Source organism: Leptonotus elevatus, chromosome 3 (genome assembly GCF_054856555.1).
Source record: "Leptonotus elevatus isolate MCC_2025b chromosome 3, RoL_Lele_1.0, whole genome shotgun sequence".
In the NCBI taxonomy this organism is placed as follows: Eukaryota; Metazoa; Chordata; class Actinopteri; order Syngnathiformes; family Syngnathidae; genus Leptonotus; species Leptonotus elevatus.
The window spans coordinates 12,835,825-12,896,772 of NC_141241.1; the positions used below are offsets into that span (position 1 = coordinate 12,835,825).

A 60,948-nucleotide genomic window follows, 5' to 3' on the forward strand; every position below is an offset into this window, starting at 1 on the left:
TTGCCTCGGCCAATATGGCTCCTCAGCGACTTAGCAAATCATCATACCTGATATCGTTTTGTCTGTAAAAACAGCTGTAAAGGGGTTTGAATAACTGTTCTCTCAAACCCAATAAACCAATTTTTACACAGCTTGAGTCAGGACAGAGGAATGGGAAGTGAACATTTAACTTATTTACAGTAGGAATTTAATTTAGAATACAGAGTTGTGATTTAATTGGGGCGAGGGGGTGTAGTTGCCTATAGATTCCACAAGATGACAGCATGGTCTTTGTCTAAATGAAACTCCTCAACTCAGTAGTTTCTTGCAATCAAGATGCCACAAAATTGCTCCAAAGTAATATTATTGTACAGAAATAAAGAATGCAGAGTTGCACTATATGTTCTTCATAATGCTTATCATCTCATCCCCCATTATTGAAGCTGACAAAGGCACAAAAAGTCAAAGAGAAAGGAGCGTCTCGTGAGGTCCTTTGATGTCGACAGTGTCAATTCGGCAGTTTTGCGATTTAAGAGGCAGATGTTTCCTTCAAATCTTGTTGAAATTTCAAATTACATTGCATCTGACTTTTGAGCTGTCAAGTATTTGTAATGAATAAAAGAAACGCATTCAATTATTTCTAGTGTCCAAATAGATTAATACTGACTAAAACAGTGTGATTATTTAATCTGTAGCGTGGCGGACAGTCCTTTATTCGTTATATAAGTGGTTTGGTCTCCCTCCGGCCAGAGAAGTGCAGTCCATGTGATATATGATGGCAGTCCACTCGTCTATGCTCCACTGGACCCTGTCCAACACCTGTTCTCCCATCAGGGGATGCTGTGTTGGCGTGGCAAGGCTACGCCACCGCACAGATTGGTACTGCCCAATTGAGGTAGCAGAGAGAATGAAGTATGAGGTTCCCTCCTATGAAATGTAAACTCTAATCTGGGGAGGGGATCTCTGTGGAAATGAATGCTCCCTGTGTGAATCATTATATATGCATAAATGAGCCAATGCATAATAATTGACGATGAATTAACCATTTCATATGCTGAATGTAACCGTATTTGTAAATATACCATCCCATACATAAACTCACCCAAAGTCAACTGTTTTAGGCTCCAGTTAGCTGTGACAGTAAGTAGAGCAGTAGACCAAATTAATGGATGGGTACATTTACCATGAATAGTTACTGGAGGGCTCAATTTCACATGCTTTTTTCTTAACTGCACATAAATACAATAAGCATAAATGCGCTTTGTCCGGTGGAAATTCAAATGCTATCTTCAGTTTATCCAGTAGAGGGCAAGATAAAGCCATAAATTCAGAATTGGGAACAGGTGTGTGGGATAATCACTTCATGAATTAAATTGAACCTAAATGGTCGAGAGCACGCAAATGTATAAATTAATACACAGTTTAAAGTAAGAACGCGAGCGTCTTGCGTTTTATAGCCTTGTGGCGACGAAATATTCTTTTGTTAGACCATTTCTTAGTCAACTTTCAGAGTGACGTTTTTATATATAGAAACATCAATCTCCTCACCGAATGAATTCAACGGGCAAATTGTATCGTTGTTTCTGTTGTATGTTTCAAGAAGAAGATGAAAGACGCAATTTGACAAGTAGGGTGTTGGACCGTACCAAAATGACCGACAAACGAGGGGGAGGTCCTGTCCTCCCGCAGGGATCAAACCAAAAGTGATGACACGCGCGACCCTCAGTTTGTCTGGAGCCGGTGAGATGGAGACAGCTGGCTGAATGTACCGACTTTTCCTCACAACTGTTACGAACTTTGTCCCACCCGGTAGCAAAGGTGAGTGTTTTTGAATTTGCATTCTCGGGTTTTGTTCCCGTAGCACACGTTCACTCAGAGGATGATGATGTTGATGATGATGTGTGTCGCTCAGGCAAAAAAACAATCATGTGTGTTTACTCTTGAATGGTGTATAGTTTAATGTCAAATTCAACAATATTCTAGCCGAGAATAGATTTATTTTTGCACGTTATACTTATGCAAGGTTGAAGCACGGTTTTGGCAAGTCAAATCTAATTCCTCTTGTAATTCCTCCCAAATCAACACTTCCTGATAACTTCTTCTTCTTTTTTTTTTATGCAAATCTTATGTGACGTCAACCTCATAGAATGCATTTCGCAACCAATGTTTGTTCATTAAAAATAGTTTTAATTATTGCAACTAACAGCTAATTTGGAAGTTACTGTTACAACATCAGTGTAGCACTGAGGTGGGCAAAGTATGGCACATTGGACACATGGCCCGTTCAGTTCTTTGAATTTCATTTTTTTATGGTCATTTTCTTTTCATTTATTTATTTGCATTCATTTAGGTGTTTTCCCCGACATTTGGTTTTGTATTTATATATGGTGTTATTTTTTTTATCCTCATATACTTACCCTGCAGTGACACAAGGGACTTAATGGAAGTAATAATTGTCACACACACACACACAAAAAAAAGCTAATATTATTTGCAATTTTCTTATATTCCTTCCAGTAGAAACAATTATTTGAAGATTAAAAAATATATATATAATTTAATATAATAATAATAATAATAATAAAACAAATTATGATTAACATACAATGGGTCATATTGCCCCATGAATTTTATAGGTATACCAGTTAAAGATCAAAAGAAAAAAGTGGTTAGTTAGAGTTTTATGATTTAAAAAAACAAACTTCATTCAATATTATTTGTATAATACGCAATTTTATGTAACGCATATACTGTACCTTTAGCCTTTTTTTAAACCACTTTTTTTGAAATGCCTGGCCCATCTGTCAGTGTTAAAAAAACAAAGTGACTCTTAAGGCCAAACATTTGCCCACCCCTGTTGTAGCATATTAATATAACCCTCAAACAAGCATTTATTGTTTAATGAACATTCTGTATTATGCTAGCTATGAAACCACCAGGGTTTTGTTTGAAAAATATTTTAGAAGGCTGTGTGTGTGCGCGCGTGTGCGTGCATGCGCTCGCACACCGCATTCATGTGCTGACATGTAAATAAACAGTGCTTGTTGTGAGTCATGATGACAGAGAACGTACTGCATGTTGTGCATGCTCAGATTGTCTTGATGCTAGACAACACACATTTGCTGGGAGTTACTGGAGAAAGAAAGCGAGGAATAATCATCTCAAGGACGTGTACGATTTGATAGCAAAAGCAACAGGCCAAGCAGAATCATTTTTATTGGCTAAGTATGTTAAAACAAGCAAGGAATTTTGTCTTTGGTAGTTGGTCACTATAAGACAGTATAACAAAATATATATTTCGGACATAGCTATTAGTCACAAATCAACATAGTGGTGTAGTGGTGCATGACAGTTGCCTCGCATGCAGAAGTCGTGCACTCTAAAAACAGTTGGGGCAAAATTAACCCAATTATAGATCAAAAAATGGACCGACCCACTTTATGAGTCAATTTGACCCAACTTTCTGGATTGTTTTATACAAAATGACCCATTTAAAGTAAAAGATCTGACCAATATTTATGAGTTGTTTTACACTAAAAGACCAATTTCTTGACTCAGAGTTGAATCAAATTGACCCAAGTAGAGGATCGGGCCATTTTTGACCCATAGTTGGGTTATTTTTTACCCAATTATTTTTAGAGTGTGGGTTTGATTCTTGGCCACTAATCCAATACCTGGTCCCAGTCATGGGTTTAAAAAAAAATCTGGTGGGGTTGTAGGGTTTGAAACGATAATTCGAGGACATCTGCGAATTGACATTTAGGACTTAAAGTCAACTAATCACATGTTTTGGGCATCTCGTCTTCCAGTCGGTCAATTCACAGACATACTGTACGACTCGCTAGTCACCACGCTACAACACTAGTAGTGAAATGTTTTTTTTGTTTTTGTTTTGTTTTTATTTGTTTATTTTTCCTTTCGGACCCGAAAAGAAAACGGGCTGACGGGATGAAGGTGAACCTTATTAATTACCGTTCCCAGAAATGTTAGACCAAAAAAGTGATAGTCATTGGGCTGGCCTGAGAGTGCGAAAATATGATGGTTGTCGTTAGCGGTTAGCCTCGCTAGCTTCAACTATTGCTATCGCCGCTTGTTTTTAACTAGTTATACGGGACAACTAGACTGGTGTTAAGGAAGGCGACACAGTCTTGTGTGGGTCTGAGATTACGAAAATAAACTAGTTGTGAATGAAAATATCGGTTAGCCTTGCTAGCGTCCGCTATTGGTATCGAGGCTTGTTTTTAAAAGTAGTCATACTAATGGGACCATTGGACTGTCAGCGAGGAAGGCGACACAGTTTTGTGTGAGTCTAAAAGTGTAGGAATGCAAAAATGAGGGAAGGTAGCACGGCTACTTAAAACATATGCAGGTCCATCCATCTTCAAATACACAAAAGCATAAGTGAGAAATAATCACACAGAGAAATGCTTAATTTTTGGGAGCCTGGCCATAATGTCCCGTCATATAACATGCTATAGCTAAACACAAGATGAGACGTGCAATTTGGCAAATGTGTCACTATAAAATTGCAAGTCTAACAAGTGAAATGTTAAACCGCCGACTTTGCCGTGCATTGTCCTATAAGGTCGATTCACCTCACTGCCGATGATGTCATAATGTGTTCACGCGTGGACGTTTAATCGTGTGGCCTGCTGTGTGTGTTTGCTGGAGGGGTGTTGACCTGTCAGTGGGCCAGTTGGCCGTCCTCTGCCATCGATCCGACGTCGGTTGAGCAAACTGTGAATGAGAGATTTCGTCAGGGTCATAGGTCAGCGCCGGGCACACATCGGGAGTGTGCGTTTGTGTGTGACATCGCTTTGCATGTGTTTGGGCCGCGGGTCAGCGTGCGAAGCGGCTGCTGCTGTTCGTACATGCTGTAATGCATACACAACTGTGTGTGTGTGTGCGTGTCTGGTTTTGTATGTGTAACATGATCTGCTCTCCAAGGTGCCGGGGTGGAGGATGGACACTGCAATCCAGACTGAAAAGAGGGGAAAGAATAGCAGGGATGTGTGTGCGTGCTCGGCTGGTATGCGGTCCTGGCTAATAGAGAAAGAGCCTGGGGTTCTTATCTGACCTCCCCGGGTTTGACCTTTCACCCCTATCCAAGACAAGCCCTTTGTGTCCACAGAGCTCGAGCCAGCGAGAGAGCGTCTGTGTGAGTGTGCATTTGTGTGTGTTGCATCAAAGTCTTGCCTAAACATTGTTATCTCCACTGACCTCAGTGGTGATGAGACCTCACTAAAGCTTTTATATTCTCAAACGTTCTCCCTATAAATAAACATTTGGATATGTTAGCGAGCTGGAGTATTTGACTCGTTAATTGTGTATTAGGTATGATGAAAACATGTCAATATGGTGGATGAATGCTGAAAAGAAAGCCAGTAAGCCGCCGCTTCAAAAAAAAAAAAGAGCTCAAAAGTGTTGAAATGCTAAGCAGCCCGTGTCGGTGACATCCTGAAAGAAAGGGGACTCCCGAGTTTAAAGGGGGTCCTAACTACAGGTTTTGTATTTGGGTGCTTGAGTGTGGTGGTGGGAAGGCACGGGACCACGGGGTCATAAAACACCACAATAGTGTCTCTCTCCCCAGGGTGAAAGAGAGACAGAAAGAGAAGAAGAGATGGGGAGGCGGAGGGTGGGGGGGATTTAGGGATGAAAGGATCTCCCACTTCCACGTCAGGCAGTGGGGAAGGAGGGGGGGATGCAAAGAGAAAAGATCAACAAAGGTTATGTGAAAGATTTAAGCACTAATACTACACAAACGTCTTCTAACAGCCATTTTACTCGTTTTGGTTGTAAAGTCATAATATATGTAAAGTTGCCTTTGATGTGGAAATAATTGATTTTAGGAATCTACGAAAATGCAACATGATTGAAAAGTTTTCGCAACCACATAATCTAATTAACGTATCGTTAGCAATGGCATGATCATCATAGTTATTTTTAACTCACTGTTACAATATGAATAAAAAATACCAATGCGCTTGTTAAAAAAACAAACATGTTTTTTCACTCTACCAAATGTCACAAACGATGAATCGAGGCAATTGGAATTTTTCCTTGTTTTCTGGAAACATTTAAAAATGACTTAGGCAATTGTGCTAATGTACTAACGCTTACTACATTTAAAAAAAGATTTAAGCAACTTTTTAAAATATTCTTCCTCTAATATTTTAACAGGCTACTAATCCAAAGTGACACTTTGTCAATTGGATTGTTATGTTGATTGACTATTGGTCCCGGTTTTTGGTCAGGAGGACATTTCCCCGCTTTCATCCTGTGTCTCCCCGTGGTTGTAAACGTCAGTCTGCTGTTTGCCAGAAGGTGTGATTACTTCCTCTCCTTCCTCTCCTTCCGTGTTATGACCGGCCTTTTTTCTGTCTCCCCCCCCTCTTGTCCCTCTACAAAGCGGCGAGAGGCAATGACGGACTGCATTGTTTCTTTTTACATAACGAAGTGTGGAAGCAGAAGGTGGCTGACAAAACGTGTGTTTTTTCATTTTGCTCAGCAAAATTGACTCCGTGATTGGCTTACCGAGCTACTTTCTTGTCATAAAAGTGTGTTATCAATCAACCCAGCCTTTCTAGCCACTAGCAGGGGTCGCGCCGTCATAATCGAAGACGGCATGTGTGATTATATGGTTCACATTATACTGACATTTGACTCTTTTTTTTTTATTGTGTCATATAAACAATAATGTGTGCTTATAAGACACCAAACAATCATAATGGCCCTGCACCAGGATAAAAAACAATAACAAAAGCAACCAAAAAATTATGCCATGAACAAAATTGTTTTATTTTCCAGGCTTTGAATATGAATCTTGCTATTAACTCATTCACTGCCATTGACGGCTATAAACGTCAAAAATTCATTTGAACTATTTCTATTAGTTTCACATTTTTTTCCACATTTGTTAACAAGAGTATGAAAAACTAGAAAACAGATATCAAATTTGTGATTAATCTTGAATTAACTAGTGAAGTCATGTGATTAATTACAATTTTTTTTTAAATAATCGCCTGATGCCCCTAATTAAAAAATAAATAAAAAAAGATTATTAAAAATTAGGGGCGTCAGATGATTACATTTTTTAATTGTAATTAATTAAATTAAATTAATAGAAGTAGTTCAAATGAATTTTTGACGTCTATAGGCGTCAATAGCAGTGAATGAGTTAAAAATACATACAAATCAAAAAGCCATTTGATCTTTTTTTCATCTGGCCAGTAGAACATATCAGGATAATATTGTTCAAACATAAACTCCCTTAGATCATCATAAAGTGTACAGTAAAAAATAAAATGAACTTCACTTTTATTCTATCATCTTCAGATACATTAGTGTAAATCGACCCGTTTCAATAGTTTGTGGGTAACTTCTTTTCATACTTGTGTGACAGATGCTGACCGTGCATTTAATACAGCCCCTTGCATCTGATTCGATTTTGCGGTTGTTCCTGATAGTGAGTTGAGTGAGTGAATGTTTTGTTCCTGCTGTGTCACAATGCAGAAATGTTCGTCGCTGTGGGGACGGACTGTTTGTCCTTTTACAAAAAGTTCTTTGTGTTTTGTTCTTTCCCTTGTGTTAAATGGCTTCAGCTGAAAGCTTCTTGGTTCGAGATGTCATGAATTTGGGAATCTGCTAGCTTAGACCACATGTCACAAAAAGTGATTTGTATATATATATATATATATATATATATATATATATATATATATATATATAGCTGACCTACAGGTTGCTCGGGTCAGACAGTCATGTTTGTCTTTGTGAGTGTGTACGTGCGTATGTATGCGTGGCTGTCCTTTCTTGGGTTCGTATGTGAAATGGGGGTTGCCGGCATATGGGCAGAAGGGGGATTACCTTGGTTTGAACATCCACCCTTGTTATTTGCCTCGAGGTTGACCCACTTTGGTCACTTTTGGTACATCTACTAAACTTGCCGCAGTGATTTTAATCACATGACATAAAAGTAACAATTATATGTAATTACGGGAAATGTATTAATTCTGCACGATGAGTATCATAGGAGAAACAAAAAAATGTCCCATTAACATAATGAATGAAATGATTTACACTCTCACTGACTTTGAGTTGAAGTGTCGTTTTGAGCGAGTGTTTACTTCATTGAGGCTGTGGTCAAACCAGAGAGAGCTGCCGGGAGAGAGAGAGAGAGAGAGAGAGAGAACGGAGAAAAACAAAGAGGGAGTAGCGTCTAGGTCAGGGTGTCCTTACTCTGTCAGTGCAGCTGATTTTATGGCATGCCGTCTGGACACATGCCTCCATTAGTAACTGCTGTTAATGTGTATGTGAAGATGTGCCTCTGGAAACTTCAGGCTGCTGTCTGTGCCAGTTGTCAAGTTTACCAGGCGGTATAAATATGTTCATTGTAGTTGATCATATTAAATAATGACGTTAATAAGTCTTTGTATACTTTCCTCCCACATTTGAATAATTAAAATAATGTACTTCAACTTTGGGTTTGTCTCGTTATGGGTTGCCACAGTAAATCACTTACATGATTGTTTGGCACTGTTTGTACGCCGGATGCCCTTCCTGACGCAATTTGCCCATTTTCATCACCCTAATAATGTTTGGGTAACCGTGCTTACTGGTTGATCATTCACCATCACTGCAGATGGAGGTAAAGCATTAAATCAAATTAGAGGGATTTAACGTGCTGAGTGATTGACTGCTGTAGTAGTCTGAGTGCTTTAAAAAAAAAAGAAAGGTAAACACATAATGCAAACAAACAAAAGATGATTATGTTTTCTCAGAACACCAATGGGTAACTCGTATGCGGGCCAGCTGCGGACCACACGCTTTGAGGAGGTCCTTCACAACTCTATTGAAGCATCACTGAGGTCCAATATTGTGGTGCCGCGACCCGTTTTCTCCCAACTCTATCTGGAGGCAGAGCAGCCATTGGCACATAATGGTGAGTTACAAAGTAGGATGACGCCTATGTGCGACTTTCACAATCCCTCAAAAATTGTGTGAATGCTAGGCAATCCTGCCCCCAAAAGACTTGAGGACCATATGCCTTTTTTTTTCCTGCTTTTTTTTTTTTAATCAAAGCTTAAAGCAATAGCATGTGAATATATATGTGATGGTTAATATAGGGTAGTGATTCTCAACACTTTGCCAGGAGAGAACATCAGGGAAATTGTCACTTTTTGTATCTATCTATCTAGCTTGGTAGCTAGCTGGCTATCTATCTATCTTGGTAGCTAGCTGGCTGGCTATCTAGCTTGGTAGCTAGCTGGCTGGCTATTTAGCGGGCTATCTAGCTGGCTATCTATCTATCCATCTATCCATCTATCTATCTATCTATCTATCTATCTATCTATCTATCTATCTATCTATCTATCTATCTATCTTTTTGTATAAATCTTTTTTTTCTTCCAGTATTTATTTACTAGTACTTTTTTGACATTTTAAAAACATTTTCCTATTTTCCTGACATGTCCAATCAACAGGCCGTGCAGAGAACGATGATGAGGATGACGAAGATGGCTCCGAATCTAACAGTCCTCCAATCCCTTATCAGATGAAACCCCCACCTGAGGGATGCTGCACCACAGATGGTTTGTGCACATTTTGTTCAGGACAAGTTTACTCTGAACGACCGCAAAGTAAGCAAGTTCTATATCAAAAATAACAAGCATCCCTCCTCCCTACAGGCTTCTGTCAGGCAGGCAGGGATCTGCGCCTGTCATCACTGGCATCAGACTCTTTGGATGTGTTGCCGGGATTCATGCTGATTGGGTTGAAGTCCCCCTCCCTTCCCGAGAACCTGCTGGTGGGTGCTGTCGACCATCGTTTCCTGCCGGATGAACGGGGTCACAACGCTCTGCTGGGTAAGACGGAAGGCAAAACTTGCTGTACGTTAAGTGCTCTCCATTAAATGCAGCTGGGAAGCCATCATTGTACACTGATTCACACCCTGGTGATTCCCTGCAGGCTTCTCGGGGTATTGCATGGGCTGTGGAGAAAAGGGCTTCCGCTACTTCACAGACTTCGCCAACCACATTAACCTGAAACTCAGCACCCAGCCAAAAAAACAAAAGCACTTAAAGTTCCATCTGTATCGAAACAACCAAGGTGTGCTGGTTAAAGGAGCTCCCATCTGCTGGAGGGGACACGGTAAGATTGGTCCGTATCAAGATTATAATAATAGTTTTGGATTTTTCATTGTACTTAATTTGTTTTTGTTTTTTGTTTTTTTGTTTTTTTCAATTTGGTTAGTATTAATTAATTTTTAGAGCAGCTTTGTTAATTTATTATTAGTTTTTTTTTTCTAAAATGCTTCATTTTAGTTTAGTTTTTCATGAGTTTTAGTATTAGTTTTATTTATGGAGTAAAAAAAAAAGTTCACTAAATATTGTGTAAGAAAGTAAAGCTTCCTTCTAAAGCTGATGTATGAAATTAATTGACTAAGACGAAAGCCAAGGATATTTTCACTATAATTATGGTTAGTTTTACTTAAAATGTCATTTCAGTTAGTTGTAATTAGTTTTCACTGATACTGGCTCCTCATCTTCATTTTAAAAGCAGAGCAGTCGCGACCAAGTCATAGCTTTTTGTGACTTTGTTTTCTACAATATTCACTATCAATCATAAAAGCATGATGATTTTAACAATTCGTGTGCATATTTCCAGAGTTAATGAATGTCATAGGGAGGACAGCTATATTCAGTTAGCTTTAGCGGAAACTGCAATTACATTTACATTTACAGGGTGGATGAAAAAAAAAAAGTCATGTTAAAAGATATACATGCATACATATGTAATATCTCTTTTGAAGGTGATGTTACTTTTTTTTCCTGAATTTGACCACCACTGATTTGATTTGAATTGAGTTCATATTTTAATATTGTCTCGCACCACGATGAATTGAGTCCTTGCACATACACTAAAATAGTTATGAAATATGTCTGCTTTGTTTCAGATGGCCGAATAAGACAGATGAGCTCGAGTCTCTCAGAGGCTCACGCGACATCAGATGAACAGCCATCAAGTGCGGCATTGATGCATTCCTTGCACGCGGCTGGCAGCTTTGCAGGTATAACAAAAAAAAATGGTCATTTTCACTTCAGGAGGGCAATTCCTTCCAGATGCTCACATCTTGTTGACTGGCTTCAATAAGTGACAGCATTAGTGTCACAAGTTGCATCTTGTTCATTTACAGCATCATCCCACGCAAATGGCGTTCCTCAAATCACTGATACGTCGCACCCATTGACAAATGGCATCCATGCCAGTTCTTCGAGCGCGCAGCCGGTGATAAATCATTCAGGATCGGGGAGACCGTCAGGTACAGGTAGTGCATAGGCACAATAATAAATGACGTCCAATTTTAAATGCTGAAACATTCAGCATTTTTGTTACACCTAATCATTGCAACATAATCTAACTTTAATATTCTATATATTTCCCATTTTGAATTCAAAAGTTGTTCCTGTGTCATGTGCATGTAAGTGTAGCCTTTGTGTCTGCCGTCATTAACCCCCCCTGGGTTTGTTCACACTTCTGAGGAGGAGCACAGCCCCCCTGTGTTATAACGCCACTGCTGTAGGGAAGCTGCCAGCTGCATTGTTTTGGGGATCGTCTTTTGTCTGCCTGATTTCATTTGCCAACACTTGAGGCACTAAAAATTTCCCCGTCGCTTTCTTCTCTCTCCCTCGCTCGGTAGCCTCCATAAACCGGGGTTGTAAAATACTCCCTTCTTTTTTCCTACTTTCTCGCTGAATGAAAACACTTCCTTCCTGTCAGTGATGTGTTTTTGTCATGGCTCTTCAAACGAGTGGGACTTTTTGACTCCGGTCTCCATCACTGCATTTCAACAGAGGGTTAAATGGTTAATACATAAAATACAACTGCATGCAAATAGGCTCATCCTAGAACAATATAAATGCAATGTATTGCAGAAAACTACACCCCAGCTTCCGATATTAACATTTGACAGCGTTCAGAAGGCGAGAAAGATGTTTTTTATTTATTTATTTATTTACAGTTCAGTATCTTATTTGTTAAATAAAAGCAAATACTTTACATTGTTTTTGTGCTCCAGGGTTGCAGACGAATGCCGGACCACCCAAAAAGAGGCATAAGGGTTGGTCCCCTGAATCGACTTCAAACGGTTTGTTAGAAAACACAGGGAAGACGCCACCATCTTCATCGGTTTTGCCGTCATCAACAGTTGCTGCAAATGGAGCCAGATTAGGTAAAAAGTAACAAAAACAGAAATAAAAAGAATACACGTGTCATTTCATTTCATATGATGTCTTTATATATGCTCGTTGTGCTTTCTCGTACATCCAGATGCCTCTGCCACACAGAGTTCCTCACAGAGGTCCTTAACCACACTTTCTCCCTCTGGGCTGTCTGTCGCTGTGCCTGATCAGCTGTTACACACTTGTGGACTACAACCTGTCATCTTTAAAGGTCAGATACATTTATATTAATGGCACTTGTAGGGCAGGGGTTACCAACCTTTTGGAAACTGAGCTCAACCTCATGGTACCGTTTACGCAACCCCTGGGTGTTGTCTGTCAGTTTATGTTTTCATCATCATCATCATTTAAGGCGATGATTCTGAAATAAATGTGAAATGTTTTATCTGTTTACCTCTCCTGGTCACAGGTCATGGCCCTCTCCCTCAGCTGACTGGCAATTTTACTGAAGTACTCGTCAGCTCTCTTCTGCAGAGTTGTTACCTGAGCTCTCAAACCCTCCCTAGGGTCTACCAACACTATGGACCTTCACCCATTCAGCCACTGTCTACTGAGATGCAGATTCTTCTCACGGTGTACTACCTTGTTCAGCTCGGTCAGTGTCACACGCTGTAATAATTCACAGCCCAGCAGGAAGCAGCTACAACTGTATTTTTCCCACTTTATTGTTGTAGTTACTGTCAATGACCACTAGATAGCAGACTGACTCTGAGCCATAGAAAAGGAATATTAAAACTGCAGTTTTGAGACTTTTAAGCTTTTATTATGACTTTTTCCCTGCACTAATGTTGTATATTTAATATACTGCCTTTCATAAAACCGTTCCCTTTTTTTCCCTCCATGTTTATGATTTCTGTTTTTCTCACGCAAGGCCCTGAGCAGGTGCCCCTGATTGAGGACTTGGAGCAAATATTCATGAGGTCATGGAGGGAGTCCCACCTTAGTGAAATCAGACAGAATCAACAACCTCAAACGACAGCCACCCAAGGGAGGCACTACGGAATTGAGGTTCATTTCTCATAAATCGTATATGAAATTGCCATGACTAAAGGGATAGTAATGTAAATCTGCTTTTCCTGGCACTCCCCAGGCACCTCCTGCCCTTCCAGGGCTCCCTCAGCATCTTGGCTTAGCACCACAGCAGCCTCTGACGCCCAGCCAGCTTCCTTGGCTCGCACAGTTGGCTGCGTCGTCCTGCGGAGAGGGGGTGGTGGTTTTGGGGGAGCAAGTGGGATCTTTGGCTCAGGGACTTCAGCAGATGTTTAGCAAGTTGATGGAGGGGCGGTTCGAAAACACAAACTACATAGTCGTCATTGTGACCGCTTCCGGGCATGAAACACAGTCCTGTGTGGTAGTCACAGGTAGGATCTTGTGTCTTTAAAAGAAAAAAGGAGAAAGAGAAAGAGACATTGAAGCATATGTGTGTGGTTTTGGTACAGGTAAACACCAGTGTCGAGCCTTGGCAGAAAATATGTTCTCTCCCAATGAGGGTTTAAGAGAAATCAACCACCAGCTTTCATCTGGTGAAGCCCAGGAACTCATCCAGTTCTGCAGTTCCCTTGGACAAGGTGTGCTTGACTCTCTTCCTTAGAATGTGTGAATCTATGCTGTGTTTATTTTGCGCATGTTCTGTTCTGTTACAATTTGTACAACGATATGACGTCCCAGCAATGATGTGAGCAGGCGAGGCATATTGAATGCCAGCATCTAACTTCCTGTTTGGCAGATGGTGACATGGATTCCCTACTGGACAGCGCAACCTTGGACAGCAACGAGCCCTCTCCCTTATCCAGCAGTCAGGAATCAACAGAGGAAAAGAGTGTGAAAAACACACTCAGTCCAAAAGATTCACACAGCCCTAAAAATAGAATTCTGCCTCCTAAGGAATCTTGTTCGGGTGAGACAGATGACACAAAAATACTCTGAAGTGCATTTTTTTCCCCCCACCTTACCTACCATTTGAACCTATCCATGTAGAGTACTCTGTAGAGTGGCGGGATATCCGACCCATCCAGCTGGCAGTAGCCAGAAAGCTGCTGTCCCACGTTTGCGCCATAGCCGATTCCAGCACACAGAACCTGGACCTCGTGTCCTTTGACAGGGTCAACTTCCTCATCCTGGTCCCTCCCTCCGAGGTCACCTTTCAACAGACTGTACTCCACCTGTGGAGCTCTGGTCAGTTACATGTCTTCACACGTTTACCCTCATGAGCCCATTTTTGACACGTTACTCTTCCATAATAACAATAATAATAATAATAATAATCATGCAGTTTTAATTATTATTTATTTATTATTTTATTTACAAATACTCTTAATGTTTTTTTCTTTTTTCCCCCCAATTTTTTTAAAAACACATTTTTACAAAATGCTTTGACAGACCAATTAGAACGCAAATTACAGACCATGGAAGAAAATAAAATGGAGCTTAAAATAGAACCTTGTTGTGCGCCACAGTTAAAGGGGAAGTCAACCTTTTTAAACATTTCTTGACAGTAATATGTTATATGTGACCTCACTAGTCTAAACACGACATTCTGATTACATTTGTGGAAGATGAGTTATGCAGCAAAATCCAGCTGTTTTAAGCCATCTCAGGGGGCGCCCATTTTGCCACTTGCTGTCGACTGAAGATGACATGACAGAGGCTCAGGGCTCCGGCAACGACCAATCACAGCTCACCTGCTTTCTGAAGCTGAGCCACCTTCTGATATTGATAAAAACTACTGGATTTTGCTGCTTAACTCATATTCCACAATATTATTCCGCATTATTAACCAGAATACCATATTTAGACTAGTGGGGTTGCATAGAACATATTATTGTCAAGAATGTTTTGGGGGGTTGACTTTAAGACCCCTTTAACCCGTGGGCGTTATTTGTCCATTTTCTGGCTTTTTTCTGTTTTTCTGTTTTTTATCAAAGAAAAAGCATTTGAAAAAAATACACTAGGGACCTGACATTTTACCAGGATTGTTTAAAAATGTCGAAGTTCAAATTGGCGCCATGCTGTAATTTATAATTATTACCAAACAGGAGGGAGAGATTCACACTAAATTGTTGTAATAATGCCCGATATTGGCTCATTGACTCCCATTATAAATCACAGTTTTTGATATGCTGTAAACCTGATGTGTAATAATGCATTTTCCGTGATTACTGATGCAATCGCTTCTTTGACGAGTCATAAACATGAAAATAGAGGAATTTGTGTGTTGAGAGTGTTAACACAAAAATCCACTAGGTGGCGCCAAAGGCTAATAAATGAATACAAAATGCATGCATAAAAAAATTCTATTGTTATGACTTATGGACTTGTTTGAGCCTCTAACTATGTCATATGAAATATTCTAATTATTATTTTATTTGATAGGTCTGATGCCACTGAACATTTTGAGCGGTTGAAAGTGAAAAAAATATTCATAAATGACTAAGTTATCTCACTTCAAAGGAAATGCCTGATTTTGGCAAAATTACAAGAGTTTTGAAAAATGCCATTGTGTAAAAACTGGGCATGCATAAAAAAATTATATTGTTATGACTTATGACCTTGTTTGAGCCTCTAACTATGTCATATGAAATATTCAAATTAGTCTTTTATTTTATATATATATACAGCATAGTTAGTCTTGCTATTAGCATAATACTGCTATTATTGTCCATAGGGGGCATTAAAAAAATAAAATAAAATAAAAACTATATATGTATAGATAGGTCTGATGCCACTGAACATTTTGAGCGGTTGAAAGTGAAAAAATATTCATAAATGACTAAGTTATCACACTTCAAAGGAAATGCCAGATTTTGGCAACAATTACAAGAATTTAATCCAAAAAAAATAACGCTCACGGGTTAAGACGATCAATTAAAATATCGTGGTCAATTGTGTCAAAGGTGGCACTGAGATCCACCAGAATGAGAATTGAGCCCTCCCCTTTATCAGCTGTTAAAAGCAGATCTTTTGTTACTCTGAGGAGAGCTGTCTCAGTGTTATGACCAGCTCTGAAGCCAGATTGAAATGTCTCAAATGTCCATGTTGACTTGAACCTTGGATTTCAGGTGTTCTTCAAGAACTCGGAAGCCTGGAACAAGATTGCGTGTCGCAGCGGGAAGCTGAGCGCTACGTGGTCAAAATGGATCAAAGCGCTCAAGTGCGAGTCGACAGCCTGATACAGGAAGCGCACAGCAACTCCTACACGCTTTACATCCTGGTCCATGACCACGCCCACTGGGACGTCAGCAGGTCTTTATGATACAGAACACAGTTGAATTCAAGAGTCTTACTTTTGGAAATTAACGATGTCGTCTGTTTCCTTTTCTCTCTGCTTCTCAGCGCCTCTTACTGTAACACAGACTCTGGTTTGGGTCTCGTGGACCAGCTGCTGAATTCCAGAAAGGTCAGAGACGCTCCGAACATCCTGATTCTTCACGTTACATCCTTCCCGTTCGCTCTGCAGACGCAATTCACACGCATCAGCCCCTATAATGAGATCCACTGGCCCTCTTCGTTCAGTAATGTGAGATTTCATTCTTTGTGTGCTAATAAAACATTTTGTACATACAATATAAGCACATTATAACCGTTTGGTGTTCTTATGTAGGATGTGGACCTGTATCATGAGAGGACACGCTATTTTGGCGTGTCAGAGCTTTTAGAGACGACACGCTCAGGAAGCAGCCTGCCTCTGATGCGATGCGATTCTTCTTTCGAGAGCATGGCATCGGCCCTGGAGGAAAGGTACACACTGCCAGTAAAGGTGCATGCAATGTAAAAATAAGGTATGAACCATTTTCTATTTCCTTCAGGTTTCCAAAGCTGCACAGCGCTGTGATACGCACGACAGTTCTAATCCACCACTACTGCGCGGCGCTGATGGCTGTTTCCGGAAGAATCGGCGGCTCACACAATCTTCACAAACACACGTCTGTGGAGACGCTTGGCATCGTGCAGGCGCTGCTCAGTGCCGCCCAGCAATGCCCCGCCCACCACGGTCACATGATCCTACTGAGAATCCCCTCCCTGGCGCTGGCAGCTTGGGCGCATCGGCGGCTTTCTCGAGTGAGGAGACAGCTGGGTCTGGAAGAGAGCTTTGAGATCATATTGGGGAATCCGAGCCAACCGCTTAATGTTGGGCACAGCTTTATTGATCAGATTAAGGTATGCAAAAGTAGTAGTTTAAATATGCTGTATACACTCTAAAAACTGTTGGGTCAAAAGTAACCCAATTATGGATGAAAATGACCCCATTTTTGTCCTAAAGTTGTGTCAAATTAACCCAAGTAGAGGATCTGACCCAACTTTAAGGGTTGTTTTATACAAAATGACCTTTTCTTCCCCCTCTTTTTCCTTTTTCCTTTTTTTTGTACAAATCATCCCAGAAAGTTGGGTCAAATTGACCCAAGTAGAAAATCTGACCCAACTTTAAGGGTTGTTTTATACTAAATGAACCGATTTTTTTTTTACCCGAAGTTGTGTCAAATTAACCCAAGTAGAAGAACTGACCCAACTTTAAGGGTTGTTTTATACTAAATGAACCGATTTCTTTTTTTTACCCGAAGTTGTGTCAAATTAACCCAAGTAGAAGAACTGACCCAACTTGAGGAGTTGTTTTTCTACAAAATGACGCAATTTTGTATCCAAAGTTGGGTCAAATTGACCCAAATAGAGGATCTGACACAACTTTCTGGGTTGTTTTATACAAAATAACCCTTTTTTCCCCCTCGTTTTCCCTTTTTTTTTTTTTGTGTACAAATCATCCCAGAAAGTTGGTTCAAATTGACCCAAGTAGAGAACCTGACTCGACTGAGTTGTTTTATCGAAAATGACCCAATTTTTGAGCCAATGGTAGGTCAAACTGACCCATATAGACAATCTAGCCCAATTTTCTGTTGTTTTATAGAAAATGACCAATTTTTGGACTCAAAGTTGGGTCAAATTGACCCAAGTAGAGGATCTGTCCATTTTTTGTTATCCATAATTGGATTATTTTTGACCCAACTTTCTTTAGAGTGTATAGACGGTAAATATGACTCTGAAGTGCGCTAGGTCCTAACGTGCTTGGATGAGTTTGTTATTAACTAGATAAGAGGCTGTATGATAGGCGATTGTAAGATGAATGAAAATGTTGATACTTGTAGACATCTGAATTTGCCTTATGTAGCTATGGCTAAAAATCCAAGAAGCTGATTGGGTTCCTCGTACCTACCTGGAACTTGAGGCTCTTCCCTGCATTCTCATCCTGTCGGGAGCTGAACCACAAGGAGAATCACTTCCCAGGTTGGCACACGAAGAAAAAAACAGTAGACCCCATTGCTCTTCTGAAATTCTAAAACAATGAACGGAACATTTATTCCATTTCTGACTACATTCCTCCCACAGGTCACTCAAGTACTGTGACCTTCGAGTGATAAGTTGCTCCTATCTGCAACGTACCACACTCGAACAAGAGTTGGGACTAGCGGCATACCTGCTGAAGGCGGAGTCTCGGTCGCCGCACAACCCGGGGCCAGGGAGTGACCTGCTGGAGAGCGATGCGGAAAAGCTCAGCAGCACTGACAATGAGGAAGAGGAGGCTCAGGAAAATGGTAGTCAGTGACTGTCACAATTATTTCTATTTTGAACAGCTTGTTTTAGTTTGATGATTTATTTCGATTTAAATGTCCTTCTAGAAAGGTCTCCTGCGTCCTCCAACCAGCCACTCCAGTCCAGCCCAGATATTGGAGCATTAGAGCCGTTCCCGAGCCAGAGCAGTACGTCTACGTCTCCAAATGCCCCCAAGAGCACAGTGGACACCACCCCGTCCCCCTCACGGGCTCAGCTTCCTCCCCCTCCTCCTCAACTTCCTCTCCAGTCCTCCTCTCAGTCATTTTTATACCCTCAATCTTCATTTCATCACGCGAGCCAGTCTATAGCCCAAGTGTACTCCCTGGCCCAACCCATTTTCCAGCCACACATTCTGAGTCAGAACCAGCCGCTGGCCCATACCAACTCCCAACCTTACTTCCAAACACTCCCACAGCAACTTGTCTCCCACCCGCCACCCCAACCGCTGGCCCCTGTCCGCCCTCGTCGTCACCCTTCCAAATCTACCTCTTCTAGCTCCTCGTCGCCACGAGCCTCGTCCCCTCATCTGAGCTGCTCATGGGCGCGGGGGGTGAGTCGCCCACCCTCCGTGCTCCTCCCCCGCTCGCTTTACGACATCATCACGGCCAACGATGGCAGCGGCCTTCCGCGATGTACTTCCTTCTTGCCACATATGTCGGTAGCATGGGCTAGCAGCTTCAGGTGAGACCACTATACTGCAAATGGTACGGGGGGGGGGGGGGTTGTCTTCCTCTTAGCAGTCATTCCTTCTCTGCCTATATTTACAAACTAAATTATATTATTTGTGCCGTGACATTGTTTTTAATCCCCAACAGTCTATCATTTTATTTTTGTGGGATTTTTCTTGACTGCACTTCTTCCAATAAGTGTATGTGGGTGTTAAATGTTTTATCCAATCAGATTTTAGCCTATATGTGTTGCCATGTCAATCTATCTTGCCCAGGGCTTTCAGAATCAGTATGCTGGCTAATGTCATTTCAATTATTTTAGCACTGTGACTGTTTCTTTACAGTGGAAATCAAGCCAAAATTATTATTTACAATAATATGTTCTATATGCACTGAAAAAAATCAAAAATGTTATCCATCTCAGGAGCGTCCATTTTGTCACTTGCTGTTGACAGAAAATGACATCACAGTTGCTTAGGGCTCAAGTGACAACCAATCACGGCTCATCTTTTTTCTGAAGCTGAGCCGTGATTGGTCGGTACCTGAGCCCTAAGAAACCGTGATGTAATTTTCTGTCAACAGCAAGTGGCAAAATGGCCGCCCCTGAGATGGAGAAAAACGGGTGGATTTTGCTGCTAAACTAATTTTTCACTAACACAATATTAATCAGAGACTAGTGGGGGCGCATACCACATATTATTGTAAAGAAAATTTGAATTTGGGTAAGTCCCTACTAAAAGCCCAGGTAGCAAGTTCCTTTGAGACACAACAAAATGTCAGGGGTTCCACAAAGTCGTATGTAATTTTCACTAGTTTTTGCATAACCTTGCTAAAGCAAAAACTGTGATTAAATCTTTACCGCTGTGGAGGACATTTTTGTATATGTTTGATGAGTCTCTTATCAACAAGCCATCATTAAAGAATCAAAGAAATATTTTTGCGTGCAGGCCCTTGCTGAGTAAGATGATGACGTGCACAGAACAGTCGCTGTACTACCGCCAGTGGACGGTCCCCCGCCCTTACCACATGGACAGCAGCAATCGCACTGAAGGACGCAGCGACAACTTTCACCCTCGCAGGCTCCTCCTCAGCGGACCCCCGCAGGTAATTTCCATCTTTTCCTCACTGAATGCCAAAAAGTCACGCTGCGTATTTATTTCCTTTCTTTTGGCTATGATGTCATTGGCCAGGTGGGTAAGACAGGCGCGTACCTGCACTTTCTGGGTATTCTGTCTCGGATGCTGATCAGGCTGATGGAGGTGGATATCTACAACGAAGAGGAAATCAACTTCAGTGAGTATAGCCACGGGTCAGAAAAAATAAAGAATGACATGCTTGTGTTAAAGTGGTGTTTGTGCATGCGTTTTGTTTTAGACGTCCAATTAGACGGGGTTCAGTACACACCGCCCAATGCCGTGTGGCCGGATCCAGACGTTATGAAGACTTTACCCTTTGACTACACAGTCCATGACCCCAAATATGATGACATCAGCTTGGTCTACTGCCCTGGATATAGGCCAGCTTTTGACGGTAGGCACAATCTGACATATATAGACGATGCATATACAAAGTTAAATAATCAATTAGGTAACAACTACTTTTGAAATTGTGTATTTCACGATGTTGTCACAAAAGTTTCACATTTTTGTTGCCTTTGCAAGCCAACCCTGTGCACCAGGAGGACGTGTGCCTCAGGAGGCGCACAACCAGGATCAAGCTGTCCAAATATGCCGCCTTTAACACTTATCACCATTGTGAACAGTGTCACCTGTACTTGGGCTTCAACCCCAGATACCAGGTCAACAACACACAAGTGTACAAATATCACAAATGACACGTTTTTATTTTTCTAAAGCTGTTAACGTCAAGACTCGTTTTTTTCTTGAATCCCAATCTAGATGTACGAGTCTACGTTGCATGCCTTCACGTTCACCCATCTGCTGCTTGGAGAAGAAATCCAGCTCTACTTCATCATCCCCAAGTCCAAAGAGCACTACTTCAGTTTCAACCAGCCGGGAGGCCAGCTGGAGGGAATGCGACTGCCACTTGCTGCAGACCGGGTAAATCAGTGGGTAGTCAAAATACTTGTTTAAGGATGCTGGTTATTGGTAAATAACGCTTGGTACTTTATAATCCTATAAAGCCTAAACCATGAAATATATGAGAGAAAATTCAGATTCTTTGTAAATAGAATATTCATTGGCCTTTTTGAACAAATAAAAAAAACGTTTTTTGTTTTTTTTAAATCAGCTTCCACATATGACTTTTGATTTGTGTCATATAGATACATCCGGTCACAATTCGTACATTTATAACTGTCAAAAATATTATAATAAACAGACATATCAAACATAGTATTTCCAAAAATCAGAAAGAATATTTCACACTGATCTCAATTGGGGCAATCTTGCAAAGTCGCTGGAAAAGCCATCAGCTGGGTGATACTGCCCTCTAATGGATTATCCCTGCAATGCATGTGTCAGATCATATACGTCAGGGTTTTAATGGAGAAAAAATATATTATACTTATGAAATAGAGGGCTCAAAATTTATTGTATTTAACTCATTCAAACCCAAAAACGTGTAAATATTTTTTATACTTTGTCATTCACTCCCAAGAACGTATTTATACGTTTTTATGTGTTTTTATGCAAGAGCATACAGAAGGCTTTGATGCAGCTTCTGACATGAAGAGGTGGCTTAAAGCAATGTTAGTTATTACAAAAAACGACCAGCGGGTGGCAGCAGAGTATAAGAGATCAGCCAGGGCCATGTTGCAACAAGCTCTTTTTCTCAGTGATGAAACTTAGCTATATTCTGATGCTAATTGCTGCAGAACGGGAACAGATACAAATATCGTTTTTTTTCCTGATGAAAGAATAGACTCATCTTTCTTTTGGCAGGTTCCATGTTTTTATAGCAATAAAACACAATATTCTGTGGGACTTGCAAGATCAGTCAAAATTCAGTAAAATAGCTGGGAGCGAAGGGGGTTACTTCAGTTAAAATGGCTGGCAGTGAATGAGTTAACATGATACGTTTGTCTTTACAGGGTTAAATTATCTTTCTGTGAAACATTTTTTGAATGTTCAACATTTTGAAGTTGATTTTCATCAGAACTGGGATGTCCTGAATGGCGTGACTGTTTTGAATTAGAATTTGCTGCGAAATGTGGAGTTGCTATTAAGCATTCACACAATGATTACTATATGATATTCTTTCGTCAGAGCCCAGACTGCATCAAGAGTCCAATCTTCACTCCAACCACAGGGCGCCATGAGCATGGTCTCTTCAACCTTTACCATGCGATGGACGGAGCCTCACATCTCCACATCCTGGTGGTCAAAGAGTACGAAATGGCCGTCTACAAGAAGTACTGGCCCAACCACATCCTGCTGGTGTTGCCTCCTGTCTTCAATGGAGCTGGCATAGGTGCGCGTCTTACTGACACACAACCAAACTTTATCTTGCATATTTAAAAAATAAATAAATGACGTTTTCCTGCTCCTCTTCCAGGAGCCGCTCACTTCCTGATCAAAGAGCTGTCGTACCACAATCTGGAGCTGGAGCGCAGTCGTCGGCAGGAGGGCAGCGCGCCGACCAGTGACGTCTGGCCCTTCATTATCCTGGCGGATGACTCGTGCGTGATGTGGAACGTAGTCGACTTCGACGCACGCAAGTACATGCTCACACATTTTGCTTTTCAAATTTTTCAATTTTCAAATATGTGTTTAACTGCTGGCATCCAGACATTTCCCTAGTTTTTCTTGATAAAATCACTTAAAATTGCTATTGACTGCCCAAAAGAGTGCTTTGAGGCATTCCATGTTTTATTTTCTGTCTGTTAGTCACATGACACATTTAGTGGTACCAGGCATTCAAATGAATAAGATGAATTTTTAAAAAAATCCCCATAATTAAGTAGGCCTAAGTGATGATCTACAAAAATGAGAAACTGTTCTTAAATAATGTTTTCATTCAAATATATTCCACATAAAAGTTCAATATTTTTAAGAACAGCTAAAGAATAAATGTACAGTATATAGAACGTTAAATGCAATTGAACTGTACTTAAAAAAATATATTTTTGAAAAGTAAAACCAATGCACTCTAGATTAAAAGTAAGAAATGTACTGTGTTATTTTTGTTTTTTGTTTTTATTTGAGTTCAAACTGACTGAATGTATAGCTGTAAGCAGTTTAAGCATTCAAGCTTTGAATTGTATTTCTTGTTTTGAATGTTGCAAATTGTATTGATACCACTAGAGGGAGCCCACGTACCGCTAGTGGTAAGGGAACAAACTCTTTTGTCTCAAGTTACTGAAGTTGAACCAAAACGGGCATAAATATTGCCTTTTTAGTCAAGAACAATGCAGACAAGTGAAACAGTAACAGTTTTAACATTTTCAATTGTTTTCTAAAAGCACTAAAAACTGAATTTGTTTTTGTGTGTGAACCCTAACAATCACCCCATGATGGCTTACTGTGATACTGAACAATCTTTATTTTGTCCCCTGTCGGCTGCTGCTAGTGGTCCAGTGGAACACGCCGTGTCGCTGAAGCAGGTGTTGCAGCACATGGAAGGCTGCCCAGAGCTGGCCCACTACGGCCTGTGTGGAATCAGGAAATGGAGCAGTCGTGTACTTGCAGGTTAGAATTCATGACAGCCTGAATGTGAAGAGTTTTACAACCGGCGGAAGTGCCAAAATAGTGACAGGGACCGAATCCTGTTGCAAATACATTTTCCCCTTCCGTTACACCATTTTTGTCATGTTTTTGATCAAAACTAATTGCACTGTATTGTAAAATATACCTACATTTTAAAACACAATAAAATTGATTTGTTCTGTTTCTCCTCCATGCTCCTTGTGAGTGTTTTCATTTTGTATTGGTGTGTTTGATTGTTTGTCCAATTCAATAAACATCTGAAAGGGAATTGGCGACTGTTTTTTTATTTTATTTTTATCTTTACTTATAACAAAGATGTTGTCTCACATCACAAAGCAGAAATCAACCCAGCGACTGCTCATAATTCAAAAACAGTTGACTCGTAAGTCAAACGACCATTTTATGCTGAAAATGTATCACAAACTATGATACAAAAACTTTTTAACGTAATTTCAGAATCGTCTCAACATTAAAGGCGTACATATTTGATTTTGACATTTTGCGCTATCACAACTTTGTACCTTTTTAACATGATACTTCCCTGATGCAATTTCTAGTTTCTTGTTAAAATATGCTTTGGCGCCCTCTTGTGACATCCTAGGGCATTACAGAAAGATCACGAAATCATGCAAAGAGGAGCGCTGTAATAACATATTGTCAAATATTTGTACATGTATTTAAGTGTTTTTTTTATTTTATTTCAGGTTTGATGTTGGATGCTACTGTTCTGGATTTGGGACTAAAAGTGGATGTGTTCTCTTTGTGTCTAGGCCCCAACCACAGAGAGCCTTTCTCCAGAGGTCACCTCCACGACTTCCTCCTCCTCAACGTGGACCGCAGTCAGAACGTCCAGTACGAGCAGAACCGCTTCACGTGCCACGACGTCGACTTCACCCTGCGGCTGCACAGCGCCGGACTGCTCGTCTGCCGCTTTAACAACTTCAGCGTCATGAAGAAGCAGATCGCCATCGGAGGCTACCGCACGTTCATCATCAAGACCAAGGCAAGGACGGCGAGATATTTTTATACGATTTCAAGTATTTTTTTTGTTTCTGGTAGCTAATGAGAGGGAAATGTGCCCAGATGACGGACGTGCCCACCTCAGTGGGGCCCTCTCAGTATGTCTGCGCCCCCGACAGCAAGCACCTTTTCCTGGCCACTCCGGCTCAGCTCCTCCTGGAAAAATATCTCCAACACACCAGCCACAAGCTCTTTCCTCTCAGCACCAAGAACTACGAGCACCCGGTCCTGTCTGTGGACTGTTACATTAACCTCGGCCCGGAGGTAACAACACGGGTCGGAATTTTTTTCAGCTGTTTCGGGTTGTAACGGTGTGTTGTTTAAATACACAGTAGGCCAAATGTAGGCACAAGCTTCTTCTTTTTTTTCTGTCATCTTTTCTTTCGTAAATGCCTTCTCTTCTTCTTCTTTCTTTCTTTCTGTCCAGACCTGCTTTTTATTCATACATCCTTCCTTCTTTCACTTACCCTCCTTCCTTCATTTCTTCCTTCCTTCTGTCACACTATTTTTTTATTCATGCATCCTTATATCCTTCTTTGCTTCACTTCAACCTACTTTTGCTTTCCTTCTTTTGCTCCTCTGTCCTGCCTTCCTTCCTGTCATACATGGGTTTTTTTCTGGAATCTTTTGCAAGTGGTACGAGGGGTTTATTTAAACTGATGTAAAGCACTTTGAGTAGCATTAAATGTTTGATTGATTTTTTCCTTCCTGGCTTCATTCCTTCCCTGCATGCCTTCCTTCTCTCCCAGATCCAGATCATGCATCCTTCGTTTACTTAAAGCCACTTTTCTGCCTTCATTTAGTCCTTTCATCCTTCCTTCCATCATGCCTGTTTTTATTCATGCATCCTTATATCCTTCCTTCTTTGCCTAAACCTGCTTTTCTGCCATCCTTTGTTGCCTATTTCCTTCCACCTCTGACTGCTTTTTCCTTCTTTTTTTCCTGCCCTCCTTTTTCCCTCCTACCTTACTTTTTGCCTCCATCGTAAACCTAGTTCCTTTCACCTCAGACCTGCATTTGCTTCCTAACATTCTTCCTTCCATCCTAGCTTACTTTCTGCCTTCCTTTGTTACCTACCGTAGTTCCTTCCACCCCTGACCGCTTTTTCCTTCTCATTTTCCTGCCCTCCTTTTTTCCTCCAACCTTACTCTTTGCCTCCATCGTAAACCTAGTTCCTTTCACCTCAGACCTGCATTTGATTCTTCCTTCCATCCTAGCTTACTTTCTGCCTTCCTTTGTTACCTAGTTCTTTTAATCTCAGATCTGCTTTTACTCCCTGGCGTCCTTCCTTCCCTCCTTTCTTACGTTCTGCCTTCGTTCATTACCTAGTTCCTTCCATCCCTGACTTGTTTTGCCTTCTTTTCTTCCTGCCCTCCCTCTTTTCCTTCTCTTCACTTTCTGCCTTCCTTCACTACCCAGTTCCTTTTACCTCAGACCTGCTTTTCTTTCCTAACATACTTCCTTCCCTCATATCTTACTTTCTGCCTTCCTTCCTTTGCTGCCCTTTCCTTCCCTCAGACCTACTTTTTAATTGACATCCTTTTCTGCCTGTCACTTTTTGTTTTGACTTAAATGTTTTACCATTTTTATGTAAACCTGTAAACATTGTATAGTGATTTAAAAGTGAAACCTAATTTTGGCCCACCCTGTATAAATGAAACCATTTTTTTTTAAGTTATTAATGGAATCAACGCTTAATGGAATCAACGCTTTACTTAGCTGTTAATGATTTTGCTGCAGCATATGTGAGGTCACACACTTGCCTGTGTCTCGCAGGTGACCGTGTGTTTCGTGAGTTCAAGACCTCACTCGGTCAACATCTGCACCACAGGCCTGCTCTTCAGCGGCCTTCTCCTGTGTTTCGCTGACGCCTTTGTGACCCCCAGCTTCCTCAAGAAGTTCAGCTTCCTCAAAGGTACACGTGCCGTCCAACTTGATGACACTTGAACGCAAAAAAAAAAGTAGTCAACGAAATCATCTTGGGAGTCATTGCTCGTCTCTGCCTGCCTGCAGGTGCGACCCTTTGTGTGATCAGCGCAGATCGCAGCTCCTTGAGGCAGACGGTGGGCAGGCTGGAGCTGGAAGAGGAGTGGCGCTTTCGGCTCAGCGACGAATTCCAAACGGCCAACGCCAAGGAGGACCGACCCCTCTTCTTCCTGACAGGAAAACATATATGACATGCAACCAGCAAGAAGAAGATTTTCACACAACGTATTGTTTACATGCATGATATGTGCTCTTAACTGAAAACGGCCATTTGTAATCCAGTGAAGAAACTCACCACTTGGGGATTTCTCACTGTGTTAGCAGGGAGCCTGTTTTGCAATAAATTAGTGGGATTTTGTATCAAACGTGATGCACTGACAAAAAAATAAGGATACTATTGGAAAATAATGAATTTGATGAATGTAATGTAGTGTGTCACATCTTTTTGTGCACTTTGCTACTCGATGTGTGTGAGGGAACGATGCAGGTACAAGTGTGTGCAATGTCTTGATGCAATATTCTGCAGCCTTTCGTTCTGCAGACTTTTAACGGTCGACGCAATCATGCATTGTATGAGGGTAGCCGATTTTTGGCAACAAGTTTTTTCCCAGTAGATGCTTTTTGGTTGAGAAATACATGTATTTGCATGTTAATTATTTTAAGAATATTTTTGAGTACTTATCTACTGCATGTGTAGTGGGTGTTGTCTCTTTGTCAGGATGTAGACTTTCTAATGCTTCTATTTGATGTTTTTGTACTGAAAAATCATGTCACAATGTACAGATTTGAATGCCTTAGATTGTATAAATGTACAGATATTTTTAACGTTGAATGAGTTTTGCTGTTTCTTTTTAACCGCATAGGTCTCTAGTGTCATGACGTAACTGCGCAGAGGAGGGGTAGACCCCATAATGGCAATTTTTGCATAGAGTGCACTGTGGGCGTGTTCTAGTCTGCTTCAGTCACGGCCAATCAAAGTGGATCATTTTATTCCCTTTAACTCATTCACTGCCATTGACGGCTATAGACGTCATAAATTCATTTTAACTATTTCTATTAGTTTATTTTTTTTTCCACTTTTGTTAACAAGAGTATGAAAACCTAGAAATGTTTTTACATCAGATATAAAATGTGTGATTAATTGTGAGTTAACTAGTGAAGTCATGCGAGTAATTACAATTTTAAAAAATCCAAAAATCACCTTACCCCCCGAATTTTTTAATAATCTTTTCTTTAAAAAAAATAATATAAAAAAAATATTTTTTCCCAATTTTTAGTATTTTTTTTTTCTTTTTTAACGAAAAGATTATTAAAAATTAGGGGCGTCAGGCGATTACCATTTTTAATCGTAATTAATCGCATGACTTCACTAGTTAACTCACGATTAATCACAAATTTTATATCTGTTCTAATACAATAAAAAAACTAGGTTTTCATACTCTTGTTAAGAAAAGTGGGAAAATGTTGAACTAATAGAAATAGTTCAAATGATTTTTTTACATCTATAGCCGTCAATGGCAGTAAATGAGTTAAATGCGATGTGCTAGGCTCAAAATGGCGGAAGCACATCAGCATCACGAAGTGAACACATGGAGACCGCCCCATGAGATTTTGTGTAACCCCTCCCTCCCCAAGTCCCCCCCCCCTCCCTTTTTTTTTGCAGTCTGTTAAGTTTTACACTTTAATAATAGATCATGACACACTCTTTGTAGATGTTGGTGTCCTTCATGTCTGTGAGCAGTTGCTGTGTTGTGCAACGCTGGCACGATGGCATCCGCAAATAGGTTTGTACATATGTAGACTGTGACGTTAGAAGAGTCCTCCAGCTTTCTCAAGTTGCCTTCTGCTAGTCCATTACCAGAATGCACTTGAAAGTCAATTTAGTTTCAAACACTGCACGCTGGATTTGCTCCATAATTACACCACTGGACTTTCCAGAGGAACTTTTGCATAACCACCAAATACTTTACAGTATAATTTTATTTCTGCTAAACTCCAATCCAAATTTATTTACAGAGCATATGAAAACAAAAAAAAATTTAAACTTAAAATATGTTATAATATGTCATAAAATAATATTAAATACAATTACAAAATAAGTCATTTTCAAAAGTTTAAAATGAAAAATAAATCAATTAAAAAATGCTACCAATGTAACACCATTCGTCATTCCCTGCGTATGTGTTGTAGGGTGTTGTTAGTGTTTTGAGTGTGCAACAACAACGTGTGCCGTTGTTATCCCCAAGTGGGGAACTTTCGTCACACTTCAGGCCACAGTTGAGAACAGAAGACATTACATAACAGCACTACTACTTTGAGCCTCTGCGGGATCAAGCTACACTTCCACACTACTTCCTGTACCACACAGGGGGCAAAGTTCATTTTCAACTGACATGTATCATTGCAGTGCTTTTGCACCACAGTTTTGGGTACATAAAGTCGACACACCCCTCTTCAAATGCCAGGATTTTGTTCTAAATAATACCCCCCCCCCTCATTAATGTGGCCTATAACTTGCAAAACTTAATTTATTACTGTTATTTTTTCAAAGGGGGGTACATCTGCTACAATGTTTGCTGTTCTAGTAGGCTTTTCCTGACATGTTGCTTCGTAGCAGAATTCTGAAGGTTTCGTGTTAACGCTTACAGCTTCCTGCAGTTGTTTTATAATTCCTTCCACCTCATCTAAGGTGATATGGCCTATACACGCTAGCGTTGCATAGTTGTAGGGGAAAATATGTTTCTTTGCAAAATGAATCACAAGACACCACTCGCAGGGCTCCACATTGGGCAGGGAGAATGCTTTTTTAGTGGTGTGTGGCTCAGGCTGCCTTTTGATTGGTTGAGGCACACCAATCCCCCACCATGAGCAACACGCCCATCTCAACGGTTAATCAAACGAGCGCGCATTCTTGACCTTGAAGGGAGCGAGTATGGAGGTAAATTTGGTGCAAAACTAACTTGTGCAAAAAATGTGTACCTGTAGAAAAAAGTCTAAATTTGTATCTGTAAAAGTCGTGATTTGTATCTGTAAAAAAAATGTGTGCCTGTAAAAAAAAAATTTGTGTCTGTAAAAGAAATGTGTACCTGTAAAAAAAAAATTGTGTCTGTAAAATAAATTTGTACCTGTAAAAAAAAAATTTGTGTCTGTAAAATAAATTTGTACCTGTAAAAAAAAAATGTGTATGTGTAAAACAAATTTGTATCTGTAAAAACAAATTTGTACCTGTAAAAGTCATGATTAAGAATAAGATAAGAATACTTCTTAATATGTATGTTGAGGAAGAATACTTCAGTATTCTTAATATGTATGTTGAGGAAGAATACTTCAGTCGACTGAAGTATTCTTAATATGTATGTTGGTTGGCGACGATGTGTCCTGCTTGTATCCTTCCGCGAGTCCCGCCACCGTCGTTCGCTAAACCAATGAGGTTGCGCTCCAATCCGCTCAAATCCTTCTCACTTGATTGGTCAAAACAACCCTTCATTACACCAGAGCCCGCCCCCTTCTTTACAAGTACAAATCAGGCGCTCTACAAGTACAAATTAGTTTTGCTCCATTTGTACCGCAACAAATGGGGCAAAACTCACGTCACAGAACAGCAGCAGAAAACCCACTTGTGACTCCCAGTGGCGACTTCTTTGACTACAAGTTGTCATTTCTACAGGTACAAATCACAACTTTTACAGATACAAATTTATAGTTTTTGTACAGGTACAATTTTTTTTTTGTACAGATACAAATCATGACTTTTACAGGTACAAATTTGTTTTTACAGATACAAATTTGTTTTACACATACACATTTTTTTTTTACAGGTACAAATTTATTTTACAGACACAAAATTTTTTTTTACAGGTACAAATTTATTTTACAGACACAAATTTTTTTTTTACAGGTACACATTTCTTTTACAGACACAAAAAATTTTTTTACAGGCACACATTTTTTTTACAGATACAAATCACGACTTTTACAGATACAAATTTAGACTTTTTTCTACAGGTACACATTTTTTGCACAAGTTAGTTTTGCACCAAATTTACCTCCATAAGCGAGCCACCAGGTTACGCTTGTCTCAGCAAACCACCTTTCTTTCGCGTCCTCTCACGTGTCAGGCAGGGCGGAATATTGCTGAACCAATAGAGGAAACGGTGTAAACGCACAAGCACAATAACACACACAAGAACATGAACGCATGCATGAATAAAACAGCAGTGGCCAGTGGTCACACACACGTGTTGTTTGAGTTCATGTATAGTTGCTAGCATCAGTATCACATTGCGTATATACTGTATAATAATGTGTATGTCTGTCATTTAAAATAGCTAATGAATGGGCTAAAATATCACAGTTTCCCAAGCCTAACAGACTATTTGGACTGAGCTTCCCAGAACCACACAATATTGTGCTCTGTGACAAAATAAGCACTATAGGGATGGGTACCATTCACATTTGAACCGGTACTGTTCCAATACTCGGTAGCTGGGAATCGATACCGGTACTCAACGGTACCAATTTTCGTTACTTTTGTACTCTCTCTCTTTCTCTCTCTTATTTTTATTTACTTGTTTTTTTAAATTTGTTAAATTATATATATATATATATATATATATATAAATTTCTTTTTTTTAATTATTATTTTTTGTGTACCTAATAAAGTGTCCTGTGAGTGCGCAGCAAGCAAAAAAAAGGGATGTATTATTCTCAATACATAACAAAGTTGTTGTGCAACTCTTAACTTTCTGCCCCCCACAAACACAATGAGGAAATTCTCCCTCCAAAAGACTCTCTTTGCTCGAATTGTCCTTCTGTCTCCTCCCCTCTGAACACTCTGCTGGCGGTTCCTTGGTAAATCATTCAGTTCTTGGAAAAGCACGTGTTTCCTTGTTCTTCGCAGCGCGACTGGGTTCATCTGATAGTGTGAGTGTACGTGCGTGTGTGAGTGTACATACAGTATCCACGTGTATTCTTGTGTGTTTGTGAGCAAATCACAACGGTCACGTGTTAAACGGTTAAACGATCCTCTTTGAACACACACACGCTGTTGTATAGTCGAGGCGACGCTGGGTGCAGTGCCCCAGTAGATGGCGCTGTTTTTGTTTATATTTTATAATAACACAGGGCAGTAATAGATTTGCTAAATGAATGTTTAAGGACAAACTTTTATTTTAATGAGAAACAATGAGTCAAGTCTTTATCGTTCAAAAAGACTTGTGAGCAGTCAAATGTTTATGGCCAATGGAACAACTGAAATTAAACCAAACTCCGCTCAGCAACATGGGAAGCAATTATTTATTTCAACATTATATCGGCTGTGAACATACCTGGAGTATATGGCTTTACAGTATTTTATTTTATTTTGTTCTCATTGGGGGGGGGGGGGGGCACTAACGACGTAACCTTAGCAATACTGCCTAGCAACAAGTGACCACCACAAGAAAACCAATAAATGTACTACACTTAATTGCTAACTTGTTAGGTATCCATCCATTCTTTTTATCCGCAGAATAGAATATCGCCAATAATTTCATGTGGTTTTAAAGCTAAAATTCTCTCTCTCTCTCTCTCTCTCTCTCTCTCTGGTCTGGGGGAAAAAAGTGGTACCATTCCTAATTTTAATAACATGTACAGTAAGTGGTTGGTGCCTCATATTTTTTTGTTGTACTACAAAATGTCATTGTTGCTTTGAATCACCAAGACTTTTATGTCTGGAGTAGTGTTCCCTATTGAAAGGTCAATTGTTAAAAACAGCATTAGGTTCTGTTGGGTACACACGGTGCTACTTGAGGCTTAGTTCTGGGAATCACTGGGCAGCGTGTCCACAGTGATGGAGCCCTGCCAAAGGGGGGAGACCAAGTGGGGGCGACTAGCTTTGTTTCTTCTTTGTGGAGGGCGATCTTTGTCCACAATCAAGTTTAAGTCTTATTACATAATCATGCGTCTGTAATCAGATTACAGAGTTGTGGGTGTAGAAAATGGCAGGTCGATTGCTTATTTATTTTGAACTGGCCACGTACAATCAAAAATAATAATAATAAGATTCCACACAAATGTCTTTCACATTGCCTGCATCAATACAAGATTATTAGGATTAAATAATGTTGAGATTTGGCCTGTAGTAACCTTCAGTCTGTTATTGCATAGCCACAGTGATTTACTGCTTCACTATCCAACATCCTGTTTTACACACATACACACACATAGTCATGCATGTGCAGCACATCTTTCGCACAGACTATAAGAGGCACAGGAAACACGATGATGTCTTGTGTGTTAGTAAATACACACACAGGGGACATAAAAAGTAAACGCACAGTTGCTCAAATTGCAATTATTGGACCATAACAACCATAGAATATTACAAAATCTGCCAAACGTGGAAAATGGCTTACGGTCTGATGAGAACAAGGTTCACATGTTGTAAGTTTTCTGAATGATTTGTCTTGGTTTAATTTTTGTATAAAAAAAAAACCCTATTATTTGAATAGTTGTGTGTATACTTTTTTATTTTCATTTTATGTTCTCTCTCCATTAGGGAAGCTGCACAAAAAATACTCATGCCAGGTAACGCATTCTAATATTTGCAAATCAGCAAATAACCATTAGGTACACCTGCACTCTGATGCAGCAAGATGCTAATGCTCAGTTTTATATGACAACGTAACAATTTATTTATTTTGGTTTTAACATATGTATTAATTGTTTTTAAACTGGGTTGTAATTACACAATCAGCAGTTTAGAAATCATCAACAAGCAATTACAAATGTTCTACTTACTTAACCAGTACAACGTGAGGGCTTGTGTGTATATTTTGATTTTGTCAAGTGTGACACAGTGGGTTGCGCAACAGCCTTCATTGATGCCTTCAAGTTATCTAAATGTCATTTCTATTCTGGTTCCTTCTAGTTCTTTGTGAGAGGGTGCAGTAAAAGTTCATGAGGCAGGAAGTGAAATACATTTTCAACATAGGAGGGAAATCAGGGATAAGATGAATGATGACTTTGGCAGGCCAAAGAGGCCTGTGAGTTAAACACTGAGGATGTCACATGACAATGATGAAAACAGGACATCAGCTCAGTAGACAAGTTACAACTGGGAGCAGACTAGGAGAAATTTGTATGGCTTCATTTGGCTGCACAAGACAAGAGGGTTGAAAAAAAAAAAGAAGAAATAATTTAATTTGGTTGTGATGCCATGCACCTCCATCTATGCAAGCTACAACCACAATAATAAACAAATGAATGTTAAATGAATTCCTGTCTCGGGCAGAACAATGGCCAAGTGTCTTCTTTACAACATGCAGTTCTGAGTTGAATTGCTGGCATTCTCCCACATTACAAAAACATGCATGTTCGTTGAAGAAATTGTTCACCTGTGTGAGTGTGAATGGTTGCTTTTATATATCGCCACACTCTTAAAATAATAGCCTAAGTTCTATTTAAACTTTATTTTTATTATTTTTATTTACCTTAAACATCTCCTCAGGATGCTGGCCGTCGCTTCTGAAGACAGCTACATACTTAGCTAAACATCTAATTAAAATGTACCCATGAAATTGAATTATTCATACAAATTATGTAATCAGTATTTGGTTCAGTTTTTCGTGTTTTCTGAAAAACCCTCAAAATGACAGCCTATTTTATAACAAATTAAAGTAATAAATGTAGTCTAAATATGTTACACTAATGTGTGTGCATGTGTGGGGGGGGGGGTGCGTGCGTGTGTGTGTGTGTATATATATATAATGACAAAATTGTACTTGGCGTTCCAGAAAAAGTGTTTTTGACAGAAAAATACACCAAAGCAGAACTTCCGCGTGACGTCACTGGAGTGCAGCCAATCAGAGGGCAATTTATTTACAGTGCGGCTTCAGTGAGAGGAATATTTCCACTGCAGTTTAAATAGCGATGCAGCTTTGAGCAGAGAAAAAAAGCATGTAGCAGAGGAATCTTTGTGACAATGTTTGACCTGAGGATACACAGGTAACATATTTAAACGCCTTACATTCGACGGTAAAGACCCGGAAGCCGCAGCCAATGTAAGTAACATCACCAATCTACGCATTTAGTGGGATATTGATTTATTAAACACGTGTGTACTTGTACTTAGAATGTGGGCATTGAGGCTTGTTTTGCACTTAAAAAAAAAATGCGGCTGTATGAATGGTGTGCATCGATGCAGAGTGCAGAGCCTCACCCATGTGGAAGATGTTTACATGTCTCCTCTAGGCCGTCGCACCACTTGTACTGTCTAATATGACTTGTATTCTGAGGTAATTTGTATAGTTGTTATATTTTTAGCGAGCAAATACCATCTACTTGTCATTTTTATTTTATTTTATATAGAGTAATATCATTGTCATTTAGTTTATTTGCATACACGTAAAATGCGTAATCGATGTTTGTTGTTTTACTTTGAAATGATCAGCTATTGTGCATGCTGGTAATTTCTAGCTATACGAGTTCAAAATATATAAAATAATAAGAGAGTCCCCGTTGTGGGTTTTCTAGTGAGAACGCAAGCAAACAATGTGTGCTGATTCTGCTGAATGACCCCACTAGTTGTCCCGTGATTGAGTATTACGTAATATAAACGCATTATGATTGGCTGTTAGGGGGACATTTCCTGGGAGAGTCTTTGTGCGTGCATGCGCGTGCGCGTGTGCGTGAGCGTGTGTGATTGCACAATGCACATGGTCATTGTTGACAAAGTCATCAGGAGTGCTGTGTTCCTGAGTCCACTGTGCATGAGTGTAAACAAAGCAGTCTGTTGACTCGAAGATTGCCTCTGCATTCTTAAGACATGGTGGCAAATTTAACAGTTTTGAAAACATACAATTATGCAATATGTTTATTATTGTGGCTACAGTTTGGAGTTTTGGAGTGGTGTTGATCAGTAGTTTCTAATATTTTGGTTTACACAGTGAGCTACAACTGAAAACTACGACCACACTAAAAACATTAACAAAAGAGTGTCAAATAAAGTCGAAAGTCTTCTCTGGCAATGTCTGGCCTTTTAGAATTGCAAGCAATTGTTGCTATGGTGCAGTGAATCACCTCTGCCAGAATGTTCCCGTAAAAAAAAAAAAATCCATAAAATGAAAGGTCATGGTAGTTGCTATGTTGCTGTTGATATAAGAAGGTTGTATAACTATTTATGGGTCAAATATTTGATTTGTGAGGCTTGACGTCATAACACACAGACGTTTTTGAACATTTATGTCAGACGTATTGGAAGATTAGATATAAAGCGCTTAATTCTGTTTACACTTCAAAATAGAATAATGACCAGCATTAAAATAAGGCAGCGTTGTAGGCTTAAGTGTCAAAGAAGTGAGGCTAAGGTTTTATACCCAGAAAGTATTTGTGATCTAATTTATTATTGTAAACCACTGTAACATCATACAGTTGAGACAATAACACTGCACTAAAATATAGGTCCGAATTTTTTTTACATAATGATTCAATTATTAACGTTAAATAATAATGTTAATAAAATAAATGTTTAAAAACAAACCATTCTTATGACATGCTATGCTAATGTATTGTACTGTATTAAAAGGTTAAATAGATCTGAACTGTACTTAAAAAAGGCTTGAATTGCTACAAACCTGATTCTAATATGATTAGTAGTATTTGATGTTTTGAGTGTGAATGTATATTTTGAATCCAGTGATTCCTCCACATTTGAGGAGGTCAGTAAATGTAAAGGAATGCTCGGTTGAGTTTGTTGTGGAAAACCCCCCGATGGAACCACTTTGGGGAAATGGGTAAAAGGGATTGTGAGCCAGGCCTTATTTCAGGTCCATCGTTGCTGACCTGTCGCAAATGTCCTTCTGGATGAATGGTCACACAGACGTGCTCCAACACCTTGGAGAAAGACTTTCCAGAATGATGGCCATATTTTGGGGTGTTGATGTCAGCTTCTATTTAATACAGCACACTCACTAATCACTCTTTCTTTCTCGTTCATTCTTGCCTCTTCCTAATGCTTGTTGACTCAACACCCTCATGTCTTTTTCCACTCTCTAAGTCGGGTTTGACAGTCTGGGTCGAGAGCTTTACAGTCTGGTGGATCTGTGGAGTATTATAAATCTTCACCGTGATGTCGCAAATTTACTCCTTTTGCTTGCCTGCAAACAAGAGGACAGCACTGAGTACAAAAATAGAGGAAACATTTAATTATGTATCTTTCTGTCTGTACGAATGGCCTTGAATGGCAGCATGAATAATTCATATTTTGGGGTATCTTTATTTGCAACCCTGATGCTAACTTAAGCCAGACATTACTAACAAAATGTTGAAGAACAAAAGTAATTGAAAATGCTTGTTAATGCGCAGTCTAAGTTACCTACACTATTACAGAAGTAAATACATTAAGAATTTGTATAAAAACTCTTCTAGGCCCTCTATATATGTATATATATATAAATGAAATGTAAAACTGCTTCATATCTTCAGTTCATATCTTGTAAACGTTCCGTCTGTATCTGTAAACCGTGGCTCTCCTTTACATCACGTACTGTGCAGATCTGCCCTCTAGAGGCTTCGAGCAGAACAGAAAATGATATCAGAGCAATGTGATTACTTGTGGAATAATTTTTCACAATAATTTGGATTAATAACGATTTTTAGAACCATCATTAACAAGAAGGTTTTATAAAATGGTCAAAAGTGTACCATTGTTACTGATTATTATTATTTTTTTAAATGATTGTGCTGGACTCTCAGCAATCACTCAATATCTCTGTTCCCAGTTGTAGACCATGAACTATGTGGGTCAGCTGGCGGGCCAGGTGTTTGTGCAGGTCAAGGAGCTGTACAGAGGCCTCAACCCCGCCACGCTGTCCGGCTGCATCGACGTGATCGTGGTGCGGCAGCCCAATGGCGCCCTGCAATGCTCGCCCTTCCACGTGCGCTTCGGCAAAATGGGCGTCCTGCGCTCGCGGGAGAAAGTGGTGAGATGATAACATTTCAGCAATTGTATGTAACTTCTCAGAAAGCGAGAGTTTCCTTACAATAAAAGTCACAGTAGAAATATATGATTAAGATTTGTCTTTTTCTTGTGCAGGTTGACATTGAAATCAATGGAGAGCCCGTGAGCTTACACATGAAGCTGGGAGAAAATGGAGAAGCCTTTTTTGTTAAAGAAGCAGAGAACACACTGGTGAGTTTTGAACCTCTCACAAAACACAACTACTTAAAGGGATGGATGGATGGATGGGTGGATGGGTGGATGGATGGATGGATGGATGGATGGATGGATGGATGGATAGATAGATAGATAGATAGATAGATAGATAGATAGATAGATAGATAGATAGATAGATAGATAGATAGATAGATAGATAGATGGATAGATAGATAGATAGATAGATAGATAGATAGATAGATAGATAGATAGATAGATAGATAGATAGATAGATAGATAGATAGATAGATAGATAGATAGATAGATAGATAGATAGATAGATAGATAGATAGACAGATAGACGATTTTATCTCATCTTATTTTATCTCAGGAGGCGGCCATTTTGCCACTTGCTGTCGACTGAAAATGGCATCACAGTTGCTCAGGGCTCAGGTAATGACCAATCACAGCTCACCTGTGTTCTGAGTTAACTTAGTTAAGTCATGTGACATTCTCAAGCTGAGCCGTGATTGGTTGTTTATTTGAGCCCTGAGCGCAACTGTGATGTCATTTTCAGTCAACAGCAAATGGCAAAATGGCCGCCCGCTGAGATGGGTAAAAATGGGTGGCTTTTGCAGCTTAATTTATATTCCACAAACACAATATTAATCAGAATACATTGTTTAGGCTTGTTGGGCTGCATATAAAATATTACTAATGTATATTGTAATACAAATTCATATTATTATTATAAAAGAAAATTAGGGATTGACTTAATCTGTAAGGGATCTTGCAGGCTTTTTAATGTGACGTCACATGATCCCACCTTCTCCTAACAGGAAGTGGTTCCAGCCCACCTGGCGACCTCACCCATCATGTCAACAGGTGAGGCGCTGATGGAATCCCAGTTGAGCAGGAGCAGCGCACGCCACCAGGGTAAATCATTTGAAACAAGTTCACTTTTGGTTGAAAAGCCCGTCTCTTTTTTTTTTTAAGACTGCTCTGTTCTGTGGCCAAACAGACAGCATGATGTGCGGTTCAGTTCCTGTCCAGAGCATCGGGCCGCAGCAGGGCGATGCAGGCATGAGCAAGAAGAGGAGGAAGAGGAGGAGGAAGGCTCGGCCAGATGGCGGAGGAGGGAGGCGGGACAAAAGCGGAGAGGAGTTTTCGGATGATGATAACATGTTCACTATTGACCTGAGCTCTGATGACGAGAGAGAAGGAGACGCCGGAAGGTGTGTGTGTGTCTTTGATGGATTATTACCAACTGTATGTTGTTCCTCTGCATCTTTTCCCACACACATTTAAAGAAGAGATTTAATGTGCATATTTGTGCGTGAAGATGCAAAGCCCTTTGAGAAGCAGCTCCGGTTGTTGGAGGCGCTCCAGGAATTTGTCCTGTTCCCACAGCGCTCTCTGTTTCCTTGACATAATGGACCACAGCGGTGTCCTTGCTGCTGCCTTTCCAGCCTTTTTTAGGAAGTCTTACCACGCCGGTGTGGCATGGGGAAATTCCTGAGGGGCTTTGTGGAAGATAGAGTTTCAGTTTCAAAGAGGAGGGCAGGATAATTTTTTAACAGACATGTTTTTATTTACCACATGAACATTGATAGTGATTGACAGTTTGTGCACTGGTTTAATGTGATGGTTTTCACCCAAAGACTGTGGTTGTTGTGTTTTTATGACCAGAACTATATACGGTGATCAATCCTCGGCAACCAACACACACCCCAGTAAAGAATGGACACATCCACAGAGGTACACTATCATGTGGTCACACGCCCGCCGTACATGTACATATACAGTAGATAGTGATACATCTTGTAATGTATTAATTGTTCATTAATACGTTAAATTACATTGAAATAAATTGTTTACACTGGGGAACAATTTTGAAGAAGAAAACAAATCGGTTGAGTTCCATTTTTATGGTGATTAAAACTAAAATTGGCATGCTGGTTCCAAAATTTGAGTTATTTATTTATTTATAGCACTTTTCTCCACAGCTTACCACTGAATTCCACTGATAAGCTGTCGTAAGGGCTATGATTGGAGTCATATATGGTAACTTGTCGTTTTATGATGGATATCACCGCCTTCTTAAAATAATCGCCTCAGTAATTTCTTCAGATTTTTCAGGAATCACAAAAACTTGAACCATTTGCATCATGAGGAGATCATTTAGGCAAAAAAATAATAATAATTTTGCAAAAAAAAAGACACTTTTAAGAGGGTGACGATATGCAATTTTCAAAGCTCGTAAATATCTATATTTTTATTTACATCCACACATATATATTTCTTTCTTTTGTAATGTAACGGGGATTCGGAAGCTCAAAAATTGACGTGATAGAGAAAAACTGAGCTTGTGTTCCCCATTGTAATTAATGTTGTCCTTCATTGAATTTATTCTGTTCTTATAAATCAGAGAAGTCCCCACCAAGCAACATGTTCTCTTCAATAGCAGTAGTAATTATGAAAGTATCCACTCAAAAGCTACTGTAGCTAGCTACACTTTTCATTTTAAAGCATATTTGGCTCAAGATGGCCATCGTCAATTTTTTGCCACTAGATCTAGAACTGATAGTCTTCTAATTTCACATTACTTTTGTTTTATGTTTGAGCAAGAACAAGGAAGTTTGAGTTTTGTTGAGGAGGTCCTCTTTTACGGACGTTCGGAATGGCATCCACCCAAAATGTTTGACCGCAGGCCTCTCAACCTCTTTCTATCCATTTTAAAAATCCAATAACAAAGCCAAAGCCCTATTGAGTTTGAAAGATAGCCAAAACAAGATTGCAGAGGTAGCTGAGGTCAAACATTGAATCATTAATAGGTCTATTTGTATTCCATTCCAACCGCTCGTCAGTGGTTGCTTGGTGGGGACTGCACAATGTGCTTCTCTTCTCTCAATATGTAGCAAATATGATTCATATGTCTGTCAATCCTCTCTTAACTCTTCTTTGCTCATCTTTGTGTTTATCTTCTCATAGTCCTGTGATTCAAGAGACTCTGTCCATCCCTCCGTCCTGCGGTCTGTCCATCTCTTGTCCGCAGCAGACCTCTCACTTCTCCTCCCACCTTAGGTATCACTTTCACTTCCTGTGAGGACACTTTGCACTGACTGACTCCGCACATGAAGCTACCCAAATATTTCTGTAATGCTGTACTGACTGCTAAACAAAGGGAGCCATGACGTCTTTTTAAAAGCGTGTGTTTTTTCGCAGCAACCAAGATGACTCTCGGTCTTCTACGCCCAAAAGCGACTCTGAGCTGGCCAGTCGGGCTAAAGACAATCCTGAGATGCTGTGGACGTGGGGGGAGCTGCCACAGGCTGCTCAAGTATGCAAACACATACACACATGCCTGGTTTGGGCTTGCTTGATGGCTTCTTTTTTTTTTGCCATGATCATTTTCTGATCGTTTGTTATAATATATTGTGCTATGTTTGGCTTTTGGAAACATTTGGCTTTTTGTTTGATCTGCTCAAACACAATCAAAACATACAGGATCCTACACATCTAATATAGCACAGATGAAAACAAATGTCAGGAGGGAGTCTGAGGAACTGTCAAAGAGTGAATTCAATTGAATGGCAATGATATAGGCAAAAGTGTTGGGACACCCGACCACTATTAGAAGCTAATATAGCCTCATCCCCTTTGTTCTTTTAGCCTTTATTTTGAATACTTTTTCAAGAATTCAGGTTATATCTGTTTTAGTTAATCCCAAACTTGTTGAAAAAGGAACTCAAGCGAAAAAAAAACATATGTTCTATCATGTGACCACAATAATTAACGTTCGGCTCGAGTACGCGCTCGCTCAACTTGGTTTCTGTTTGGTCACGTGACGTTCACAAATGCATTTCGACATTTCGACAGCAGAGGGCGGTACAGGACGAAGATTGATGAAAAAAGTTGGAATAATCTGCTTAATTCTTATTCCAATAATAATAATAATAATAATAATACGAATACTCTCTTGAGACAAATGATGCTAAATAGAGCATATTACTGCAAAGAAATTGTTTACTCATCCAAATCTGCTTTTACTGTCTCTGTTTCGTGCACTTGGACACAGTCATGGCTTGAGCAGAAACATTCACTGTCATTTCCAAAATAAAGATTCAGGGACAACTAAAGTGTCAAGTCCAACCTTTGATAGATTATTTCAGAACTTCTCTAGGTTAATCTCAACTCTTTTGTTCACCTTCTAGCCGTCCTTCCTGACTTCCCATCAGAAGCAGGACTGCGCTCCATCAGTCTCCATCCCAGTGTCCTCCAGCACTCACTTCAGAAGTATCAGTGATGCCGGGCCCCCCTCCCAACCTCGTTACACCTCTCAGCAAGGCGAGATGCGTGCTGACAGTGCGGGTGGGAGAAGGATTACAGAAGAGCACGGTACGCTTGTTTAGGCTGCTCCTCACCATTCTTCTCGTCATTGTGTTCTATGTTTTTTTCCACCCACAGCAGTGGAGAGTGTGGATGCATCATGTGCAGAGATGGAAAGTTTAACAACATGTTCAGAAGCACCCAGCATCCTTCCTGATCATCTGGAGGAAGGCAGGAACCGAGGAAGTCCAATCAGAAGAACCGATTCACCTTCCAAGAAGAAAGGTACAAGCATGATTTTTGAAAATAATTCAAAATAAGCACTTAACTCATTCACTGCCATTGACGGCTATAGACGTCAAAAATGAATTTGAACTATTAGTTTCACATTTTTTTTCCACTTTTGTTAACAAGAGTATGAAAACCTAGCAAAAAATGTATTGTACATTTAGAACAGATATACAATATGTGATTAATCTTGAGTTAACTAGTGAAGTCATGTGATTAATTACAATTAAAAATTGTAATCGCCTGATGCCACTAATAAAAAAAGAAAAAAAAGATTATAAAAAATTAGGGGCGTCAGACGATTAAAATTTTTAATTGTAATTAATCGATTAATCACAAATTTGATATCTGTTATAAATGCACAATAAAAAAAATCTCGGTTTTCATACTCTTGTTAACAAAAGTGGAAAAAAATGTGAAACTAATATAGTTCAAACGGATTTTTGACGTCTACAGCCGTCAATGGCAGTAACCAGATGTTAAGATGTCTCATTATTTGACAACTGTGTCACATTAGAAAAAAGAAGCCAGCATCTTGGTGCCGATGGCGTATACTTGGATGATATCACAGAGCTGGTGCCTGAAGTAGCTGCTTTGTATTTCCCTAAAAGGTAGAAACATTATAATATGTAATAAATATAATACAATAAAGAAAAACACAATACACTCCAATTCATATTTACTCTCATTAAATTGTGCGGTAGCGTACTAAATGACCTCCTTCCACAGCGATGGAGGGGGCAGCTCGATGAGGACGGACTCGGACGTGATGATGACGGCCGTGCGGAGTGCAAATCAGTCCCCGCAATCAGAGGGCAGCTGCGGGATGGACAGCGGGGTGGACGGTCTGCTGGACCACATGGGGGACCTCCCTCACGTAGCCATCTCACTTTGTGGCGGGCTGTCAGACAACAAGGAGATCACGCGAGGTACGGACACGACTCGGGGGGTTCTTAACAGTGCCTATTGATGCCACAAGATGGTGGCAAAAGCACTACTTTTCTATCAGACATGGCTCACAGTATAATAGTAAATGAAGCTCCTCCCCTCACTTCAAGAGGAAGTCAACCATAAAGATACATTTGTGGAATATGAGTTATGAAGCAAAATCCAGCCATTTTAATCCATCCCAGGGGGCGGCCATTTTGCCACTTGCTGTCGACTGAAGATGACATCACAGTTGCTTAGGCAATGACCGATCACAGCTCATCTGTTTTCTGAAGCTGAGCTGTGATTGGGTGTTACCTCAGATTCACTGACTCTCGTTTTTACTCGACAGCAAGGGGCAAAATGGCCGCCTTCTGATATTGATAAAAAACTGCTGGATTTTGCTGCTTAACTCATATTCCACTAACAAAATATTAACCAGAATAGCGTATTAAGACTAGTGGGGATGCATAGAATATGTTATTGTCAAGAATTTTGGGGATGGGTTGACTTCCCTTTTTTAGTTCCTTAGCACCAAGATGGTGCCAAAGCTCTACTTTTTTGTCAGACATGGCGATGGCAAAGACAAGGTAATGGTCTTTTTAAATAATAAAAATATTCCCCTCACTTCATTATGAAAAATTCAACAAGACGGTAATAAATCACTACTTTTCATTATCCAGAGTTATAGACTTTGTTCCTTCCTTCACTTAACATACTGATGCCACAAGATGGCACCAAAGCAATACTTTTATTTTACAAAGTGTTTTGTCCTGAGCATAAAAAACAGAGCATAGGTGACATTTTAAGAAATAATTAAGGATGAATTTGTAGATAGTAAAATGTGGTCCCATCGTTGACATCATGTTGTACTTCTATTTTGCCTCAAATACTGAGATTAATCCACAATCAGCAGAATTTTAATATCAGATTCATGTCAGCACATTAAAATATTCGACACATGTTCACCTGTGTATTGCGCGTTTGTGTGTGTGTGTGTTGGACTTCTTAGAACACTTCCAGGAGAGGGCAGTTTCCTACCAACAGTTCTCCGAAAACCCTTCTCTTATCGATGATCCCAACCTGGTGGTGAAGATTGGTAACAAGTATGTTTGACTCCTAAACCATGTGGTCACTTTTTTTTTAGGAACACTTGCACAGCCACGGCATCCAATATAAGAGTTGCTTGCTCACAGTTTTTTATGTATTATTTAATTGGGTGTCATTAGATTGATGTGCAGGTGTACCTAATGTTGTGGCCAGTGAGTGAATGGCCATGTAATATTTTTGCACAGGTACTATAACTGGAGTACGGCGGCTCCCGTCATGTTGGCCATGCAGGTCTACCAGAAGCCGTTGCCACAGGTAAGACCACCGTCTGTTTTTCTTGCCTACACTCATCTGACGAAGACTTTTAAAGTTCAAAAGTATGTGGTTTTAAAGTTAGACTTATTTGTTGCTAAAATAGGATAGGATGCCTTTATTGTCATTATACGCAGGTACAACGACAATAAAGGCATCCTATCCTAATTTAGCGACAAATAAAGTCTGACTTTAAAACCACATACTTTATGAATGAATTAATGTTGGGTGATTTCTGTCGCACTGATGTGTTTCGGGTGCGGTTGTAGAGCTTTGCGAACCTTTCCATCCCCTTCTTCTCTGCACTAATGTATGCACTAATGTTACTCATTTTCACTTTGGTGTGCCATTTTCAAAGCTATCTTAATGTTAGTTTAGTTGAACTGGATCATGTGTGTTCATGTTGGTTTTGTCAATATTTACATTGGAAACTGTATTAAAGCATTGGCACCAGAGTGAAATGTAGCTTTATGTGAGCGGCCTAACACTTTATTAATATCATGTTTTTGTCCCCCTTTTGACCTGTTCTCCCTTTTATTTACTTCTGTCCCGTCTTCCACCGTCCATCCCAAGTTTTGGTGTTTGAGTTATTTTTCTTCTGCTTTCGGCCTTTTCTCGTACTGCCTTCCTGGTCTGTTTGGCCCCAGACCTCCTGAGCCTGTATGATGATTGTTTATATTTTTATTTTTTTTCTAGCATGTCGATCAGCGCATGCGATTGTCTCTTTTGGTTCTGATTAGGGATGCACAATAATATCGGTAGCCGATAATTATCGGCCAATTTGACGTCAAACGGATAAACCAAATAATAAAGAAATCAGCCGATAATTATCAGCAATTATAATCCAATTTGACTTCATACAGATAAACCAGATAATAAAGAAATCCGCAGATAATAATAGACATGCCACGTTGGTCCATCGGTTGTGTTTGTAGCTCAAGTTGTGCCCAACTCCTCAACCCCTTCCCTCTCCTATGGTAGTGTTGTATATTTGTGATGTCATAATGCGCGCAATGGACCTCGTGTTGACAGAAGAGGCATCATGGCGACATGGCAGTCGCCAGTGTAGGCTTTCTTTACTTTGTCTTCCCAAAATGTTACCCTCACAGTTTTTTGTTGCATTTTTAAAATATGACTGTTTTGTTTTGGCAAACTCAAAATGAGTTACTGGTTGTCTTTGAAGCAGAAATATCAATAAAATTCAGCTTCATGGTGCTTTACACAATGTTTCAATGTATTTGTACATGTTAGAGTTATAATAGGACTCAAAAGTATATTTGTATTTAAGTTAATTTTGCCAACAATTATCGGCTTACTTATCTGTTATTGACATCGGCACTTTTGAAATTATTGGTTAATCGTATCGGTTGAAAATAGCATTATCGTGCATCCCTAGTTCTGATGATGTTGCATCCGCCATTTGCATGCTTTTGCATAGCTAGTGACGGGACATTTTGGCTATTTTGTCATTCCATGTTCTTCTCTGCTTGTCAGTTTTGAGTTTCCAGTGAGTTTTTGCGTGGTATGTGCATGGTTTTGTCCAGGCTTCGGTGGAGAACATCATGAAGGATAAGATGCCCAAGAAGGGAGGACGCTGGTGGTTCTCCTGGAGGAGCAGGAACAGTGACTCCAAATCGGTGAGTGCACGAATACAAATATTTGTCACGTGATCCACAAGACGCAAGTTTTACTATTATAGGTTTGGAATTTTCATTATAGTTATTTTTTATTTTGTTTTGAGTGTTGTTGTTTTTTTTATTTTGTCAGTTTTAAGTAGTTTTCAGGGCGGCTGTTAGATTTTATTTTATTTTTTTTATTTTTTAAATATTTTTTTAAAGGGCTTAGATTTAGTATTAGGTTGTTTTTTTTTGTATTACCTGTGTGCAAGTTTGATTACATACCACATGGTCTTACCTAGCGTTTCATTTCATCTGAATTGAATAAAAAAGCAGGCAAGGCAAGCCATTTGAGCCAAAAGTCAAACACTCAAAATTGTTGCAACGTCATCTGAAGGTGCTTTTCTATTGGCTGCTGCTAGATGACGTCACTTCTGTGGCGACACATTTTCAAATGTCTTTATTCCACTTAATATCAAAACAAATATATTTAAATCAACCTCAAAGGCTCGTGTATTAATGACCAAAAATGAAAACTAGGGGCATTTCCATTAGTTTTAGTTCGTTTTGTAAATGTAAAATGTAGTTTCACTAAAAAAAAATTTTTTTAAGTATTTTTATTTTAATTTTTTGTTAACACATTTTTTTTTTGAATTTTAGTTTTCGTTATTTCGCTAGTTTTAGTTTATAAAATGACCTTGGTGATGACCTCTTTCAGGAGTCCGCAACAGAGACCGCAGGAGACCGAGAAGAGAGTTCCATCACCATGGCAACAGCTATCAGGTTCAACCCTCGTGCATCTCTTTTATTTGGTTTCTTAGCTTTCTCCTCGTGATCATCAAACCGTTTGATTTGTTGTTTTTGACAGAATGAAAGATGAATCGTCCTCTAGTGACGAGGACCACAGGCCCACTTTGATGTATGGAACCTGCCAGTCTGACGCCCTCCTTGCTTCTGGTAACGTTTGTTACAAGAAGACTCTTCGCCTCACATCAGAGCAGCTGGTAAGTCTTCTTAGATTTTTCGTTTTCGTCATTAGACAGTTGGTTGAAAGTTTCAGAACTTTTGATCATAGACAGCACAGTTAATTGAAAACTATAACTGCCCATAGGTGCAAAGTGTGTGTGAATGCTTGTATGTCTTATGTACCTTGCGATTGATTGGCTGGCAAACAGTCCAGGGTGTATAACGCCTTGGCCCCTTCGCCAGTCAATTAGGATAGGCCCCAGCTCACCTGTGAGACTAATGAGGACGAGATATAAAATGGAGGGATGGTGTTAGGAAGGCAATTAATTAAATTAAATTAAAAAAAATAATGCATCATATTGTTGCTCGATAGATGAGCTTACAGCTGAAGGAGGGTCCAAATGAAGTGGTGTTCAGCGTGACCACGCAGTATCAGGGCACGTGTCGTTGCCATGGCACCATCTACCTGTGGAACTGGGACGACAAGCTCGTCATCTCCGACATCGATGGGACCATCACCAGGTCAGACCAATTACTGCAGTTGCAGATTTTCACCACTCGATGGCAGCATTTGCACAGAGTTGAACGCTGTCTCGTGGCTACAGGTCAGACACATTGGGCCACATCCTCCCCACGCTGGGGAAAGACTGGACCCACCAGGGCATCGCAAGACTCTACCACAAAGTCAGCCAGTGAGTGTTGATTTGTAACCGTTATTCATATTTATGTCATATTTATAACACAAGGGTGTTTCAGGAATGGATATAAATTCATGTACTGCTCGGCGAGGGCCATCGGTATGGCTGACATGACCCGAGGTTACCTGCACTGGGTCAACGAAAGGGGAACTATGCTGCCGATGGGCCCGGTGATGCTCAGCCCCAGCAGCCTGTTTTCCGCCTTACACAGGTCCGAATCACTCTTAACACACACACTCAAAAACCTGAGGTTAAAGATTGAAAATGTTTTTTTATTTTTTATTTAGAGAAGTGATTGAGAAAAAACCTGAGAAGTTCAAGATCGAGTGTCTCAGTGACATCAAGCACCTTTTCTACCCCAATACTGAACCTTTCTACGCTGCTTTTGGCAACAGAGCTACAGTGAGATCACACACACACGCACACACACACACACACACAATTAAGCGTGTTTTTTAAGTTCGTCCTTGTGCACAATTCCAGGATGTGTATTCCTACAAGGAGGTGGGCGTTCCTCTCAACAGGATCTTCACTGTCAATCCAAAAGGGGAACTTATACAGGAACATGCCAAAACCAACATCTCCTCGTAAGCTATTTCGCCTCTATGATCAACTCAAGGCCACATCATTTCTTCAGCCTTAAACGTCTCTGTCATCAACATCTGTCCAGTTACGGCCGCCTGTGCGAAATGGTGGACCACGTCTTTCCCGTCCTGCTCCAACAAGAAGGAGCCGACTTTCCCCGTTCGGACACTTTTAATGAGTGCGATTACTGGAGCGAGCAACATCCTGATGAAAGCAAGCAGGACAAGGAAGAGGACGGCTCACGGCTTCTGGAGAGCAGCTGAGCACAAGTGAGGATTCGGCTGAAACCAAACTCAGATCTAGAATGTGATTTAACACTGTGCCGTTATTCAACAATCCAATAAGCTCACAGTACACGTCTGTAAAATAGGAAAGCTATAGGAAGACGAAAATGTCGTATAACTGCAAGATACCTCAAAAGTAGCACAAAATGAACAAATAATAAAGAATGGCAGTATGAACACTCATAAATTGTACAATGACACGTTTACTGACTCACCAACACAAAAAGCACAGCTATCATAACTCGAACATGCTGCAGTACATATCAATTTAATGAATACTTTAGCCCAGATTATAAGCAATTTTGCATATTATTAAGGAGAAAATACCACTACATATCGCCATGCACATTGCTCCAAATTGTGTTAATTGGAGAGAAAAAAATAATAATTTTGGGGGCTGTTTGAAGCAAACAAAAAGCTAAACAATTAGATATCGAAAAACTGTGCATGCTGTGTTATTGGACAGGTGCGATATCGATATCTAATGAGATACAAAAATTCGGACTTTTCAAAGATAATAAAGCTCGATATCAGAGATTATTCATTTAATAATCCTTAATTGTTTTAAAAAAAAAAATTTATTAATTATATTCATTTCCAAATGGTAAAAAGTAATTTAAGTAAGGTCATTATTATAATTAATATTGTTATAAAATAATATTATTATTATTTTTATAAATGCCTGTTTGTATATTAATATATTAAAAGTAATTTAAGCAAGGTTATTATTATTATTAATATTAGTACTATGAAATATACAAATTTTTATTTCAATTTCAAAGTCCCTGTAAAGTTGAAAATAGATACCTTCTAAATTTAACACACCACACAGACCAATGTCATTAACAACCCTACCAAATTTGAATGATTTAAAAATATATATATATACAATTAAAAATTACGAAGTACATGAAATGAGGCCAATCATCAAAAACAAACCATTCTCTCAGCTCTCAAGCATTTGTGGACGTGACTGTTGAATTCATTTAAACCACGCCCCACTCAACTGCCAATCAATACTGTAATCACGATCACATTCTGGAAACCTTGCGTCTTTCTCATGGCTACACATGAATACATGTTTAACTTATTCACTGCCATTGACGCCTATATACGTCAAAAATTCATTTAAACTATTTTTTAATAGTTTAACATTTTTTCCACTTTTGAAAACTTTGATTTTTTTATTGTATATTTAGAACAGATATAAAATGTGAGTTAACTAGTGAAGTCATGCGATTAATTCTGATGACAAATTTTAATCGCCTGGCGCCCCTAATTTTTTAATAATATTTTCTTTTTTTTTCGATTATTAAAAATTAGGTGCCTCAGGTGATTCAATTTTTTAACTGTAATTAATCACATGACTTCACTAGTTAACTCACAATTTGTTTTAAATGTGCAATAAAAACAAATTCTAGGTTTTCATACTCTAACAAAAGTGGGGGAAAAAATGTTAAACTAATAGAAATAGTTCAAATGAATTGTTGACGTATATGGGCGTCAATGGCAGTGAATGAGTTCATAGAAAATATATCTGCCGAAAGCCTCTGATGGCTGGAATATATCCCACTGGGTAGCGCCGGTCCACACGCTGGCTGTCAAATGCCCCCCCCCCACCCCCCACACCCATTGACAGGGTCTTTAACTACATGATAAGAGCAAACTATAACAAACAGCTGTCAGTAATAAACATACTGTTAAATGAACTCTCTTCTCTGACAGTGCCAATGGAAACAGATGGCATTATCATATTTGCTAAGGTGTCTCATTGGATTGTCAAAGTGTAGCTAATGACGTGTCACACCTCAAACTTTACGGAGATCACCTCCTTCCGTTTGTCCTCACGCCGCTCGTACAGTCCGATAATTACATGTGATCACGTGACCGCGCTACTGTGATAACGTGATCGTTGCTCACACGCACGACAATGCAAATGACGACATGGAGTAAGTAATGTGCACGTGCATACGCTGTATGTTACTGTCATTATTACTATCAATGCAACTTTTTACAGCAGGACTCATTCACTGCTATGTGAAATTGTATTTTTTTTTTGTATGTGTCGCATATATTGGGACGAATGCATGCTCACTCACGCCTCACTCGGAAAGCCACTGTATATAGGAAACAATGTTCTGTATAAATGATATTGATCATGATTGGTGCTCACTAAAGCAATAGGATTTGAGTGAAATACTTTGGGAGGCCATTGTTTTAAGTCGTGTAAACTTGGTGTAATAATTTGTATGCAGGAAATTCATACTCAGAGAATGCAAATTGAATGTTTCTGAATGCACTCAGTGGACTCGCTTATTGTCGTGTGTTTTTTTTCTTTTAGTTGAAAATTGACTTTATACAACAGTTGATTATTAATTTTGTACTCATATATCACTGATGAACACTTATGCTCGCGTGTGCGCCATTTTTATTATAACATTGCTATTCGTCATCGTTATATAATACAGTAGCACCGTCACTGACTGGTCACCTCATTTCTCTTAATAAGTGCATTTTTTTTCATCATCATAGTATTATTAAGTAAGTGTGTGTCTTACTATGGAGTAATATTTATAACACATCCAATGCAATCCACGTCTCAAGATTTTTAGTGATCATTTTTATGATGATTGAATTCTTTCTGTGAAAGATCTAATAAAATTGTTGATAAGTTCATGTTTGTCTCCCTATTTTTTCATTGACTGCAGTATACGTATTGGGGTGAGGGGGTGGGATTTGGCACATGGCATGTGTTTTGCTGTTGCATTTTTCTCTGGTGAAGCAGCCTCAAAGTAGAGAGGAATGTACACACCGCAATACGCAAAAAGTGACAAATGATTGCAGTATGTCATCAGAGCATTTCATGAATGTGTCAGATAATCCTCAACTATTCCCATTAAGACGGTACTTCAACCGAATAGACAAGAACATTTTAATGTATATATTAACAGTTATTAGCCTCATTTTAAATTAGTTAAGAACCTGTTCTGCACCTATTACTCAGTTTTTGTCAGACAGAAAAACTACCATGTCATATGTCAATTCACATTTCTGAGTTAGACATACTGTATATTAGACTTTCATGAGAAAAGCTGGTGTGATCAAGTAATTTTAATATTAAATATTGCCCAAAAATGGGAAAAAAATATCAGACAAATATGTATAAACTAAAATAATTAAGGATGACCAAAAAAGGAAAGAAGAGAGAACCTGGTACACGCCCATTTTCGAACGTCGCTGTCGACACGCCCTTCTACAATATGATTGGCTGCAGGACGCGCCCTGGCTGCGCAGTTATAATCAGATGAATATTTCAAATATGTATCACATTTGTACAAAATAAAAATAAAAAACAAGTCGGTTAGGATTAGGGTTAGGGTGATCCATAATAACGGCGCCTTAGTGAAGTCACATCACATCCTCTTGCCTTGAATGCTGTCCTGCGTGTCCTGTCATGCAGCAGCCAATCAAATTGCAGCAGGGCGTGTCCCGCTTCGACTCAGTGTGATTCATGACAATTGCACCAAGTATTAGATTTTCGCAAATGAAACAGCAGTCAATTTAAACTAGCTAAATAGTTAAGAGGCTTCTTAAAATGGCGACATGAAAACAACTTCCTGGTTGCGTTCGAAACATCGAGATCGATCCTTGTGAGTACGAATGAATCGTTTGTCCATGTGTGCATATGCAGGATGCGATTGGTTAGCGACCAGTCCGGGGCGCGGCTTACTCGCCTCTCGCCCGAATTCATGTCAGCTGCAAGCTCTCCAAGATGTTGGTGTCATTTACTTTTTGCATTCATTTGAGTTTTTTCTCTCCTCTTGAGCTACAGATCAAACAAAACAAAACAAGAGTCACACTTTTAATCAGAAAACCGGAAATCGAATCTATTTCCTTTCCCCTCTCTCTGCTCTTTGCATTCCTTTCCTGACAGACGCACACACGCACACGCACACACGCACACACTGCTCCTCATGTGAACGAGGAGGGCAGAAGACTGGTTTCCCAGCTCTGGAAAAAGGTTGGCCTCTTCTTGTTTACTATACGTCCCCCATATTTGCTTTTCTAGATGTGTTTTATTGCGGGGGGATTTTTTTTCTACCTAAATGCGTGGAGGAAACTGGAGAGTTCCCTGTTGTAAGGGATCTAGGATATGGTCAAATTGTTGCGACATTGCACGGAATGTGTTGTTGGTTAATGAGAAGCGCGTGTGCGCGACAATCGACATAACGGAATTATGAGTTTAAACGTTTTGTTCATTTTGACTGACACCTGATATCATGGTCTGATATCATGGTCATTATTTAATGAAAAACATGTGCGAATTCTTTAGAGATGTTGACATAGATACTAGTTATGCAAGCAAATAAGATCCCAGATCTCTCTCAAAAAACAAAAACAAAACAAAAACTAGACAGCAGACTTAGTGGAATTCCTTTTGCTAATTAAATTCCCCCTTCACTGGACACTGGAAATGTACATAATAGCTTTGGAGCATGTAGACAAAAAAGACAGAAATGTGCGTAGTTCCCTGTCCCAGATCTAACAGTTCTCACTTCTTTACTATCTGATCTCTGTTCATCATGTTTGTTTTAGAACATGTCGGTGGAGATCTTATCTGTGAGCCAAACTCGTGAAAACAGTGATGTTGTCCAAGACAGAGTGGGAGGAGCTAAACCTCTACATCGCTTCATCAACGCTCAACCGCAACTTGTCGGGGTCAGACATCGCACAGCTTCACCATTTAACTGTACATTGACATCCGCCAATTAAGTGTGACTGAAGCTCAGAGTACATACTGCATAATGAGTTGAATCCGTACTGTACTTCAACTATATTCTACTTTTACCATTTTTGTTCTCCTTTGACTATAACTACTATTCCAGATTACCATGCTTATCTTGGGAGCATCGTTCATTATTATCACCATTGCTACGGCAGAAGATCTATCTCATTCATCATTTGGAATAATCCCACCAGGGTACATGGTTGGAGCAATAGTGAGTCCGCACAAAGTATCTCTTTGTACTGTTTGCAATGCACAACAAGCGAAGTACATTAGTAAGCTTAGTTTCTTCTTCTTGCAGTTCATAATATGTGGGATTCTGTATATTATAACGGAACACAACCCAACAAAAAAAAACGTAAGCATATTTTTGCAAGATTTCAAAGACGGGTTTCAAGGTAGTGGAATAATTTATCTTTATTTTTCCACATTTAGGTGACGATATCTTTGGCTCTAAGCATAATAGCCACACTGGTGTCATTTTGGACCGCCATTATCGTCATTCCCACCATGGATCACTTCATTTATTTCAGCAGCTACGATGTATATCCAGTCGACGACAACATGACATACGAGGAGGAGGAAAGCAGTTTGAGTTCACAGATTTCTGTAAATACTGTACATATGTTTACTGTTATACTGTTGGCTTTCTGTTGGGTGTTGTTGTAATAGGATGCATGTACACTTTGTATGTGATGGCACAAACTGAGAAAATAATGACAGATAATGATCATAAAAAATATTTAGTATTAATGAGAAAAAAAAACACAATCTTGTAATGTATTTGTAATACCAAATATTACAACTTCTATAATTATTTTATAATGTTAGAAAATTGTATTGAGTACAATCATACAAAATGATAAAAAGTATGTCTTGTGACATAATTGTCTAAGGTAGGTAGATGGGGAAAAAAAGTATACTAAACAGAGCTGTCAAAATTTATCGATTGATAGACAATCCATCCATCCATTTTCTGTACCGCTTGTCCTCACAAGGGTCGCGGGGTTGCTGGAGCCTATCCCAGCTGGCTTCGGGCAGTAGGCGGGGTGTACCCTGTACTGGTTGCCAGCCAATCGCAGGGCACACAGACACGAACAACCATACTCACAATCACACCTATGGACAATTTGGAGTGTCCAATTCACCTGCCATGCATGTTTTTGGAATGTGGGAGGAACCCGGAGTACCCGGAGAAAACCCACGCAAGCACGGGGAGAACATGCAAACTCCACCCAGGAAGGTCGAAGCCCGGACTTGATCTCACAACCTTTGCACTGGGAGGCGGACGTGCTAACCAGTCAGCCACCGTGATTGATAGACAAGTGTTTTAATAATTAAGTAATCATTTAGAGCCATTATTTAAATAAGAAATTGTCCAAATCCTCTGATTTCAGTATATCAACAGTAATTGTTCACTGATTTCTGTTGTCATTCATGAAATAAGACTGATTATCTTCTGGGTTTAATCAAAATAAGACATTTGCAAACATCTGTTTTTTCTTTGGAAAACAATGATCGAACCGGTAACATAGCACAACATCAATCCCCCCTTAAAAAAAAAATCACTATAGGAATACCAAGTACGAAATAAACACCAATCATTAGTTCATAAACAGTAATCAGGGCGAAAATGCTTTTGTAATACACTTTAATGCAAAGTTAAAATGAATCCAATGAGTGGATTAATCGATATAATAATTGACAGATTAATCGATTCTAAAAATATTTGATAGTGACAGCATTAATTCTAAATCATGCAACATATATGTACAATATTATATTGAAGAGTAATGTAAATGTGTAATGTGTAAATGTTCTTGTAATGTGCTCCAATAGTTTTCTATGGCAGTTCAACAAAATATATTAACCATTAAATAAAATTACTTGCCGCAACAAAAATAATATTAATAAATAATATTAAATAAATACCTCTTTGACATTGTCAAGGAAAGAGCATTATTATCCACGCAATGGCAGATTTTTGATATAACTCTTGTTGCTAAGGTTACAGGGTTTACTGTAGTTCATGTTACTGAGACTGGAAGTTAAGATGATTTGTTGTGACGTCTCTAAAGAAGTGTTCGTATCTATTTTCAGACCGTCAGGCTGACACTGTACATCGTCTTTATGTTCTATGTCTTTGTTGGTGTGATTATTTTGATTGTGATGTCATCGCTGGCCACGTTCCAGTCGGAGTCAGGTAGGCCTACAAAAATAAAAGCTTTTAAACGTGCAATGTTAATTTGATGTAGTTGTCAGTAAGGTTTCTTCTTTTCTCTTTAGGCCATTGTTGTGATGTCCACAACAGCCAACTCAGCACCAGCTGAATTACAAGATGAACAGTCTGCAAGTTAGTGGGTACAAACTTACAATTAGAATTTACTACTTAACTTTGGCATCATGTTGTCATATCTTATTACTCCATCTCATCGTGCATTTAATAATGTTTTTCTTTCTTTCTGAGTGATAAAAAAAACACAAAAAAGTATAAGATGAAAAATATAGTCGTGTCATGCACTTTGATAATTGTTTATTCAATAATAATACCTACATCCAACAATGTATTCAGTATTTACCATTTGAGTTCTTGCTACGTGACCGTGGCAATATGAAAAAACAAAAAATAAACAGTAAAAGTAAAAAAGGTCTTGTAGTGTACAGTAACGCCACCTGAGGTTCCAGGTTTGCGGTCCCACTATTTTTGCAGAATTTGCTTGTCTTGCCCTCCTGTTTTTGTTGGTTGTAACTCCACTGTCGAACACGAGATGGCAGCACATCATTGTTTGACACTAAATTTGACACACAAAAAAAAATAAAAAATAAAGAGTAAAAACAGGAAGTACAGTATTTTAGCGCACTCTAGTTATTTTTTTTTGCTTTAGATTATTGAATGTTAATCCCTTTCAAACCAGTTTTTTATACCTACAAAAAGCGATGGCTCATTTAAAAATGTACATCTTGGGCATTTTTACCCATGTATATTGTGAGGTGATGTGCTAAAAGTTTCTTAGTTGGGAAAAGATGAAGTTTTTGTATTGTAAACACATAAGGATTGTTACACTGTGCAATATTTTTGTTATTCATTACTTAATACTGTTTATGTGTATAAATAAGTGTTTGTATAATTTTAAAACAAATGCGTTACAAACAGTTTTATGTGCACTTGAAAATACAATACACACAAAAGAGATGTTGCGTCAAATCAAGGAAGCGGAGGGCTTGGTAAAGTCGCTGCAGCGCTGGTGTACGCGCATGTGCTCCGTCACACGGTATTGGCGGGAAAATGTCATGGGGCACCGGGGGCAGGAGAAGGGCCTCACCCCCAGGTGAGAGCGCATGTGCCTGTTCAAGGTGCCGCGCTGGCTGAAGGAGCGCGTGCACAGGGAGCACTGGAAGGGGTGGCGAGCGGGCTCATACACGGTGGGAGCTGTGTAGGCTTCTTTACACGCCACATCTTCCTTCGCTAAATGTATGTTAGCATCGTTAGATGAAGCCCCAGTGTTAGATTTGTCTGTGTGATTGTGACCAATCACAGACACTGCTCCACGTTCCAGCGCCTTGTCTAGAAGAAGATAGGACGTTTGGTTGGCAGGTTCGACCCTGGCGTCTTCTTCGTCACTGGACTGCTCCGATGAACTGGCGAGTAGCTCGGATTCCGACTTCTTAGAATCCTCCTGCTGCTTTCTTGTCTCGGCAAATCCACGGTTGTCTTCCTGGTTCTTCATGGAGTCATCCTCGCTTGCACTCTGAACTTCACAGTAGCTCCTTGCAAAGGAGTCTTCCACAATCTCATGCGAGTTATCAATCCAGCACTGGTGAGTCTCGGCTCTGCTGCTGTGACGTATGACTGGTATCGGCCCACAGCACAGAGAGGAGGACGAGGAGGATAAAGAACCGTAGTCCACATGGGTCATAAAAGGGAGCACATGTTTATGCTCTTCTCCTGTTTGTAGCTTTCTCTCAGTATTTGTGCTCCACAACTCAGTGGTGTATGATACACTGTGATCCAAATCCTGAGGAACATCACATGACGGTGGAGCCTTTATTAGAACCTCCCGCAGTTGCTCCATCTCCAAGAGGCGGGCAGCAGCAAGGAGATCGCGGTACTGTTGCCAACTCCGAGCGGGAGGCGGAACTCCTGTGTAAATGAAGTCCAACACCAGCTCCAGGACCGAGTCGGCCAGACATGGAGCCTGCAGATCCACCAGGGAACCCGTCGAGGATAGGATACTGGCCAGTACTGGACTGGAAGCAGATAGGATACACCTGATGGAGATAAAAGTAAAAGGTAGGGGGTAATTTAAAAAAATAATAATAATAGAAACGTCAGTGGTTTCTCACTGCTGCCATTATTTTGGGTACTAAGAATAAATTGGTAAAATATGACTACAAAGTAAATGTCAGGAAAAGCCTTCTAGAACATCTAGACTTTATTTGGGATCAATCAGAGGTTCTTTAAATGGTGGCAGGTGTGTGCTGACTCCCATCTAACATGACCTGGAATCAAATGTGATAGCCAAATCATCAAATTATGTGAGTGTGCACACTTGTGCAACCATATTTTAGTTGTGGATTTTTACTTCCCCGCTTGAAAATATGTAATTTTATTTGGGTTATAGGTCAAAGAAATGGCTAAAAAAAAATTGAAAAATTACCTATCACACAAATCATTGAACACGGGTGTGTAGACTTTTTATACAGACGGTAACTTACTTGTGTGCTGGGTAGAGATGAGCTGGGTTCTGCCTCTGCCTGAGCACGCAGTCACACAAGTTGGCTTGTTCACGTTGGTGGTTCAGACTCGCCAGTAATGAAGCTGCATGGCGACCTACAACCTTTATATAAACAGGAGACAATATACTGAGTGGAAATATAATAATGTATTACAGTATCGTTTGTCCAGACAGAATTCTTTGACTGATAATAATTTGTACAGATTAATAATTCAATAAGAACCTGGTTAAACAACAAGAAAAGGGAAGTGGAAAGTTATTCCATCTTATTAGCTATTTAGTTCCATTCCAATACAGACTAAGTGAAACTCGCTTAGTTAAATAAGGCATAAAAGTCTTCTCTTACCTCCATGTTGTAGTGAAGAAAGGAGCTGAATGGAGCTAAAAAACCATGATGGTGAATATATACTCTGTGTACTATCGACGCACATGCTCCCCTTTGGAAAGCGATCACAAGCTTTTGAGTCTTGCAACCTTGGTGTGACGTAGAGGAACAGGTGCTTATAGGGAGAGCTGGCTTCTGACGCGACAATTTCCATGGCCCCAAGCCCGGCCCACTGCACACAGCACAGACTTGTAGCGAAGAGAGTTTCATCTATTAGGGACAGTGACTTTGTGTGTGTTTTAAGTTGGGAACTGAGAGGGATGTGCTAGCGAGCTACCACTCTCGCGATAAAACAATTGTGTAAAATAGCACGAGCACGCGGTTACATCATTGATCACTATTTGTTGTAGGTCTCGAGAGGAAGTGTGACATCCGCCATGCTGACACGGTGGTGGCAAATCCAAATCCAGACTCTCCACCCCAACGTATCACGTGCGTGTCACACCTCCTTTAGCCCCGCCCCCCAGTTACTATTATGCTATCACACAGTGGGACACATGACCACCAGTGGAAATACAACTGTGTGACTCACATAAAGTGAGCCAATTAAATAGAGGCCTTGATAAATCAGGAGCCTCTGGATTACTACATACTGGAAAAGTAATTGGTGGTACAGTACGTGACTGGAAGACAATGTGACTTGGTATTAGATACAATGATTTACAGACGACTGTCGGCCACGTCTGCCATAGAGCGAGTTTTTCTGAGTGGAGCAAAGGTCGCAGTTTTGTTCTTTACAGATGTAATGTCACTTAACGGTTTCTTTTGAGTTGAAGTTTTTACATGATAATTTAAATAAAGGTGATTACAGAACTGATACTTAATGGCATCATTGTTTCATGAGGGGGAGGGGGGGGTCTATTTAGATGGATGATTTGGTAAATGTAATAATAATAATAATAATGATAAGGGGCGTCAATTTTGAGTTAATTTAAAGATCACCATTATTATTTTCTTAACACGTGATTAATGACAGCCCTTTGCTTGGAATGTCTGTACTGGGGGAATTCCAGTTGCAACGCAGTAGAAAAACGTCCATGTCAAAATTTAGCAGTGATAAATGTAATAATAATGCATATATTTGTGGAGACTGGGGCCAAAATGTATTTTACAGTTTCAAAAATGTGCAGAATTTCACAAGTTACTTCATGTTAAAGATTAGATAGCTTTTAATATGAAAAGAAACGCAATTATGTTATCTCGTGGCAGAAAAATGGGGGGGGGGGGGATCAATCACACAAACATTTTTTTTTTACAATACAGTACATCTTTTTAATTTTAACTGCATCAATGACTAAAAGATGCAGCCAGCCATATTTCTATTGGTTTAATTGTTCCCCACTTTTATGTTAACAAGAATATGAAAACTATATGAAATTAATATGAAAAAAATTATTTTATTGTACATTTAGAACAGCTATAAAATGTGCGATTAATCGTGAGCTAATTATTGAAGTCATGTGATGAATTACAATTTAAAACATTTAATCGCCTGACACCCTTAATAATAATACCTTAATAATAATAATAATAATAATAATAATAATTGCAATTACATGGCTGTGACATTGATTATGGGCCTAAATCATTACAGTAGAAGGAAAAACAATTAAATCCATGTTTCACATTCCCCAGACTTTACTTCAGGTCAGACATGAACAGGTAGTGGTACCAAATTTTGTTTTTCCCA

General features: G+C 39.6%; 4 protein-coding genes across 6 annotated transcripts; 3 read left to right on the forward strand and 1 right to left on the reverse strand.

Annotated features, from left to right (window-relative positions):
• Positions 1 to 1,691: 1,691 nt before the first annotated feature.
• Positions 1,692 to 27,994, forward strand: greb1 (growth regulating estrogen receptor binding 1). Its single transcript, XM_086071029.1, has 34 exons — positions 1,692 to 1,797; positions 8,760 to 8,920; positions 9,462 to 9,569; positions 9,666 to 9,842; positions 9,946 to 10,128; positions 10,934 to 11,047; positions 11,174 to 11,305; positions 12,056 to 12,208; positions 12,307 to 12,429; positions 12,628 to 12,813; positions 13,090 to 13,226; positions 13,309 to 13,579; positions 13,658 to 13,786; positions 13,945 to 14,115; positions 14,196 to 14,393; positions 16,277 to 16,460; positions 16,551 to 16,734; positions 16,819 to 16,955; positions 17,024 to 17,375; positions 18,379 to 18,494; positions 18,597 to 18,802; positions 18,887 to 19,502; positions 20,437 to 20,593; positions 20,680 to 20,782; positions 20,864 to 21,019; positions 21,151 to 21,287; positions 21,388 to 21,549; positions 22,717 to 22,921; positions 23,006 to 23,168; positions 24,020 to 24,138; positions 24,927 to 25,159; positions 25,240 to 25,440; positions 26,953 to 27,091; positions 27,190 to 27,994. The coding sequence occupies exons 2-34, from the start codon at positions 8,767 to 8,769 to the stop codon at positions 27,351 to 27,353; spliced, it is 5,970 nt and encodes a 1,989-aa protein (XP_085927155.1). The 5' UTR covers positions 1,692 to 1,797; positions 8,760 to 8,766; the 3' UTR covers positions 27,354 to 27,994.
• Positions 27,995 to 35,039: 7,045 nt separating this feature from the next.
• lpin1a (lipin 1a) lies at positions 35,040 to 52,027 on the forward strand. The gene is given in 22 exon segments (XM_086071355.1): positions 35,040 to 35,204; positions 37,923 to 38,123; positions 38,237 to 38,332; positions 39,136 to 39,232; positions 39,318 to 39,531; positions 39,986 to 40,054; positions 41,288 to 41,380; positions 41,522 to 41,636; positions 42,511 to 42,910; positions 43,431 to 43,524; positions 43,643 to 43,842; positions 44,853 to 44,946; positions 45,136 to 45,205; positions 46,747 to 46,839; positions 47,537 to 47,601; positions 47,687 to 47,822; positions 48,158 to 48,306; positions 48,390 to 48,476; positions 48,541 to 48,693; positions 48,770 to 48,884; positions 48,966 to 49,069; positions 49,153 to 52,027. Coding segments are annotated over 21 exon segments (2,814 nt in total). The 5' UTR covers positions 35,040 to 35,204; positions 37,923 to 37,931; the 3' UTR covers positions 49,331 to 52,027.
• Positions 52,028 to 52,853: 826 nt separating this feature from the next.
• Positions 52,854 to 59,865, forward strand: LOC147176980 (uncharacterized). 3 transcript variants are annotated; one of them, XM_086070398.1, is made up of 8 exons: positions 52,898 to 53,001; positions 53,286 to 53,372; positions 53,948 to 54,070; positions 54,238 to 54,351; positions 54,439 to 54,495; positions 54,573 to 54,746; positions 56,238 to 56,340; positions 56,424 to 59,863. In XM_086070398.1, the coding sequence occupies exons 3-8, from the start codon at positions 53,951 to 53,953 to the stop codon at positions 56,465 to 56,467; spliced, it is 612 nt and encodes a 203-aa protein (XP_085926524.1). In that variant the 5' UTR covers positions 52,898 to 53,001; positions 53,286 to 53,372; positions 53,948 to 53,950; the 3' UTR covers positions 56,468 to 59,863. The 3 variants fall into 3 exon arrangements, 2 of the variants coding, with proteins under 2 accessions (XP_085926525.1, XP_085926524.1); XR_015094291.1 differs by lacking the exon at positions 52,898 to 53,001 and having other exon boundaries at positions 53,078 to 53,372; positions 56,424 to 58,428; positions 59,609 to 59,854; XM_086070399.1 differs by lacking the exon at positions 53,286 to 53,372 and having other exon boundaries at positions 52,854 to 53,001; positions 56,424 to 59,865.
• Positions 56,598 to 59,325, reverse strand: LOC147176981 (uncharacterized). Its single transcript, XM_086070397.1, has 3 exons — positions 59,220 to 59,325; positions 58,854 to 58,975; positions 56,598 to 58,406 (listed from the first exon to the last, which is right to left on the reverse strand). The coding sequence occupies exons 1-3, from the start codon at positions 59,223 to 59,225 to the stop codon at positions 57,338 to 57,340; spliced, it is 1,197 nt and encodes a 398-aa protein (XP_085926523.1). The 5' UTR covers positions 59,226 to 59,325; the 3' UTR covers positions 56,598 to 57,337.
• Positions 59,866 to 60,948: the final 1,083 nt, after the last annotated feature.

Coding starts and splice junctions, on each gene's coding strand:
- greb1 (XM_086071029.1), top strand. CDS start 8,767: ATGGGTAACTCGTATGCGGGCCAGCTGCGGACCACACGCTTTGAGGAG. Junction 16,735..16,818: donor GGCCCTCTTCGTTCAGTAAT/GTGAGATTTCAT, acceptor GTTCTTATGTAG/GATGTGGACCTGTATCATGA. Junction 17,376..18,378: donor GCTTTATTGATCAGATTAAG/GTATGCAAAAGT, acceptor TGCCTTATGTAG/CTATGGCTAAAAATCCAAGA.
- LOC147176980 (XM_086070399.1), top strand. CDS start 53,951: ATGTCGGTGGAGATCTTATCTGTGAGCCAAACTCGTGAAAACAGTGAT. Junction 54,071..54,237: donor CTCAACCGCAACTTGTCGGG/GTCAGACATCGC, acceptor CTACTATTCCAG/ATTACCATGCTTATCTTGGG. Junction 54,352..54,438: donor GGTACATGGTTGGAGCAATA/GTGAGTCCGCAC, acceptor TTCTTCTTGCAG/TTCATAATATGTGGGATTCT.
- LOC147176981 (XM_086070397.1), bottom strand. Junction 58,407..58,853: donor CATCTCTACCCAGCACACAA/GTAAGTTACCGT, acceptor TATCTCCATCAG/GTGTATCCTATCTGCTTCCA.